Source organism: Nycticebus coucang, chromosome 12 (genome assembly GCF_027406575.1).
Source record: "Nycticebus coucang isolate mNycCou1 chromosome 12, mNycCou1.pri, whole genome shotgun sequence".
NCBI classification, from domain to species: Eukaryota; Metazoa; Chordata; class Mammalia; order Primates; family Lorisidae; genus Nycticebus; species Nycticebus coucang.
Genome location: NC_069791.1, coordinates 99,485,042 through 99,552,976, shown reverse-complemented (window position 1 = coordinate 99,552,976; position 67,935 = coordinate 99,485,042). Strand labels below are relative to the sequence as shown.

The window sequence follows — 67,935 nt, the reverse complement described above, 5'->3', positions numbered from 1 at the left end:
GTTAAACTATTCTTGAGTCCTAATGATAAATCACACTTTGTTATGGTGTATGTACAATCTTTGAAATATACAACTAAATTTGGTTAGCTAGTATTTTGTTAGGGATTTTTGCATCAATATTCATCAGGGATATTGGTCTGTAGTTTTCTCTTGTAGTATCTTTCGTTGGCTTTGGTATCAGGTACTGCTTGCCTCATAAAATGAGCTAGAAAATCTCAATTTTCTTTAAGAGATTGAGAAGGACTGGTGTTAAACTTTCTTTTTTTTTGAGACAGAGCCTCAAGCTGTCACCCTGGGTAGAGTGCTGTGGCATCACAGCTCACAGCAACCTCCAACTCTTGGGCTCAAGCGATTCTCCTGGCTCTGCCTCCCAAGTAGCTGGGACTACAGGCGTCCACCACAACACCCGGCTATTTTTTGATTGGAGCCATCATTGTTGTTTGGCGGGCGTGGGCTGGATTCAAACCTGCAAGCTCAGGTGTATGTGGCTGACGCCTTAGCGGCTTGAGCCACAGGTGCTGAGCCTAAACTTTCTTTAAATGTTTGGTGGAATTCAACAGTGAAGACACAGTCTTGGTATTTTGTTGTTGTTTTTGTGGACAGAGTTTTGATTACTGCTTCAATCTCCTTAACTAATTACAGCTTTTCTCTTTGTTCATGATTTAGCATTGGTATGTTGTACATTTCTAGGACTTCATTTCTTCTAGGTTATCCAATTTGTTGGTGTATAATTGTTCGTGGTAGTCTCTTATTATTCCTTTCCCCCCCTGTGGCATCAGTTGTAAAGTCTTGTCTTTCATTTCCAATTGTAGTGATTTGAGTCTTTTATCTTTCTTCTTTTCTTTTCTTTTTTTTTTTTTTTGAGACAGAGTCTCACTCTGTTGCCCTGGGTAGAATACCGTGGTGTCATAGCTTATAGCAACTTCAAGGTCTTGGACTTAAGTGATTCTCTTGCCTCACAAGTAGCTGGGACTACAGATGTCTGCCACAATGCTCGGCTATTTTTTGGTTGTAGTTGTCATCGTTGCTTGGCAGGCCTGGGCTGGATTTGAACCCGCCAGCTCCGGCGTATGTGGTTGGTGCCCTCACTGCTGAGCTACAGGTGCCGAGCCCTTTTCTCTTTTTTCTTAATTAACCTAGATAAGGGCTTGCAAATGTATTTATTTATTTATTTATTTAGACAGAGTCTCACTATGTTGCCCTGGGTAGAGTGCTGTGGAGTGCTGCAGCTCACAGAGCAACCTCTAACTCTTGGGCTTAAGCGATTCTCTTGCCTCAGCCTCCCAAGTAGCTGGGACTACAGGCGCACACCATAACACCTGGCTATTTTGGTTGTTGTTGTTGCAGTTGTCATTGTTGTTTAGCTGGCCCAGACTGGACCCACTGAGCTGGACCCATTTGGTGCCACCCAAATGTTATCTTTTAAAATGCCCAACCTGGTTCTTTCTTTCTTCTCAACAGAATTCTGTTCTATCATCCAAGCTGAAGAGCAGTGGCCTGATCATAACTCACTGTAACCTCAATTCCTGGGCCCTGCCACCACATCCAGCTAACTTTTTTTTTTTTTACTTTTTGTAGAGATGGGGGTCTCACTGTGTTGTCCAGGCTGGTCTCAAACACCTGGGCTCAAGTGATCCTCCCCCTCAAACTCCCAACTCTATTTTTTTTTTTGAGACAGAGTTTCACTTTGCTGCCCTTAGAAGAGTGCCATGGCATCATAGCTCACAACAACCTCAAACTCTTGGGTTCAAATGATTCTCTTGCCTCAACCTCCCAAGTAGTTGGGACTACAGGCACCTGCCACAATGTCCAGCTATTTTTAGAGATGAGGTCTGGCTCTTGCTCTTGCTCAGGCTGGTCTCAAACACGTGATTTCAGGCAATCCACCTGCCTTGGCCTCCCAGAGTGCTAGGATTACAGACATAAGCCAATGTGCCTGGCCCCAAATCTATTTTGTTTGTCTATGCTCTTACTTTTATTATTTCCTTCCTTTTGCTAACTTTGGGTTTATTTATTTACTTATTTATTTATTTTTGAGACTAAGTCTCTGTTGCCCTGGGTAGCATGCCATGGAATCATCATAGTTCACAGCAATCTCAAAATCTTAGGCTCAAGAGATCCTCCTGTCTCACCTTTCCAGCATGACACCCAGGTAGTTTTTCTATTTTTAGTACAGACAGGGTCTCACTCTAGCTCAGGCTGGTCTTGAACTCATGAACTCAAGCAATCCACTGGCTTTGACCTCCCAGAGTGCTAGGATTGCAGGTGTGAACCACTGTGCCTGGCCCTAAGTTTAGTTTATTATTCTTTTTCTAGTGTAAAGTTAAGTTATTATTCTTTTTCTAGTGAAAGTATAAAGTTAAGTTTTTTTTTTGTTTTGTTTGTTTTTTTTTGAGACAGAGTCTCACTATGTTACCCTCAGTAGACTGCTGTGGCATCACAGCTCACAGGGACCTCAAACTCTTGGGCTTAAGCAATTCTCTTGCCTCAGCCTCCCAAGTAGCTGGACTACAGGCACCCACCACAATGCCCAGCTATTTTTTGTTGTAGTTGTCATTGTTGTTTAGGAGGCCCTGGCCGCGTTCAAACCCACCAGCCCTGGTGTAAGTGGCCAGCGCCCTAACCACTAAGCTACAGGCACTGAGCCAAAGTTATATTTTTGATTTGATATTTTTCTTGTTTTTCAATGTAGGCATTTACCCCTATAAACTTATCTCTTAGTATTCCTTTTGTTGTATCCCATAAGTTTTGGTATGTTGTGTTTTCATTTTTGTCTGTCTGAAGATATTTTCTTTTTCTTTCTTTCTTTTTCTTTTCTCTTTTTTTGGGACAGAGTCTCACTTTGTTGCCCTGGGTAGAGTACCGTGCATCATAGTTCACATCAACCTCAGATTCTTGGGCTCAAGTCATTCTCTTGCCTCAGCTTCCTGAGTAGCTGGGACTACAGGAGCCTGCCACAACACCCAGCTATTTTTTTTTTTTTTTTTTTTTTGGTCAGACAACAGCTTTATTGTGGGAAAGGGATCCCAACGTCCTGACACCACATACACACAAATGGGACTGCTGCAAGACCTGCACAGACATCCAGAGCGTGTGTGGAGTACAAGAGAAGCAGGAACCATCACCACAAAACCATCAGCGCAGGTGTCACCCAATCCGCCCCCCCATCGCAGTGGCTTGGCTCAGGCGTGCAAAAAGCGGTTGAAGGCATTGTAGGCTGACTCCAGGTCGAAGAGCATCTGGCGCACCTGGGAGTCATCCAGCTCATCAGAAGCTGACATTCCACTCAGGGTCTGCAGCCACTGGCTGACCGTCTGGCGGCCCTCAAAGTCAGGAGGCAGGTGGCTCATAGGATGCATGGTCTCCATCAGCTTCCGCAGGTCGGGCTGGATCTCATCCATGGCACGTATCTCCAGGCGCAGTTTGTCCATGACTGTGATGAAGAGCGAGACAACATCAGCAGTGCAGTGGTTGAGGTTGCCCTTGTCATCGTTGATGACAGGGGCTGCGAGGCGCTGCGAGTTGCGGAGATGGCGCCAGAGCTAGGCGCTACCGATTGACGACTCGGCGCCCGCCCCCGTATCTGCGCCTGCGCGGGTCCCCCCAGCTTTTTTTTTTTTTTTTTTTTTTTTTACGAGATGGTGTCTCACTCTTGCTCAGGCTGGTCTCAAACTCCTAAGATCAAGCAATCCACCTACCTTGGCCTCCCATATTGCTAGGATTACAGGTGTGAGCCACCGTGCCCAGCCTCAAGATATTTTCTAATTTCTCTTGTGATTTCTTCTTTGACCTATTGGTGGTTCAAGAGTGTGTTGTTTAATTTCCATGCATTGTTTATTTTCCAGTTTTCCTATTGCTGTTGATTTTTAGTTTCATTCCATCGTAGTCAAAAAAGATACTTGGTATAATATCCATCTTAAATTTAGGGCGGTGCCTGTGGCTCAGTGAGTAGGATGCCGGCCCCATATGCCGAGGTGGCGGGTTCAAAGCCAGTCCCCGCCAAACTGCAACAAAAAAATAGCCAGGTGTTGTGGCGGGCACCTGTAGTCCCAGCTGCTTGGGAGGCTGAGGCAAGACAGTCGGGTAAGCCCAAGAGTTAGAGTTAGCCCAAGAGTTAGAGGTTGCTGTGAGCAGTGTGACGTCATGGCACTCTCCTGAGGATGGTACAGTGAGACTCTGTCTCTAAAAAAAAAAAAAAAAAAAGAATTGTCTTGTGTCCTAACATGTGGTCTATCCTGGAAAACGTTCCGCGTGTGCTTGAGAAGAGTATATATTCTATTTCCATTGGATACAGATATCTATTAGGTCCAGTGGTCTATAGTGCAGTTCAAGCCTTTTTTCTTACTGGTTTATGTCTGTTGTTCTCCCTTCAGCCTCACTCTTTAGTGCCACTGTGGGAATGGTCCCCTGGGAAAATGTCATTGATTCACCTAGGGAGGGTATGTCACCACAAACTTCCTTATCAAGGCCATGGCTGGATCAGCCACATCTTTTTCCAGTGCCAGACCTGCCCCCAACTCTGGAGGCAGAGTTGCAAATAACCCAAACTGGGGCCATGATATCACCATGTCCTCCAGGTAACAGTGATGGGTCAAGGCAGAACATGACCCACACCTGCCCAGTCAGATCTTTTTCTTGGATTTTTATATTAGAGGAGAGAAAGGGAACTACTCTGGTCATAGGCATGAGGCAGCCATGGCTGTGGCCACAGGTGAAGCCTCTCAGCTGGCCTAACAGCCTGGAATCTTCTGGGTTGAGAATAAAAACAAAAGGACTTTTGATGAAGATCAAAACAAAAGGACTTTATTAACAGTTACCAATGGCCGAAGAACACAGTTTGCAGGAGGGAAGATGCACCCCCTCTCCCTGTACCTCTGCCCAGTCTCCAGCTGTCACCCGGGATAGAGTGCTGTAGCATCATAGCTCACAGCAACCTCCAACTCTTGGGCTCAAGCAAACCTCTTGCTTCCGTTTTTCTATTTTTAGTAGAGATGGGGTCTCGCTTTTTGCCCAGGCTGGTCTCAAACTTGTGGGCTCAAGCAGTCCACCCACCTTGGCCTCCCAGAATGCTAGGATTGCAGGTGTGAGCCACCATGCCTGGCCAGGTCAAGCTCTTAAAGGCACCATTCTCAGATGACACATGGGACACCAAAGCAGTGAATAAAATGTCTGGGGTTGGACTGAGATGAAGATGGGCCACATCCAGGTTGAGGGTATAGGAGATTCTGACAGGAGACTGGGAGATGTGGAGGACCCTACCACCTATTGAGTAGGCCTGGATGAGCGAGAGATCATGCAGGGCCCCTGTGAGCTGAGTGATGTGAACAGCGCCATCACTTCCTAGGGCTCGGTTTCCTCACTATGATATGAAGGTCTGTGACGTATGGTCTTGCAGGGCTGCCTTGGGACACTTAGCCCAGGCCTGGTGCCTAAAAAGCCTGTAAAATTGTCAGGGAAGAGGCAACGAGCCACTCTTCCCACACCAACCTCTACCTTGGGGCTGGCCGAGGGGTCCGACCTTCTCCTGCTTGGGTAAGAGGCTGCAGGCAGGTCCAGGGCACAGCTCTGGGTGATTGGTTTTTCTTGGATGACCCCAGCTAGGCTTGGCAGGTCCCAGGAGGGTGTCAGGTGGAGAGGCTGCCCAGTGGGCAGATCCACAAGGCTGAGCTTGGCCAGGACAGCAGATGTGGGGCATGTTCTTATGCTGGAGGACCCACTCCCCTTGGCCACACAGGACTGTGGAGGGAGGAGCTGGCTACAGTGGGGCCCAAACAGCTGTGCTGAGAATGCCACCTTGTATCTCTGAGCATGCTCCCTCTAGCCAGCTTCCGTCTCTTCTCCATGTGTCCAACTCCACTGGGAAGTCCCCAGACCTTCACACCTAGAAAGGGCAGCCGGACTCACCTGCTGTCCCCTGGAAATAGCCATGTCCTCTCTAGCTGTACCTTGGAATCTTCCCACCCACTCCCAGCCTCCATCTTCCTCTCTGTGACCAGCCAAGCCTCTCAGCAGACAGAGCCTCCCCACCCCCATGCTTTACACCCAGGGGCAGGGGGACAGCACATCCACTGGACCGCTCCCTGGTGCAGTTGTACCAAACTGGCAATACTACCCAAACCAGGCCAGCTGCTTTTGGGGAGTGATGCTGTCCTGCAGGGCAGGAAGATATCCTAGGCTGGTGCCAGCGGTGGCTGCCCCCCTTCCCTGGTGTGGGGAGCCAGAAGCCCCTCCAGCCTTGCTCCCCAGGCTCCCCCATGAGGAGAGATGGTTTGCTGCAGGTGGATGCATTTTCCATGAAGCAGGGCTGTGGGCTGTCACAGGGACTCCTCCCACAGATTGCTGCTCACAGCATTTAGGGATCTTTGCAAGCCCTGATCTGACTCCACAGTTCGGAGGACCCACTGAGTCTGCCTTGGCCAGGATTATGCTGGGGTCAGGGGACCCTGATGGGGGGCAGACAGGGTTGATGCCCTCCTACTCCCCCATCCCAGCCACTTACAGTGCAGCTGCTGCAGCTCCCTCCCCGCTCACAGCCTCACCTGGGGTCAGCTACAGCTCCGGAGCATTTCATGCCCCCAAGACCACCCTCAATGGGTGTAGGGGGGTCAAGATTGAAATGCCCTCCCCTAGTGTCCTTGTCCTCAGTAGGTCACTGCTGAGGCCCTAGCCAGACTGTGCCTCTATTGCCTTCTTTTTTCTTTTTAAATTTTTAAATTTAAATTTTTGTTTTTTGAGACAGAGTCTCACTCATTTGCCCTGGGTAGAGTGCCATGAGGTCATAGCTCACAGCAACCTCAAACTCTTGGGCTCAAGTGATCCTCTTGTTTCAGTCTCCAGAGTACCTGGAGGTGCCCACCACAACGTCCTAGTTTTCCTATTTCATTTATTTACTTATTTATTTATTTATTTTTGAGACAGAGTCGCACTATGTTGCCCTCAATAGAGTGCTGTGGTATCACAGCTCACAGCAACCTCAAACTCTTGGACTTAAGCAATTCTCTTGCCTTAGCCTCCCAAGTAGCTGGGACTACAGGCACCCACCACAATGCCCAGCTATTTTTTTTTGTTGCAGTTGTCATTGTTGTTTAGCAGGCCCGGGCCGATTTCAAACCCACCAGCCCTAACCACTGAACTACAGGCATGGAGCCCTATTTTCAGAACTTTAAATATGTCATCCCACTGCCTTCTGGTTTCCATGGATTCTGAAAAGAAATTGGCTGTTAATCTATTTGAAGATCAGAATACCGAGGACCACGGGGACCGCTCCAGAGCCTCCGGGTTGGGGTGGGGAGGGCGGCGGTGGCGCTTCAGCTCCTCCTGGGCCGCCTGCTGGCCCCAAGCCCCACCCCATCCCCACAGGCTGGGGACGGTCCGGCGCGGCTGGCAGGGCCTGGGAACTGAATTGTGGAATCCAAAGACCCCTTTTTTTCTTTCTCCATATTGCTTGATGGAAGACATTATGGCCCCCAAAGACATAATGACAAATACTCATGCTAAATCCATCCTCAACTCAATGAACTGGCTCAGGAAGAGCAATACCCTCTGTGATGTGACTTTGAGGGTAGAGCAGAAAGACTTCCCTGCTCATCGGATTGTGCTGGCTGCCTGTAGCGATTACTTCTGTGCCCTGTTCACTAGTGAGCTTTCAGAGAAGGGAAAACCTTATGTTGATATTCAAGGTTTAACTGCCTCTACCATGGAAATTCTGTTAGACTTTGTGTACACAGAAACAGTACATGTGACGGTAGAAAATGTACAAGAACTGCTCCCTGCAGCCTGTCTGCTTCAGCTGAAAGGTGTGAAGCAAGTCTGCTGTGAGTTCTTAGAAAGTCAGTTGGACCTTTCTAATTGCCTGGGTATCAGGGATTTTACTGAAACCCACAATTGTGTTGACCTGATACAAGCAGCTGAGGTTTTTAGACAGAAGCACTTTCCTGAAGTGGTGCAGCATGAAGAGTTCATTCTTCTAAGTCAAGGAGAGGTGGAAAAGCTAATCAAGTGTGATGAAATTCAGGTAGATTCTGAAGAACCAGTCTTTGAGGCTGTCATCAACTGGGTGAAGCATGCCAAGAAGGAGCGAGAAGAATACTTACCTGACCTGCTATAGTATGTGCAGATGCCCCTGCTGACGCCCAGGTATATCACAGATATGATAGATGCTGAGCCTTTTTTTTTTTTTTGTAGAGACGAGTCTTACTTTATGGCCCTCGGTAGAGTGCCATGGCCTCACACAGCTCACAGCAACCTCCAACTCCTGGGCTTAAGCGATTCTCTTGCCTCAGCCTCCCGAGTAGCTGGGACTACAGGTGCACCACCACAACGCCCGGCTATTTTTTGGTTGTAGTTCAGCCTGGGCCGGGTTTGAACCTGCCACCCTCGGTATATGGGGCCGGCGCCTTACCAACTGAGCCACAGGTGCCGCCCGATGCTGAGCCTTTTATCCGCTGTAGTTTACAGTGCAGGGATCTAGTTTATGAAGCAAAGAAGTTTCATCTGAGGCCTGAACTTCGGAGTCAGATGCGGGGCCCTAGGACAAAGGCTCGTCTAGGAGCCAATGAAGTGCTTCTGGTGGTTGGGGGCTTCGGTTGGGGGGTTCGGGGTCATATTTTTCTACCATCAACGTGGTAGAAAAATATGACCCCAAGATTCAGGAGTGGAACTTCTGGCCAAGCATCATTCGTAAGAGACGTTATGTGGCCTCAGTGTCCCTGCATGATCGGATCTATGTAATTGGTGGCTATGATATGGCCGCTCCCGCCTCAGTTCAGTGAAATGTCTGGACTACACAGCAGACGAGGATGGGGTCTGGTATTCTGTGGCCCCTATGAATGTCTGACGAGGCCTTGCAGGAGCTACAACCCTGGGAGATATGATCTATGTCTCTGGAGGCTTTGATGGAAGCAGGCGCCATACCAGTATGGAGCGATATGACCCAAATATTGACCAGTGGAGCATGCTGGGGGATATGCAGACAGCCAGAGAAGGCGCTGGACTAGTAGTGGCCAGCGGCATGATCTACTGTCTAGGTGGATATGATGGCTTGAATATCTTAAATTCAGTTGAGAAATATGATCCTCATACAGGACACTGGACCAATGCTATGCCAATGGCCACCAAGCGTTCTGGTGCAGGAGTAGCCCTGCTGAATGACCATATTTATGTGGTGGGGGGATTTGACGGTACAGCCCACCTTTCTTCTGTTGAAGTGTAAAACATTCGCACTGATTCTTGGACAACTGTTACTGATATGACCACTCCACAATGCTATGTAGGGGCCACAGTACTTCGGGGAAGACTCTATGCAATTGCAGGATATGATGGTAATTCCCTGCTGAGTAGTACTGAGTGCTATGACCCTATCATTGACAACTGGGAAGTAGTGACATCCATGGGAACCCAGCGTTGTGATGCTGGTGTGTGTGTTCTCTGAGAGAAGTGACCATTGATGGAACTCCATCCAGAGCTAGTGACCAGTCCGAGGGACAGTTTGTGGGACAGTCAAGGATCCTTTCCAGAATGTTTGTTTCTTATGCTGTGCACAGGGTGATTACAGGCACCAGTGCAGTGATGATTGTACTTATTTGACATACACTCCCCTTTGTGGTCCTTCCTGAGAAGGGTGGGTAACAAACAGATACCCAGGGGAAGAGAACGCACACTGAATGGATGTCAGAAAGTAGATCACCTCTCCCTCTGGTTTGGAGAGCACTTTCTTGTCGTTTGTAACTACCATGTGCTTGGGAGACTATATAAATGTTATGCCTCATATATTGCAGAGAACTAAGGTAAGTATGGCCTGCTAGATGTGGGCAGTATCCAGGCTAGATAATTAGAAGGATACCGACTTGAATAAACTTGGTAAAATCCAAGTCTTTCTTTTTCCCTAGGAATAAATACTCTAATCTACAGGTAGGTAGGGGCAAAGCACTTGTGTTCTGGAAAAAAACAAAAGGAAGAGCCCTATCTAAACTTTGGGGGTTAGGGGGAGAGATTTACGTGACACTGCCTTGGGGGAGGTGGAGGACAGGGTTGTTATATAAGAATGAGGTTGGAGTAAGTAAAAGTAACTGAATTTAACGGAATGTGAGTGTACCTAGAACACCACTGAAGTATAACCTGCAAGACTGAGTGTTGTGCATCTGGAGTCTCTTGGCACTGGAGACTGAGGAAATAACTGAACAAATGTTGGGATGGGAGGAGATGGCATAAATGTGAGAGTTCAGTATACCTGATGTTGAATTAGAAGTACCTGTGATCTTACAATCTTCTCATTCCCTGCCAGGGCTCTTCTTGTCATGGCAATATTTGCTTTAAATGGGTGAAAGACTTAATTTTGTTGAATCAAATACTACTACACTATTACTGTTACACTTCCACACTATTTATTTGGGGATGGGTTGGGGATGGCAGCAGCCTAGTAGAGTAGCTACCTGATTATCGCCCCATTCGTTTAAGGGCACACTTCTGCTAAGGAGTGTTCTTTTGTTTGTTTTTGTTTTTTTTTTTTTTTGGTTTAATTTTGAGACAAGAGTCTCATTTTGTCACTCTCGGTAGAGTGCTGCAGTGTCACAGCTCACAGCAACCTCCAGCTCTTGGGCTTAGGTGATTCTCTTGCCTCAGCCTCCTGAGTAGCTGGGACTACAGGCACCCGCCACAACGCCTGGCTATTTTTTTTTGTTGCAGTTTGGCCGGGGCCAGGTTCGAACCTGTCACCCTCGGTATGTGGGACTGGTGCCCTACTCACTGAGCCACAGGTGCTGCCCTGCTGGTTTTTACTGCTGTGTTTGGTACTTTAGTCTTTCTCCTGCTATAACTTTCCCTTAGCTGTCCTTAGAGTAGATTTTATTTATCTCAGGACAGAATAATCAATGACAACCAAAATAATTTAGTTAGTCCCAGTATGTCTGCTATCAATATTTCTGAGCTACCATTCAAGGATCATCTGTGTCATGGAGTGAAATTCTTGTTTTATGGGTATTGGGAGTATGGGAATATGATAACCTAAACAAGAATGCACGTTCCCTTTGCTCTGAAATTCCATTTTTTCCTCTTTCCCTGAATTATATTGACCTACAGAGTTAATTTCCTTTGTACTTTTTAAAGAAAATATTAAAAATCAACTGTCTTGGGCGGCACCTGTGGCTCAGTGAGCAGGGTGCCGGCCCCATATACCAAGGGTGGCGGGTTCAAACCCAGCTCCGGCCAAACTGCGACAAAAAAATAGCCGGGCATTGTGGTGGGCGCCTGTAGTCCCAGCTACTCGGGAGGCTGAGGCAGGAGAATCGCCTAAGCCCAGGAGTTGGAGGTTGCTATGAGCTGTGTGACGCCACGGCACTCTACGGAGGGCAATAAAGTGAAACTCTGTCTCTACCAAAAAAAAAAAAAAATCAGCTGTCTCAAAAAAAAAAATCTAGTTGAAGATCCTTGGTCCTTGATGAGTCATTTGTCTCCTGCTATTTACCAGATTCTCTCTTTGTCTTTGCTAGTTTCATTAGACTGTATTTCAGGACAGATGTCATTGTGTTTATCCTACTTAGAATTTTCTCTGGTTCAGCACCTTTGGCTCAAGCAGCTAAGGCGCCAGCCACATACACCTGAGCTGGTAGGTTCAAATCCAGCCTAGGCTTGCCAAACAACAATGATAGCTGCAACCAAAAAAAAAAAAAAAATAGCCGGGTGTTGTGGTAGGCGCCTGTAATCCCAGCTACTTGAAAGGTGGAGGCAGGAGAATTGCTTGAACCCAGGAGTTGGAGGTTGCTGTGAGCTGTGATGCCATAGCACTCTACCCAGGGTGAGAGCTTGAGGCTTTGTCTCCAAAAAAAAAAAAAAAATTGAATTTTCTCAGCTTCTTAAATCTTCAGATTCATGTCTTTCATCAAATTTGGCAAGTTTTGGCCTAGATTCTGCAACCGTAGTGTAGTAATCTTAAACATTCTCATCCACCTTAGCCCCCTCCCTGCCATGTTTTGATTAAGGAATCTTTCCACTGACTCAGGGCGGTGCTATCATCTCTGGTTATCATAGACAAACTGAGTCTCAGAGGGAACTCTAACAGTCTGCTTATCCATTGGGTTCCGTCCTTCTGTGATATTTTTTCCCAGCCTGAAGTGTGAGAACCTTCTGTAATATTATTGATTATGCATGATGTGCTAGATAAGCAGTGTTCGGGGCACTGGGTATGGCTGAGACAATACCACCATGTAACCTGTGCCGTCCCTCCTCCCCCTCTCCCAGATGGCAGAGGACAGGCTAATGTAGCTATCTTTCTATGTTCTTTCCCCAGCATCTCTTCCACCTCCTTATAACTTCCGGGAAGTGCAGCTTTCCACTTAAACAACACCAGGTGTAGCTACCTGTTTAAACAGCTTTCTAGCTGCTCTATGATCGACCATTCCTTGGTTTTTCCTGGTGCTAAGGATGGCAGTGTAGACACTTGCAAAGTGAGTGTCTTTACCCCACCAGGGAATCCTACCCTACCCAACCCCGGGCCTGAGACCAACCTCTTTGTGCCCACACAAATCTACAGTTGGCATTTATTCATGAGGAAACATTGGCAGTTCTTATTTACCAAAGCTATAAAACATGCTCTTTGTTTCACATGAATTGTACCTCCTCCCATCATCCTGCCAAACCTAGGAGCCTATTGCCCCACTACCACTTTGCAGATGCAAAAAATGAAGCCCAGTTGCTGCCAGGGGAGGATCTGTACCAGCCCCCTAACCCCTCCTGCACTTCCTTCCTCTCCTCTGCCTCCCAGATCCTGCCTCAGGCTGGTCTCACCCACACTGCTTCTCAGGGTGACACAGATGGATCATTGGTCTGAGACAAGAATGGACTGTAGTATCAGGTTGGAATCACTAGCTGGGGAGTGGGCTGTGGTCATCCCAACTGACCCAGTGTCTACACCAACATCAGTGTGTACTTTGGATGCAGAAGGTCATGTCCTGCAGTACACCCAGGCTGGATACCTCCAGGTCATTACTGCTCCTGACTCTGCTGTGGTCCACCAACTCCTGCAGCCAGTTTGAATTCTTCAGAGCCAATGAGGGTGCAGTGGGTACCATATCCTTGGCACATTCCCCTGGACCATGCCCACTACAGGGGACAGGTTAGGACTGCCTACTGGACAGGCCCCAGTCCCCTCTGTCCTGATTGCTAATAAACGTATGTGCATGTTCAAGTTGATGCTTACAGAGCAAGCATTTCTGTGGACCCACGTGGCCTTATGGACAACTCCCTCCTGTTCACGATCATGTCTAGTCCAGGCCCAGACTCCACCTTAACTCTTAAACCTCTTTTGCAAGTTTTTTTTTTTGTTTGTTTATTTTTTTGTAGAGACAGAGTTTCACTTTATTGCCCTCGGTAGAGTGCCGTAGCATCACACAGCTCACAGCAACCTCCAACTCCAGGGCTTAGGCGATTCTCTTGCCTCAGCTTCCCGAGTAGCTGGGACTACAGGCGCCTGCCACAACGCCCCGCTATTTTTTTGTTGCAGTTTGTCCGGGGCTGGGTTTGAACCCGCCACTCTCGGTATATGGGGCCGGCGCCCTGCTCACTGAGCCACAGGCGCCGCCTTCTTTTGCAGGTTTTGATCGCAAACAATAGAACCCTCTCCTGTTAGTTCAATCAGGAAGATTATTGAAAGAAGCACGCTAGGGCGGCACCTGTGGCTCAGTCGGTAAGGCGCCAGCCCCATATACCGAGGGTGACGGGTTCAAACCCAGCCCTGGCCAAACTGCAACCAAAAAATAGCCGGGTGTTGTGGCGGGCGCCTGTAGTCCCAGCTACTTGGGAGCTGAGGCAAGAGAATCGCTTAAGCCCAGGAGTTGGAGGTTGCTGTGAGCTGTGTGAGGCCACGGCACTCTACCGAGGGCCATAAAGTGAGACTCTGTCTCTACAAAAAAAAAAAAAGCAGCACACTAGTAGCCCCCACCCTCACAGGGTTCCCCATCTCACAAATGCCAGATGCTTTCAGTCTTACCAGCTTCCCTGCATAGGTTGACCTGGGACCAAGATTGGGTGCAGGTAGTTTATTTGGAAGGTGATCCCAGGAAGCAAAGGTGAGGAGGTAGGGAAACTGAGGCAAGAAAGAAAGAAATTCTGATGAATTTGCTCTAAGTAGAAAGTTGCCAGAGAAGGCAAGAGAGGGCTCAGCACCTGTAGCTCAGCAGCTAGGATGCCAGCCACATACACCAGAGCTGGCAGGTTCGAATCCTGCCCGGGCCTCCCAAACAACAATGCCAACTACAACCAAAAAATAGCTGGGCATTGTGGCTTAAGTACTTAAGTCCCAGCTACTTAAGAGGCTGAGGCAAGAGAATTGCTTGAGCCCAAGAGTTTGAGGTTGCTGTGAGCTGGGACACGATGGTACTCTACCAAGGGTGACATAGTGAAACTCTGTCTCAAAAAAAAAAAGAAAAAGAAGGCAATAGGCTCAGCGCCTGTGGCTCAAGTGGCTAAGGCGCCAGCCACATACATCTGAGCTGGCGGGTTTGAATCCAGCCCGGGGACTGCCAAACAACGATGACAGCTGCAACCAAAAAATAGCCGGGTGCTGTGGCGGGCGCCTGTAGTCCCAGCTACTTGGGATACTGAGGCAAGAGAATCGCTTAAGCCCAGGAGTTGGAGGTTGCTGTGAGCTAAGATGCCATAGCACTCTACCCAGGGTGACAGCTTGAGGCTCTGTCTCAAAAAAAAGGCAATAGGGACTGGGCATGGTGGCTCATGCCTGTAATCTTAGCACTCTGGGAGGTAGAGGTGGGTGGATCCCCTGAGGTCATGACTCTGAGACCAGCCTGAGCAAAGCGAGACCCTGTCTCTACTAAAACTAGAAAAACTGGCCATTGTGGTCAGTGAAGATGTTTTCTATGAATTCAATCTTTTGTAATTTACTGCCATTTATTTTGCGGCCTGCCATATGACTTATTATAAGAGTCAACAACATTGTCATTATTTTTTTCCAAATAAATAAATAAAGTGCTGAAAATAAAAAACAGTGAACCAAAGCTTGTCCTTCAAAAAATGAAAGAAAAATCAAGGCAACCTCAGTTAAACAAAAGCTGAGAGTGTTCATCAATAGTAGAATGATTTTATTTTTGAGACAGAGCCTCAAGCTGTGGCCCTGAGTAGAGTGCTGTGGCATCACAACTCACAGCAACCTCCAACTCCTGGGCTCAAGAGATTCTCCTGCCTCCACCTCCCAAGTAGCAAGGACTACAGGCGCCCGCCACAATGCCCAGTTATTTTTTGGTTGCAGCCGTCATTGTTGTTTGATGGGTCCAGGCTGGATTTGAACCCGTTAGCTCAGGTGTATGTGGCTGGCGTCTTAGCTGCTTAAGCCACAGGCGCCAAGCCAGTCGGGTGATCTTAAAAGAAATGGAAAGAGGAGTCCTTCAGGTTGAAATGGAATTATGCTAGAAACTTGGGCACAGATAGAAATAAAGAGCCCTGACAAATGGTTCTTGCTGTCTACAGGAGATTTACTTTAGATCCAAAGACACGCATATACTCAGGTTGGTATAGTAATATCAGAAAAATAGACTTTATTTATTTATTCATTTTTTGAGACAGAGTCTCACTTTGTGACCCTGAATAGAGTGCCTTGGCATCATAGTTCACAGCAATTTCAAACTCTTGAGCTCAAGCTATTCTCTTGTCTCAGTCTCCCCAGTAGCTGGGACTACAGGTACCAGCCACAATGCTCAGCTATTTTTTGGTTGTAGTTGTCAGTGTTGTTTGGCAGGCCTGGGCTGGATTCGGACCTGCTAGCTCCGGTGTATGTAGCTGGCGCCCTAGATGCTAAGCTACAGGCACTGAGCCAATCATTCTTTTTTTTTTTTTTTTCTTCTTTTGAGACAGAGGCTCACTCAATCGCCCTTGGTAGAGTGCCGTGGCATCATACCTCACAGCAACTTCAAACTCTTGTGTGTTTGGCTCAAGTGATCTTCTTGCCTCAATCTCCCGAGTAGCTGGGACTGTAAGCACTCACCACAATACCTGACTTTTTTTTTTAGTTTTAGTAGAGATGGAGTTTCGCACTTTGCTCTGGTCTCAAACTCCTGAGCTCAAGCAATCCTCCAGCCTCAGCCTCCCAGAGTGCTAGGATTATAGGCATGAGCCACCTTGCCTGGTCAACACCAATCATTCTTGAACTCTTCTAAAAATAGGAGGGGGGAACTTCCTAACTCATTCCATGTGGCTAGCAATATCCTGACACCAAAGCCAGACAAACCACATGATCATTTCAATTGATTTAGAAAAGGCATTTGACAGAATTTAATACCCTTCCATGATAAAATTAAAACACCTAACAAACTAGAAACAGAATAAAACCACTGCAATATAATAAAGGCCACATAGGAGAAGCCAATAGCTAAAATCATATTCAATGGTGAAAAGCTGATTTTCTTTTCTTTTTTTTTTTTTTGTAGAGACAGAGTCTCACTGTACCGCCCTCGGTAGAGGGCCGTGGCGTCACACAGCTCATAGCAACCTCTAACTCTTGGGCTTACGCGATTCTCTTGCCTCAGCCTCCCGAGCAGCTGGGACTACAGGCGCCTGCCACAACACCCGGCTATTTTTCTGTTGCAGTTTGGCCGGGGCTGGGTTCGAACCTGCCACCCTCGGCATATGGGGCCGGTGCCCTACTCACTGAGCCACAGGCGCTGCCGAAAAGCTGATTTTCTTCTACGAGCAGAAAGAAGGCAAGGATGCCTGCTTTCACCACTTGTACTAAACATAGTACTCAAAGTCCTAGTCAGAGAACACAGGAAACAAAAAGAAATAAAAGGCTTTCAAATCAGAAAAGAAGAAGTAAAATTACCATTGCTCACAAATGACATTATCTTCTATGTAGAAATTCCCAAATATTAAAAAAACTATGAGTAATAATAAATTCATCAGTTGCAGGATACAAAGTCAACACTCAAATGTCAGTTCCTATAAATTAACAATGAATAATTCAAAAAGGAAATGAAGAAACCATTCCATTTATAATAGCATCAAAAAGAATAAAACAGGCCAAATGTGGTGGCTCACTCTTGTAATCTTAACACTCTGGAGGCCGAGGCAGGTGGATTGCTTGAGACCAACCTGAGCAAAAGCAAGACCTCATCTCTACTAAAAATAGAAAAACTGAGTCAAGAGGATTGCTTGAGTCCAAGAGTTGGAGGTTGCTGTGAACTATGACACCATAGCACTCTACCCAGGGAAACAGCTTGAGACTATGTTTCAAAAAAAAAAAAAAAAGAATAAAACAGGAATAACTTTTTTTTTTTTTTAGAGACAGACTCTCACTTTATTGCCCTCCGTAGAGCGCTGTCGCATCACAGCTCACAGCAACCTCCAACTCCTGGGCTTAGGTGATTCTCTTGCCTCAGGCTCCAGAGTAGCTGGGACTACAAGCACCCGCCACAACCCCCCACTATTTTTTTTGTTGCAGTTTGGCTGGGGCTGGGTTCGAACCCACCACCCTCGGTATATGTGGCCAGCGCCCTACCCACTGAGCCACAGGCACCGCACAAAACAGGAATAAATTTAATTAAGGAGGTACTAGACTTGTAGACAAAAAGCTACAATATATTGTTGAAAAAAAGTAAAGAAGATCTAAATAAATGGAAACGTGTGTTCATGATTGGAGAGTTAAGATAGCAATATTTCCTAAAGCAATCTACATATTCCATATAATCCCTATTGAGACCACAATGGCCTTGTTTTTGTTTTTTTTAGAAATTGAAAGTCTGATTTGGGCAGCACCTCTGGCTCAGTGAGTAGGGCGCCAGCCCCATATACCGAGGGTGACAGGTTTAAACCCAGCCCGGCCAAACTGCAACAAAAAAATAGCCAGGCGTTGTGGCGGGTGCCTATAGTCCCAGCTACTCGGGAGGCTGAGGCAAGAGAATAGCCTAAGCCCAAGAGCTGGAGGTTGCTGTGAGCTGTGACACCACAGCACTCTACTGAGGGTGACAAAGTGAGACTTTGTCTCTAAAAAAAAAAGAAAAAGTGGTGTTGGGACAACTGGATATTTGCACACAAAAGGATGAAAACTAATTAGGGCTCGGTGCCCACTGGTCCGGGGTTAGGGCGCCGACCACATACACTGAGGCAGACAAGTTTGAACCTAGCCCAGGCCTGCTAAACAAAAATGACAACTGCAACAACAACAACAACAACAACAAAAATAGCCAGGCTTTGTGGTGGGCACCTGCAGTCCCAGCTGCTTGGGTAGCTCATGGCTCAGCGCCCGTAGCTCAGTGGTTAGGGTGCCGGCCACATACACTGGTGTGTGGGGTTCAAACCCGGCCCAGGCCTGCTAAACAACAATGACAACTACAACAACAAAAACAGCAAAATGGCCGGGTGTTGTGGCAGGCACCTGTAATCCTAGCTACTTGGGAGGCTGAGGCAAGAGTTTGAGGTTGCTGTGAGCTGTGATGACATAGCACTCTACTGAGGGCAACATAGTGAGACTCTGTCTCAAAAAAAAAAAAAGGAAAGAAAGAAAAAAGAAATAAACTCATGCATCTATGGAGAATTGACTTTCACAAGGATACAAGGCAATTCAATGCAGGAGAGAACAGTCTCTTCATCAAATAGTTTTTGTCTGACTGGATAACCACCTGCAAAGGAATGAAATAGGAACCCTCATCTCATCTACAAAAATCAATTCAAAATGAATCAAAGACATAATGTCACAGCTAAACTGTAAAAATCTTCAAGAAAACATGGATGTTAAGTCTTCATGATTTAGGATTTGGCAATGGCTTCTTAGCTATGACCCCAAAAGTATAAGCAATAAAAAAAAAGAAAGTAGGGGTGGTGCCTGTGGCTCAGTGGGTAAGGGCACCAGCCCCATATACTGAGGTGGCTGGTTCAAACCTGGCCCCGGCTAAACTGCAACAACAACAACAAAAAAAGAAAGTAATTCAGCCTTCATCAAAAGTAAGCACTTTTTTTTTTTTAATTGCAGTTTTTGGCCGGGGCTGGTTTGAACCCACCACCTCCAGCATATGGGGCCAGTGCCCTACTCTTTTGAGCCACAGGCACAGCCCAAAAGTATATAAGCACTTTTGTACAAGAAAAGACATTATCATCAAGATGAAAAGAAAACCTGTAGATTAGATATCATATATTTGATAATGGGCTAGTATCCAGAATGTAAAAGAACCATGACAACAACAAAGGACAACCCCATTTAAAACATGGGCAAGGGTTTTATTTTTTTTGAGACAGTGTCTCACTATGTTGCCCTCACTAGGTGCTATGGCATCACAGCTCACAGCAACTTCAAACTCTTGGGCTTAAGCGATTCTCTTGCCTCAGCCTTCCAAGTAGCTGGGACTACAGGCACCCACTGCAATACCCGGCTATTTTTTTTTTCTTGGCTGTATCTGTCATTGTTTGGTAGTCCCGGGCTGGGTGTGAACCCGCCAGCTCCAGTGTATGTGGCTGGCACCCTAGCCATTTGAGCTACAGGCACTGAGCCATGGGCAAAGGATTTAAATAGGTATTTCTCTAAGGATTATATACAAATGGTGAATAAGCATACACAGAGAAATCCTGAACATCATCTGTCATTAGAAAATGCAAATGAAAACTACAATGAGATACCACTTCGCACTGACTAGGATAGCCACAATCGAAAAACCACAAAATAGGCTCGGTGCCTGTGGCTCAAGTGGCTAAGGCGCCAACCACATACACCTGAGCTGGCGGGTTCGAATCCAGCCCGGGGCCCACCAAACAACAATGATGGCTGCAACCACAAAAAAAAAAAAAAAAAAAAAGCTGGGTGTGGTCGCAGGCACCTGTAGTCCCAGCTACTTAAGAGGCGGGGGCAAGAGAATTGCTTGAGCCCAGGAGTTAAAGGTTGCTATGATTCTATGATGCCACAGTACTCTACCCAAGGTGACAGCTTGAGGCTCTGTCTCAAAAAAAAAAAAAAAAAAGAAAGAGAAAAATCACAAAATAGGGTGGTGCCTGTGGCTCAGTAAGTAGGGCCCCGGCCCCATATACCGAGCGTGGCAGGTTCGAATCTGGCACTGGCCAAACTGCAACAAAAAAATAGCTGGGCGTTGTGGTGGGCGCCTATAGTCCCAGCTACTCGGGAGGCTGAGGCAAGAGAATCACCTAAGTCCAAGAGCTGGAGGTTATTATGAGCTGTGACACCATGGCCCTCTACCGAGGGCGACAAAGTGAGACTCTGTCTCTAAAAAAAAAAAAAAAGAAAGAAAGACAAGAAAAATCACAAAATAGGGTGGTGCCTATAGCTCAGCGGGTAGGGCACCAGCCACATACACCCAGGCTGGCAGATTCGAATCCGGCCTGGGCCAGCTAAACAAAGACAACTGCAACAAAAAAATAGCCAGCCAGGATGCCTGTAGTTGCAGCTACTTGGGAGGCTGAGACAAGAGAATGGCTTAAGAACAAGAGTTTGAGGTTGCTGTGAGCTGTGATGCTACGGCACTCTACCAAGGGCTACAGTGAGATTCTGTCTCAAAAAAAAAAAAGAAAAGAAAATGAAAAATCACAAAATAACAAGCATTGAGGAGAATAGGGAGTAATTATAATCCTCATTATTGATGGAAATGTAAAATGGTGTAGTAGCTATGGATACTGTTTAGCAGTTCCTTAAAAAGTTTAACATAGGCTGGGCGCCATGGCTAATGCCTGTAATCCCAGCATTCTGAGAGGCCGAGGCAGGTGGATTGCCTGACTTCAGGAGTTCCAGGTCAGGAGTTCCAGGTCAGCCTGAGCTAGAGCGAGACCCTGTCTCTAAAAATAGCCGGGCGTTGTGGTGGGCGCCTGTAGTCGCAGCTACTCTGGAGGCTGAGGCAAGAGAATCACTTGAGCCCAGGAGTTTGAGGTTGCTGTGAGCTATGATGCCATAGCACTCTACCGAGGGTGACAAAGTAAGACTCTGTCTCAAAGAAAACAAACAAACAAAATTAGGTGAATTAGACACCTCCCCCCCAAATTAATATACACCACAAAATGAATGAACCTTGGAAACACTTTTGTCATACGAAACACATATGGTATGGTTCTGTGTTTATAGAATATTAGAATAGGCAAATCGTAGAGACAGGAAGCACGTTGATGGTTGCTTCATGCTATGGGCTTAGGGGCATAGGGGACTGGGAGTAAATGACTAAGGTGTATGAGATTCCATTTTGAGATGATGACATCTGCAATTAGATGGTGATGATAGCTGAGCAACTTTGTAAATATAGTCACGTGCCATATAACAACATTTCAGTCAACATGATGACGTACATATTGGTGATCCCATAAGATTATAATGGAGCTGAAAAATTCATATCACCTAGTGACACCTTGATGATCCTGATCCTGTGGCTGATGTATGCGTCTGTGTCCTAGTTTTTAACGAAAAAAAAAAAACTTAAAAAAATTAAAACTACAAAAAAGTATAGAAAAGGGATGTTAAGAAAGTATTTTCATATGGCTGTACGCCATGTTTGGGTTTGAAGCTAAGTGTTTATTATTTTTACTTTTTAATTTTTTTTGAGACAGAATTTCACTATGTCGCCCTTGATAGAGTACTGTGGCGTCACATCTCATAGCAACCTCAAACCTCTGGGTTTAAGCGATTCTTTTGCCTCAACCTCCCAATAGGTGGGACTACAGGCGCCTACCACAATGCTTGGCTATGAAGCTCAGTGTTTATTACAAGAGAGTCAAAAAGTTTAAAAAAAATTAAAAAATTTGTAAAGTTAAAAAGTTACAGTAAGCTAGGGTTATTATTGAAGAAAGAATATAATTTTAAATAAATCCAGTGTGTTATAAGTTAAGTGCACAGTGTTTATAGAGTCTACAGAAGTGTACAACTGGGCCTTCACCTTCACTTACCACTCACTGACTCACCCAGAGCAACTGCTGGGTTTTTTTGTTTTTTTTTTTTTTAAGACAGAGTCTCTTTTTGTTGCACTTGCAACAAAGCAACCTCAAACTCCTGGGCTCAAGCGAATCTCTTGCCTCAGCCTCCCAAGTAGCTTGGACTACAGGCACGTGCTACAGGACTACAATGCCCAGCTATTTTGGAGATGGAGTCTCACTCTGGCTCAAGCTGGTCTCAAACCTGAGCTCAGGCAATCCTCCCGCCTCAGCCTCCCAGAGTGCTAGGATTACAGGCGTGAGCCTGTAGACCACACCCAGCCCAACTGCCAGTCTTACAAGGTCCATTCATGGTAAGGGCCCCATACAGGTATACCATTTTTAATCTTTTTATTTTTAAATATGTTTAGATACACAAATACCATTGTGTTACAACTGGCTACAGTATTCAGCAGTGTCATGTGCTGTACAGTCTGTAGCCCCAAAGCAATAGGCTACCATGTACCTAGGTGTGTAAGTATACCTCATGACCCCACGATGATAATGTCCCCTAACAACACATTTCTCAGAAAGTATCCCCAACCTTAAATGATGCATGACTATATACTAAAAATCCTGAACTATATACTTCAAAATTGGACACTTAAAACCTTATGATTGAGGCTGCGCCTGTAGCTCAGTGGGTGGGGTGCTGGCCACATACACTGAGGCTGGCAGGTTCGAACCCAGCCTTGGCCAGCTAAAACAGCAATGACAGCTACAACAACAACAACAAAAAATAGCCAGGGGTTGTGGCAGCTGCCTGTAGTCCCAGTTACTTGAGGGGCTGAGGCAAGTGAATCAATTAAGCCCAAGAGTTTGAGGTTTCTGTGAGCTGTGACGCCATAGCACTCTAACAGGGTGAAAGCTTGAGACTCTGTCTCAAAAAAAAACCCAACAAAACCTCATGGTTGAGAATTTAAGAAAATCACTGTCTATACCCTTGTCATGAGGCTGATCTCAAACTCCCTCCTTTTACAGCCTGGGCCAAGCTGGCCTCTCTCTCCAACTCTCCTTCTGGCCCCCACAGCCTGGGAGGAGAGAGAACTGAGTGTTTGGTTCCTGCCCTTGTAGGTGGGAGTGAGAGCAGAAAGGTAAGTAAGAAGAGGAGGCTGAACAGTCTGGCAGGAGGGGCTGCCACTGTGTCCCAGGCCAATAAGGCTGCTGTTGTTCCTGTGTGGCAGAACAGGGGTGGAGGGTAATGCCTGGGCCACCCCAACCTTCCATTTTCCCACCCTAACTGTCTCTAGACTCATTGTAATTCTGAGAATGCCCAGCTGGTGACCCAGCAGTCGGTCTGTGCTGGAACATGGAGGTGGATGACAGGACACAAATGAGCCGGATGTACTTATTGTAGGTGACAGAGGTGCCCAACTTAAGCAGAGCTATGTCATTAAATAAAAAGCCCTGGTAGAAAAAGAAAAAGAAAAAGAAAAAAAAGCCCTGGTAGCTGGGGTTCATAATGATATCCTGCACCCTGTATCAATTGACATAGGCCTGCAGATTACAGAGAGTTGGCTTGGCAGTCAGTTCACCACTGGGAAGGATCATTAATGTACCTGGCAAAAAAGAATTGTCAGGGTCCCAGGAAGGAGAGTTGGTCACCTGAACACCTGGGGACCCAGTCTACATAGTGAGACTGTGGGGTTGCTACTACTTGCTCATCCCGGAGGCCATTAGCAAGTCAGCAGCCCCACCCACCATACCGCTCAGACCCCCCTACCCTACCCACACTTTCCTCCAGACTCACATTCGGAAGCAGTATATAGCCAAGAGCGCCCAGCTGCAGCTCACCAGGCTCCCTTCACATTGGTGTCTTTTCTTGAAGTGCAGGCTGGCCGGCCATGGCCAACACCAAAATTCCGTCTCTATTCTGCCCACTACCAGTGAGTGAACATTGTGGTGGTGGCGAGGTTCTGTGATGGACAGATGAACCACAGCTCAGGTATGAGCCAGACCGGCCACTTCCACCTTGCCTCACATCATCCCAGGGCCCCGTGGGGCAGAGGAAGGTGACAGAGACTCTCCCTGTGTGGTCCACAGGTCCCACCCCTCCCCCCAGGGCCCATCAGTTACTTGATAGCCCAATGTGCCCAGGAACCCCAGAACCTGGGGTGAGGAGAGGAGTAAATGAAGCATACTCTGTGCCTGAGCTCAGGGACATCTCCTGTGACAACAGGTCCACCTCCTGCAACAACAAGTCCGCTTTCTATGACTCTGAGTGGAGGCAAAAATGTGAGCTGGCTCCCAGTACGCTCTGCCCATGTCCTGCAGCAGCACCCCCGAGCTCTCCCCGCTTCCCCAGAACCCCTGGCACCAGTAGCAGCTCCAGCAGCAGGGTCCCTGCCCTTGTGCCCACAGCCTCCTCTGTTTCCTCCTGCTCCAGGGCCAGCTGGGTGCCCCCTGGGGAGGAGGGGCCTGGGAAGCCCTGGCCTGGTACCTGCCTAGGCTTGGTCCCTGGGCTGATGGGCTGTCCCAGGACCCTCAGGCCTCACTGTGCCCTGGCTTTCTGCTCCTGTGGGCCGGGTCCCCCAGCCACACTCTTTGGCAAGGCCCAGGCCCATGGCCTTAATAGCGGACCTAAATAATCTCTTTTCTGCAACTTGGGGGTCCTGGTTTCCCCCCTGTAGTTCCCTTTCATACACCCAATACTTCCTCCAGGATCCAGGCCTGGTCCACAGTCAGAAGCCCCCACTAAAGCTCATGACCAAGGCTTCATAGAGGGCCAACTTGGGGCCCTAACAGAGATGGTCCTTTGAGAGACACACAGCATGAAAGCCACAGTATTCACCATCTAGAGGGCTCTTAGCCTGTCTGTCTGTCTGCTGCCATGCCAAAAGGCCCACCAGACAACATGGAGCCTGCAGGCACTTCTGCTTTCTTATGGGGGATATTATGGGGGTGCCAACATAATCATGCTGCCCTCCAGCCCTAGCTGTGAATGGACAACTGAGTTGACACCACAAACCACCCTCAGGACAAGTGGGTCACAGCACTCAGAAAAACCACTGGATTCGTGGTTATGGTTTCCCCAGTGAAGGGATGCAGATAAAAATCAGCAAAGGCAAAGGTGCAGAGATCAGAGCCCAGGCAGGAACTTCCAGTGGGCTCTCCCAGTGCACCCATGGACAGCACCCAGTTCTCCCAGTGCTGAGTGTAGCAGCACACATGAGGTGCTGCCAACCGGGGAAGGTCCCCAGCCCGTGGCCAGGGTTTGTATTGGAGACTGCTCATGTGGGCCTGGAGCAGTTTGGCTGACACAAGTTGTTGTGAGCTGCGATGTCATGGAGACTCATAGCTCACAGTCTCCAGCCCCTGCAGATGTCAGGGAACAGACACTGCATGCCCACGGTCCTGCCATCAATTATGTTGTGAGCACAAACTGGTGGGGCCCAAGCCCAGGTGAGCCGAGACGTTCTTATCAGGCAGGTGATTCAAGGGCTCAGAGGTTCCTTCCAGGACCTGGCCAAGGGCCAGCCTTTATTGGATGTGCAGTGTTTGACACCTGAAGCCTGCTGAGTTAACCTTTGGCTGTGAAAGCTACTGGCTAGCCCTTACAGCAAAACAATCATGGTTTTATGAGTATTTGCATCTAGGAATGCAAATAAGAGCATGGTCGGATAGGGGTGAGGGATCCTGGGTCCTTGGCTGCAGTTCCCTCCTGAGACCACAGTGCACTGGCTGTGTGGGCAGCTTAGCCCATGAGGCCTGCTAGGCACAGCCTTGAAATTACCCACAGTGGGACCTGAAAAATCACACATGGACTTTTATTATTATTATTATTTCTTTTCATACATTGGTTTTTAGTGAGGATCCAGACTCCTCACAAAGAGGTTTGTATAGGAACAGCACTTGTGTCAATATGAATATGGCCAACTTGTGGAAGAACTGGCCCAGGGCAGGGAAAGATTTGAACAAGCAATTGATTTGCATTATAAACCATCACATAGGGGCGGCGCCTGTGGTTCAGTGAGTAGGGCGCCGGCCCCATATGCCGAGGGTGGCGGGTTCAAACCCAGCCCCGGCCAAAATGCAACAAAAAAATAGCCGGGCGTTGTGGCGGGCGCCTGTAGTCCCAGCTACTCGGGAGGCTGAGGCAAGAGAATCGCGTAAGCCCAAGAGTTAGAGGTTGCTGTGAGCCGTGTGACGCCACGGCACTCTACCGGAGGGCGGTACAGTGAGACTCTGTCTCTACAAAAAATAAAAAATAAAAAAAATAAACCATCACATACACCTGTATATTTTCTTCTAATTTGGTGACTCATGTCCCCTGGTGGTCGATGGCTATTCATACTTGCGAAAAGCTTGTGCAGATTGGATGGTTACCTGGATCCAAGTCTCCTCTTTTCCACCAATGTCAGATCCTGAGGAGGTTTAACTCAACCTCTCAGTACATTTTATGCTCAATATCAATATTATCATATGACTTATTTACACGAGATATTTGAATTTTTACCAACAATGTCAGTGTTACACCATATTGTAATATGGTCCTCATACAGTTCAGTTTCATTACACAACGAATAACTGAGATTAGGGGAATATTTGCTACATCTTCTCAACAGATCTGAAGACCTAAAGGAACATGAACGTCTAATCATGGCTTTTGCCCATTTTTTAATAAGTTTGTGTTTTTTTACTATTGAGTTGTTTTGAGTTCATTTTATATTCTCAATATTAGTCCCTTGTGAGACAAATATTTTGCAATTATTTTCTCCCATTCAACAAGTTGTCTCTTCACTCTGTTGATTGTTTCCTTTGTTTAATATAGTCTCATTTTATTTTTGTTGCCTGTGCTTTTGAGTTCTTATCCATAAAATCTTTGTCTAGACCTGAAGTGTTTACCTGATGTTTTCCTTTTCCTTTTTCTTTCTTTCTCTTTTTTTTTTTTTTTTTTTTTTGAGACACAGTCTCACTATGTCACCCTTGGTAGAGTGCCATGGCATCGCAGCTCATAGCAACCTCCAACTCCTGGGCTTAAGCGATTCTCTTGCCTCAGCCTCCTGAGTAGTTGGGACTACAGGCACCCATCACGATGCCCGGCTATTTTTTTGTTGCAGTTGTCAATGTTCGGGTCAAATGTTTAGCAGGCCCGGGTCAGGTTCAAACCCGCCAGCCACAGTGTATGTGGCCAGTGCAGTAACCACTGTGCTATGGGCTCCGAGCCCATACTGTTTCTTAAATCTTATTTTATTTTAAGGGAGCAGAATAAAGAATTACCATACTGTTTTGGTTACTATTAGATAACCTTATAAAATATTTTGAAATCAACCAGCATGATGCCTCCAGCTTTTTTTTTTACTCGGTTATTTTTTTTATTCCAACAAATTTTAGGACTTATTCTTCTGTTTCTGTGAAAAATAACATTGGTGTTTGATAGACATTATAGCGAATCTGCAAACTTCCTTAGGTAATATAGTTAATAATAATAATAACAATATTAATTTTTTTTGAGATATAATCTCTGTTACCTGAGCTAGAGTGCAGTAGTGTCAACATAGCTCACATTAACATACCTCAAACTCCTAGGTTCAGGCAATCCTCCTACCTCAGCCTCCTGAATAGCTGGGGCTACAGACACCCACCACAATGCCCAGTTAAACACTATTAATTCTTCTGAAACATGAGTACATGATGTCTTTCCATTTCTTTGTGTCTTCTTCAATTTCTTTCATCAATGTCATCAATGTTTTCTATTGATGTTTTCAATTTCCTTCATTAACTTTATTCTTAGCTATTATTTTTTTGGAGATGTTGTAAATGGGATTGCCTTGGTGATTTCTTTTTCAGCTAGTTCATTAGAGGTGTATTACTGGTTTTTCTATGATTTTGTATCCGTAACTTTATTGCACTTATTTATAAGATCTAAGAGTTTTTCTGTAGAGTCTAGGTTTTTCTAGATATAAGATCATATATCTGCAAAGAGGGACAATTTGACTTCCTCTTTTCCAATTTGGATGCCTTTTATTTCTTTTTGTGCCTGATTGCTTTGGCTAGGACTTCCAGTACTATGCTGAATAGCAGTGGTGAAAATGGGCATTCTTGTCTTGTTCCAGTTCTTACAGAAAATACTTTCTTTTTTTTTTTTTTTGAGACAGAGTCTCACTTGGTCACCCTTGGTAGAGTACGGTGGAGTCATAGCTCACAGCAACCTTAAATTCTTTGGGTCAAATGTTCCTCTTGCGTCAGCCTCCCAAGAGCTGGATCTACAGGCGCCCGCCACAATGCCTAGCTATTTTTTAGAGACAACAGGGTCTTACTCTAGCTCAGGCTGGTCTTCAACCTGTGTGCTCAGGCAATCCACCCACCTCACCCTCCCAAGTGTTGAGATTATAGTCATGACCCACCACACCCGGCCCTAAAATGCTTTCATCTTTTCCTGACTCAGTATGATGTTACCTGTGGGTTTATTACAAATGGCATTTATTATGTTGAAGTATGTTCTTTCTATACCAAGTTTGTTGACATTTGTTATCATGAAAGGATGTTGAATTTTAACAAGTGGTTTTTCTACAGGAACCTCAAGGAGTGGCAGCCTGGTGTGACACAGTGATGTGGAAGGAGGGGAGAACTCCTGAGCATTGCAGACCCTGCCTCTGGCTTCCAAAGGGCTGAGATTCCTCAAAGGGCATTCTGAGAGGCACTCAGTGAAGCCCACAGCCAGGGTCAGTCCTGGGAAGGTCACCCACAGAGCCTCTCACACTGGGGACACTCTGCCAGCCTACAAGCCTCCCTTTTCTTCTCCCTTTCTGTCCTCTGCCCTATCTCCCTTCTGTCCTCCATGAAACCTTAAATTCAACATGTTGTGCACAGTGCCGGTAGCAGCCAAAGACACACGCACAAAGAAAACGATGTCATTTTGGATATTGCTACTTTGGAGGAAGAATGCATCAGGACAGTGAGATAGATGGTCAGCCAGGGCCAAAGGTTGACCTTAGATGGGGAGGGGCAGAGACAGCCATGCTGAGGAGGCGGAGTGAACATGGAGATCCGAATGCCTGCAGGAAGCCAGCCATGTAGCTGTCCATAGAGGAGACTGAAGGGAGAAGCTACCCTGAGGCTGGAGCAAGCTTGGAGCTCACTAGGAAAGGACACCAGGGACTAGCGGCAGGTAGGTGGTCACAGGTAGGAGACGGCCAGGTGGGAAGGGGCTCTCTAGGGCCGTGGGAGCCCCCAGGGGCTTGGCAGGGCCATGGCTGAGATGATCCCCTGGGCTGCAGATGAGAAGGGCCTTCCTGGGCCTCCCCACAGCACTGGGAGGTGGTTGTGGACACAGTGTCCTAAGGCAGTGTTCAGGAGCCCAGCCCAGTCAGAAGTGTTACGAGGGAGGGTACTTTTAGGGAAAACCTTGCCCCCTTGCTGTGGTCAGGGGGCCTGGTTCCAGCCCAGCCCTGGCCTCCGATTGGGCCCCTCCCTGCTCAAGTCCCTAGCCCATGCCCACAGCCCATCTCGCTGCAGGGAGTCTTGGGTGGGGGTGCAGGGTGCAATGTGTGAAGTCAAGCAGATGTGGTACAGGGCCTGAATCAACATGTGGAGAAGGATCTCTGGTTCCCCAGAACCTGGCATCTCACCAGCATCTCTTTCAAGGTGCCCTGGATCAAATACACATCTGGGAATCTCCACTGCTGCTCCTCTGAGTAAGGACCCTGGTTCCGCTTGCAAGGAGCCCCCTGAAGGTGACGCTGGTGAGCTCATCACTCTGAAAACCCCACCATGTCCCTGGAGGTGTTCAGGACAACAGAGGGGCACTATGCAGGCACAGCCTCTAGGGATCCCCCGCAGAGTCACAGGTCGCAGGGACATGGATAAACTACCTGGTGGTGTCTGTCTCCCTTTCTGCCATTTCCTTTCCCACAGTATGCCCAGACAATAAAGTTTGTCAGGAGCAGTTTTGGCATTCAGAAAGAGTTAATCCAGAGAGAGAGAGAAGAGCAGAGCAGGCGCCTGCCCAGGGGGTGCCCTGGGAAGGTCAGGAATAGCCACTCTAGGTCAGGGAGGAGCCAGCCCAGGACCATCATTGTCCCCAGTGGTGGTAGTCCCAAACCAGCACAGGAAGGACTTGCTACTGTGCCTTACAGGGCTCCTGCCTGTCAGAAGTCATATGAGGATTGTGACCCCAAGAGTCTTAGAGTCTTTCAGCAAGTTTTGTCACACTGCTCCCAACAGCCTTTCAGCTGTGTGTGCTCAGTTTATTAGAGGAAAGTTGCATCAAGGTCTGGGTGCAAGGGGGCATCTGCTTATATGTGGACCATTACAAAAGTTGTGAGAGCCAGGCGTGGTAGTTCACGCCTGTAATCCCAGCACTTGGGAGGCTGAGATGGGTGGATTGCCTGAGCTCATGAGTTCAAGACCAACCTGAGCAAGAGTGAGACCCCACAAAGGGCATTCCTTTTTATTTTTTTTGAGACAGAGTCTCACTTTGTCGCCTTTTTTTTTTGAGACAGTCTCACTATGTCGCCCTCGGTAGAGTGCTGTCGCATCACAGCTCACTGCAACCTCCAGCTCTTGGGCTTAGGTGATTCTCTTGCCTCAGCCTCCTGAGTAGCTGGGACTACAGGCGCCCACCACAACACCTGGCTATTTTTGCTGCTGTTGTTGCAGTTTGGCTGGGCTGGGTATATGGGGCCAGTGCCACCCTTGGTATATGGGGCCAGTGCCCTACTCATTGAGCCACAGGTGCCACCCCACAAAGGGCATTCTGAGAGCCTTCTCTAAGAAATAGCCGGTGCTGTGGGGGATGCCTGTAGTCCCAGCTACCTGGGAGGAAGAGGCAAGAGAATCACTTGAACCCAAGAGTTGGACGTTGCTGTGAGCTAAGATGCTACAGCACACTACCAAGGGTGACTAAGTGAGACTCTGTCCCAAAAAAACAAAAACAAAAGTTGTGAGATACACAAAATCAAGAAACGTAAAATCAGCTCGCCACCTGTAGTTCAGCGGCTGGGTGCCAGCCACATACACCAGAGCTGGCAGGTTCGAACCCAGCCCGGACCTGCCAAACAACAATGACAACTACAACAACAAAATAGCCGGGTGTTGTGGCTGGCGCCTGTAATCCCAGCTACTTGGGAGGCTGAGGCAAGAGACTCGCTTAAGCCCAAGAGTTGGAGGTTGCTGTGAGCTGTGACGCTACAGCTCTCTACAGAGGGCGACATAGTGAGACTGTCTCAAAAAAAAAAAAGGCTCAGCGCGGTGCATTCCGGGACCCAGGTCCATCCCGCCGCCGTCACCCTCTCCTGAGCCAAGCGAGAAGAGGCCGCGTCGGGGAGAAAACGCCCGAGTCACCACTGCAGAGGAGTCAACTCCTTAGCTGCAGCCGGCAGAGAAGCCCGCCCACCTGCCCGCTCGTCCTCCTCCCCCGTTCACAACGCAGCCTGCTTCTGCAAAGTGGTACAAAGAAGGGACTATGTCTCCGTTGAATTTTGTGCTGAACAGTACTAACAGTAAAGATGTTAATGTAACTTTTGAAAAATCCAAACTTCTGTTCAGTTGTCTTTAAACATTTAAATGAAATTGATCTTTTTCACTATATTGATCCCAATGATTCCAAGCATAAAAGAACGGTCAGGTCAATTTTATGTTGTTTACCTATGAAAAGGAGAATTTGGCCAATCATGGCCAGGGTTAACAAAAGAAAGGGCAAAGCTTAATTGGCTTAGTGTGGACTTCGATAATTGGAAGGACTGGGAAGATGATTCAGATGAAGACATGTCTAATTTTGATTGTTTCTCTGAGATGATGAACAACATGGGTGGTGATGAGGATGTAGATTTACCAGAAGTAGATGGAGCAGATGATGATTTGCAGGACAGTGATGATGAAAAAATGCCAGATTTGGAGCAAGAAATATTGTCAGCAGCGCCCCGTAGCTCAGTGGGTAGGGCGTGGGCCACATACGTGGGTTAGAACCCGGCCACGGCCTGCTAAAACAACAATGGCAACCTCAACAACAACAAAAAATAGCAAGGCATTTTGGCAGGCACCTGTAGTCTCAGCTACTTGGGAGGCTGAGGCAAAATCTTGCTTAAGCCCAAGAATTTGAGGTTGCTGTGAGCTGTGACACCAGAGCACTCTACCCAGGGCAACAGCTTGAGACTCTGTCTAGAAAAGAAAGAGAGAGAGAGAGAGAGAGAAAGGAAAAGAAAAAAAAGAAATACTGTCATCACCCGGATTTTGAGAAAGACAAATAACTTCTCTGCAAGATTTGATAATTGAAGCAATTCCTGAATTGATAGCTCTAAAGGCACATGCTGTATTTGCCTCCTTTAACCCATTTTTCAACCTGTTTGTTTTTTAAAGGTTTCTTTAAGGGTTGATATATATCAGTGTATGGGGCAATTTTAATCAGCTAAGGCAATAACGTTATGCATTAATATTTCCCAGGCTTCCATGAAGCTGTTGAGGTCCTAGGCAATTGATACAGCAGTTGTGATAAATAAAAACGTTTCACCTAAGTCTTCTTTTCTTCATAACATAGATACTGACATGATAGGAAGTTTTCAGCTTAGGGAAAGGTAACTAAATTTAGATTTTTAGAACATGGACTCAAAAGTGTCCAAAACAAATTGGCTGACACCTTAAACTGGTAACCTGCTTTTCCTCTGTTTTATCCTTCAGGATTGTTCCACTAAAGTTTATTTTTCAAAAAATTTACTTCACATTATTGTATGTTAAGCGATCACTTGTTAGTGTTCCAGATGTATCTTAGCAAAAGTAATAAATGCCCTAACTTACATGGTTTTTGAAGCCTATACATTTGATATTGTTTGGCCCTTAAGCTTTTACATCTCTTAGCATGGAGGATGAAGAAAGCTGTACATTGTTGCTTGAGAATCTGTACATTTAGACCAGATTTGTATTTGTACTGTTAATATGGCAAATGAGTGAAAAAATGTTAACACACTATTGGATTTTTCATTTCTTTTCTTTTTTTATTCAGTTTATACAAAGGGCTGAAAACCTCAATTTATGTTCCTGACAGTGGGGATTTTTTTTAAATGTCTGCATTCTTTCTAATAAACTGTTGGAAGACTTAAAAAAAAGAAAGAGGCAGGGCCGCCATGTTGCAGCAGGACAGTAATGATGACACTGATGATGTTTCACTGTTTGATGCAGAAGAGGAGACAACTAACAGACCAAAAAAATCCAAAATCAGACATCCAGTGGCATCATTTTTCCACTTGTTCTTTCGCGTCAGTGCCATCATTGTCTCTTTTCTGTGAACTGCTCAGCAGCAGCTTTATTGCCTGTATGGTAACAATTATCTTGCTGCTGTCATGTGACTTTTGGGCAGTGAAGGAGTCTTCTCAAGAGAATAAAACTGCTTCGGAGGCTGAATCAAGAATCTTTTGGTTAGGACTTATTGCCTGTCCAGTGCTGTGGGTGATATTTGCCTTTAGTGCCCTCTTCTTCAGAGTAAAGTGGTTGGCGGTAGTTCTCATGGGTGTGGTGCTACAAGGTGCCAACCTGTCTGGATACATCAGGTGCAAAGTGGGCAACAGGAAGAACTTCACATGGCCACCTTGTATCTAGGAAAGCAGTTTAAGACAAAACACCGGAGATGGTCAGACTCCCTGAATAAAGAGTGAAAGCTTATAAATTTTGTTACATTGGGGAACAACCGAAGAGATTCTTGTCTTTGAACCTCTTAGAACTCAGTCCATATTGCAACCAGGAGTGTGGGGTTTGCTTTTCACTTGACTATTTTATTTAAAAAAAGGAAAAGTAATTTTCATATTGCTTTCATTTTCTTTGTAGGAGTTGGGGCTAGAAAGTATGCTGTCACTAGAAACATTGTCAGTTTGTTTTATGTTGTACAATGTGTATGGTTATGTGGTATCAGTATACCCCAAATCAGTGAGAGTGTTGGTGTTCGTTCATATACATGACAGAGACCTATGCATTTTGATCCATAGAACATAAGAGGATATTCTTAGTTTATCTTGAAGCTCTGTCGTGTGTTTACATATTATTTGTATAAATCATTTTCAGAAGTAAGTTTTGCTTCCAGGTAAGAATGAGCACTTTGGCTTATGTTTGTTAGAAATAATTGTTAAAATATGTACTTCATAATGACATTTCTTAGATACACACAAACAAGTACAAAGCCAGTGGTGTTACCTAGTTTCTAAAATGTTGTTTATGTTTATTGATAATAAGTCATTTACTTAAGGCCCAGTTAATATAAATGGAATCTTCATAGTTTATGTCTAAGGGATACCCAGAGACTGCAGCTGTTCAGTTTACTTTACAGAAAGGATAGCCAGATTTCACTTTGGAACTTCCTGGAAGCTTTTCAGTAGTCCATGGGCTAATAAAATCTTTTACCACTAAAAGAACATTATTCTTATGTCATAGTAAGAATAATAATATTTGGTATAATAAATGCCTGAAAGATAGTTTATTTTATGAATCTTTTTTCTTTCTACAATAGGGGTATTATAAATCATACTTTTATATTAATGGTATTTCTTAAAGCAATATATATTTAACTGTAAAGTAAACCAATCTACAAATAACTGTAGGCATCTGTAAATTCCGTTGTATGACGTACTGTAAACTTTGTTGGAGTCTTTTAATCAGCAGATTACATTGTGAATGTATTTGTACATTGTTAAAATATTTTTTAAGACAGTTAATTGAGTAAGTGTCTCTGTTGAAGTGATAGATTTGAAGGTGCAAAACTTTATATTTGAATAAAACTCTATCGTTTACAAAGCAAAAAAAAAAAAAACAGAAAGAAAGAAACATAAAATCTACATGTGTTGGGGTGAAAGAGAAGCAAGCCTAACTCCATTTTGATATAATTCCTTTTCCAGAGAATCAGTGGGAAGGCAAAGTGGGCCTGATTCCATTCTGCTGTTTTGCTACATTTTATTGCTTTAAAAAAAAATGATTCCACTTGTCTCTCTACCAACTGCATGGTATTTAAGTGTATTTGGTTAGAACTGTTAAAATTATTAATATTGTGTAGAAAGTCACTAACTACCCTTGTGACAAATAACCTTCATGATTATGTTAAAGTGATCTTCATACCATCTGTATATAATATTGACATGTTAACAAGCGTAACTCCATTTTACTATTTACTCCTTTGACCTTCAAAACTAGCTCCTCTTGTTCTCCCCCCATCCCCAGTGTAACTGTAAATACCTTTAGCTAAAATTGTTAGTAATGTAAGTTACTGACAGTAGCCCTTATGATTAAGCTTTTAATGATCATGCTGTTTATGACCCTCACCTGCAAGTCCCCCTCCTAACAGTACCTTAGGACACTGTAGATTGTATTTGTTTTGTAAAAAGAATTACTAAGTGCTCTCATGATCATAGCATTGTAAATTGACTAAGCCACCTCACTCTCTCCTGATGTCCCCTAACTGCTGTTTGCTTTTGTTTCTGTAATTATGCTTGTTTGCCTCCTGGAAACATTTTGCCTTATAAAGACAGAGCCTCAGTCAACTCAGGGCTGGACTCAGAAACCCTATGTTGGGACACTGGGACAGTCACCAGCCAGCTCTTCAATAAAAGGACTCCTCTTTAATTTGACTTGTCTGGTGGTGTGGTCTTTGGAGGAGTTCCTGGGCATAACACATGGACAGAAACAAAAGAAGCCCTCTCAGCAGCATCAACAAGCCATTACACGGGTAAATCAGAAAGGATGCTGTTGATTGTGCTTCTTGAAAGTGAAATAATGGGTCATAACACAGCCCATCTCAAAACTTTTGTAGTGACCTACGTACATTACAGGCGTATAATCACTAATCCTGTCCCAAATTATAAGTACAGGAAGAGGCAAGGACTAGAATCATTGAACTTACCTTTTTTTTTTTTTGTAGAGACAGAGTCTCACTGTACCGCCCTCGGTAGAGTGCTGTGGCGTCACACGGCTCACAGCAACCTCCAACTCTTGGGCTTACGCGATTCTCTTGCCTCAGCCTCCCCAGCAGCTGGGACTACAGGCGCCCGCCACAACACCCGGCTATTTTTCTGTTGCAGTTCGGCCGGGGCTGGGTCCGAACCCGCCATCCTCGGCATATGGGGCCGGCGCCCTACTCACTGAGCCACAGGTGCCGCCTGAACTTACCTTTTCAATTAATAAAAAGGCAGCTATTCAGGACAGAGACGTGATAACCAGAGCTTTTCCCTCCTTACACTTATGAGGGCTGTGCTCAGTCACTGAGTTAGGGTCTCTGAAATTCCTCTGGCAAGCAGCATCAGTACACATGGGCTCTTAACTTGGCTATTATTATTATCTTTTTTTTTTTTTTTTTTTGAGACAGAGCCTCCAGCTGTCGCTCTGGGTAGAGGGCTGTGGCATCACAGCTCACAGCAATCTCCAACTCCTGGGCTCAAGTGATTCTCCTGCCTCCACCTCCCAAGTGGCTGGCACTATAGGCGCCTGCCACAACGCCCGGCTATTTTTTGGTTGCAGCTGTCATTGTTGTTTTGGCAGGCCCGGGCTGGATTCGAACCCACCAGCTCAGGTGTACGTGGCTGGCGCCTTAGCCGCTTGAGTCACAGGCGCTGAGCCCTTACTTGGCTATTTTATCTCAGAAGCTAAAAGCCAGGGTGCGGAGAGGCCTGAGGGTCCGTGACAGCCTGCCTGCCTAGAGTGTGTGTGTGTGGGGGGGGAGAAGTGGGGGGAGGTGCCAGACCAGGGCTCCCCAGGCTCTCTCTCCCCAGGGGGCGCCCAGCCCGCCCAGAGCAAGAGGAAGCAGAGCGGGCGCCAAGCTGCGGGAGAGGGGGCGCCAAGCTGCGGGAGAGGAGGCCATGGGTGCGCTGGCAGGGACGCTGTTGCTGGCGCTGCTGCTGGCGCAGGGGGCTCTGGGGCAGCCGGGTGAGTTCAGGGGAAGGGGGGGCAGCACGGTGGGCGCGGGGATACGGGGAGGAAATTCACCTTCTTGTCTCCACGCAGAGACGGAGGAAGTGGACGTGCTGTCAGGTAAGATTGGTGAAGCGCGCCTCCCTGCTCAGGGCACCTCGGTCAGAGCAGAGAAGACCTCACCTATTCCACTCCCCGCCCCAGGATGGAGAACTCAATTTCGTGTTCAACAGAAACTGAAGCACCCCCGGGGATGGGGCAGGCTCTGCGAACCACGTGGAAAATCCCCACTCACCTTCCTCCACAGAATATTACCCCCCAGGATGCGCATGGGGGCCCTGGGAGGGCTCGGGATCCCCAGGGAACCCCTGTACGCACCCGCGGGGCTAGACTGGAGGCGGGGGAGGGAGTGGAGGAGGGAGGGAGGAAGGGATGGGGGGCGGGCCTGCACCTTAGCTAAGCCACGGGTTCGTCTGACCTTTCCAGGGCCCTGCGGCCGTCGGACTATCCCGCCACGCGTGGTGGGTGGAGAAGACTCGAAGCTCGGGCGCTGGCCATGGCAGGGGAGCCTGCGTTTGTGGGACTCCCATACTTGCGGAGCGAGCCTGCTCAGCCGCCGCTGGGTGCTCACAGCGGCGCACTGCTTCCAAGAGTGAGACTGGGGTCAGATGCTATAACCAGGGCAGGGTTGGGAGAAGGGCTAGGCTGCTGATCTTGGTTCTCAGTCTGAACCCTTACTGGGTGTGGCCTGGTGTTTTCCTGGGCCCTAGGCTGCTCTCTGTTACAACCGGTTGCACTCGCTCCAGTTCCCTTTAGTGCTCTTGGATGAAAGTCTGTTCAAGATCTTCCAGAATCTTCTTCCAGAACATTTCCACTAGACTTTGGGTTTATTTTTCTGGGTGGTGGTGGTTGTCATTCAGTTAAAAAAGTGTTGGCCTCTATGCCACCCACACTCATTCCTCCTCTAGTGGGTGTGTACCACAGGTGTGCAGGACTGGGATGAGGGGCACCTGTTGGGCACTGAGCCTCCTGTGGCCCAGCTCTTCCAGGGAAAGTGTGTTAGCTCCACCGTGCTGGGCACCTGCATTGCCCCAGTGCATCTGCTCCTTCTTCCTTGGGGCTGCATGGGGGTCCTGCTGGAGGACTTCTCTCAGATCAAGTATCCTTAGGAGGCTCTGTGAGCTGACAAGACCCCCATCTTCCTGCTTCACCTCTCCTCCAACCCTCAGGTTCTGGGACTTCGGTTGTGGCCTCTTTGGGCTGTCCCGTGTCTACAGGTGCTATTGTGCCCAGGAAAGGACTTGTTAATGGCATCCAGGATGAGCAAGTAGCAACCCCACAGTCTTACCTCCTGCATTGGGCCCCTCAGGTGGCCAACCCTCGGCCTCTGACTGCTCTTTCCTTCCTGCCAGGACTGCTGATCCCTTTTCGTGGACCGTCCAGTTTGGCGAGCTGACTTCCAGCCCATCTTTCTGGAACCTGCAGGCCTACTACAATCGTTACCAGGTGGAGAATATCTATATGAACCCCCATTTCCTGGGGGCATCATCCAATGACATCGCTGTTCTGAAGCTGTCCACCCCCGTCACATACACTAGTCACATCCAGCCCATCTGTATTCTGGCCTCCACAACAGAATTCCAGAACCGGACGAACTGCTGGGTGACTGGCTGGGGAGAAATTGAAGAAGATGTGGGTGAGGCTGGGGTTAGGCAGGTCTGGGGATGGCCCTACCCTCATTCACCTGTCCCCATCTTCCTGCTTCACCTCTCCCCCTTTATAACTTGGGCACAGCAGCCCCCACATTGGCCTGGGGCACAGCGGGAGCACCTCTTGCTGGCCTGCTCAGCCTCCTCTCCTCACCTGCTTTCCTGCTGTCACTCCCTCCTGCAAAGACAGGAACCAAACACTCAGTTCTCTGTCTCTCTCCCAGGCTGTGGGAGCCAGAAGGAGAGTATGGGAGGGAGGCCAGCTTGGCTAAGGCTGCAGGGGAGCCGGGATCCTGTTGGAAACCCCAGCCACTTCCCCATGGTGGTCATGCACCCCCCAGGTGCTAGCTCCCCACTCTGGCTCCTTCCTGCCTGTGGCACCTCCCTGAGATCTGGCTCTCTCTCTGGAGTTTGAGCCCATTTCTCTGTCCTTAAAATTTCCACCCCATGCTCTGCTCATTCCTCAACACAGATGCCCTGAATGTGCTGAGCACAGCACCCAGAGAGGTGCCCTGGGGCCTCCAGCTCCCCAGTGTGGGCATGTTCCTTTGTCGGAATGTCCCTTCCCGTGGCTCACTGGCCTGGCCGGTGGCTGCATCAACCTGTGACAGTAGTACATGTGTGCTTGGCACGGTTCTAGACTTGGGGACCCAGGAGTGAGCAAGGCAAGGGTTGTGTTCCTCCTAGAGCTTACCTAGGAATGAAGCTGGGAACGTTTTCAGACCCATTTTATAGATGAGAAAACTGAGGGAGTCATGGGAATTTCCCAAAGCCCCAAAAGTACTAAATAGAAGAGAAGGCAGGGCCCATTGTCTCAGACAGGGCAAGGGATGTCTCCAAGGTCACACACCTGGATTTGGCAGGGAGAACAGAGACCTCAACACCAGGTCTGCCTCCCTCTGAAGCAGTGGTTCTCAACCTTCCTAATGCCGCAACCCTTTAACACAGTTCCTCATGTTGTGGTAGCCCCCAACCATAAAATTATTTTCGTTGCTACTTCATAACTGTAATTTTACTACTGTTATGAATTGTAATAAATATCTGACATGCAGGATGTATTTAGGAGACCCCTGTGAAAGGGTCGTTTGACCCCCAAAGGGGTCACGACCCATAGGTTGAGAACCACTGCTCTAAAGGAAGGGCTCTTTCCCTTGCTCAGAAGGAACGTCTGCTGCACAGGATGAGCAGGTGTGGGCAAAGGGGCCCTCCCTCCCTGCCCAGGGATTTCCCCTGAAGTCCCAGGCCTGGCCTCATTCTCCCTGGAGCCCCCTGACCGGTGTGAACTTCTGCTCTGCCCTGTGCTAGCTGGGAGACCCTGGGCAGGACACTTCATCTAACTGGGCCAGGGTCCTCATTTGGAAAACAGGGTCCATACTAGTTCCGTTGTCATAGGGTGGCTCTGGGGTTGTTAAATCCTAAGGGCTTGGAAGAGTCCTGAGCACACAGGGAGTGCAGCCTGCGTGTCAGCTCCTCATTATTGTTGTCCCCTCTGCAGGAGAAGGTGCTGATGGGGACCCAGACTTAGGAATTGTGTAGACCAGCGGTTCTCACCCTGTGGGTCACGACCCACAGGAACTGTATTAAAGGGCTGCGGTATTAGGAAGGTCGAGAACCACTGGTGTAGACGGCGGGTTCCCAGCAGACTGTGACACTTCCCTGGTGCCTTGCTGGGGGGTTAGGGGAGATCTTTCCCTGACTCTGTCCTTATCTGGGAGTGGATCTTGATGGCTGCTGCACTCAGGGGTACTGAAGGGGCCCTAAGAGCACATGGCTCAGGCCCCAAAAGTGCCCCAGTGCTAGTGAGGTGAGAGAGCCCAATGTACAGCTCCACCTGGTCTGGCACCAGCTGCTGCAGCCAAGCTGGGTTCACACAAACCATCTCAGTCTCAGCCCCTCCCTCTTCCTGTTTTAGCTGAGTAAAACATCTCTCCTGGCTCAGGCAGGACTATCACCCAGTCCTCCAGACAGGGAAACTGGGGCCCAGCTCTAACAACCTATCCATCTACTGGGTCCTTCTGTGATACTACTGAGCTCCTGTGATGTGCTGGGCTTGAACTGGGAGTCTAAAAGTAACATGTCAGGGCACCTGTGGCTCAGTCGGTAGGGCGCCGGCCCCATATACCGAGGGTGGCAGGTTCAAAACCGGCCCCGGCCGAACTGCAACAAAAACATAGCCGGGTGTTGTGGCGGGCACCTGTAGTCCCAGCTACTCGGGAGGCTGAGGCAAGAGAATCGCTTAAGCCCAGGAGTTGGAGGTTGCTGTGAGCTGTGTGATGCCATGGCACTCTACCGAGGGCCATAAAGTGAAACTCTGTCTCTACAAAAAAAAAAAAAAGAGAGAGTAACATGCCAGGCACAGTGGGTACACCAGGGACAGCCCCCTACCCACAACCTAGGCCAATCTTCCCTAGAGGGGTGGCTCATGGTGTTGTCTTTCTCTGTCCTCCCGTCCCCCATAGCTCTGCCATCTCCCTACACCCTCCAGGAAGTGGAGGTTGCCATCATAAACTCCACCATGTGTAACCACCTGTACCGACAACCTGGTTTCCGCTTGGACATCTTTGGAGACATGATTTGCGCTGGTGATCCCCAAGGCGGCAAGGATTCCTGCTTCGTAAGTGTCCTTCCCACCTTTGCCAGTCCCAGGCCCGGGAGCAACTAGTGTCCCTTATCTCTTTTGATCTGTACATCAACCCTGGGAGGTAGAGGCCATTGGTCCACTTTGCAGATGCAGATACTGAGGCTCAGTCACTGCCAGGGGAGGAGTAGGATTTGCGCCCAGCCCCACAGCCCCTCCTGCTCTCCTGGCCTCTCTGCTGCTTGCTGCCCCTGCCCCAGGCTGGGCTCACTCACGTTGCTCCCCAGGGTGACTCAGGCGGGCCCTTGTCATGTGAAAGGAATGGACTGTGGTATCAGGTTGGAGTTGTGAGCTGGGGAGTGGGCTGTGGCCGGCCCAACCGGCCCGGCGTCTATACCAACGTCAGCCAGCACTACCACTGGATCCGGAAGGTGATGATTGACAGTGGCATGCTCAGGCCAGCGCCCTCCTGGCCACTGCTTCTCCTCACTCTGCTCTGGGCACCCCCACCTTTGTAGCAGGTGTGAGTGTCCCCAGCCCATGAATATGGAGTCAGCTGCTCAGCCAGGCTCTGTTCCTCTTTTGCCTGGTGTGCTAATAAACTCATTTGAGCTAATGCCTGGAAGACCATTCCTCCAGCCTGGGGTCTCCGTGACAACCTCCTTCTGGTCACCCACGTCCAGTTCAGCCTCTGAGCTGCCCTAACTCCTAATTCTTTGTCCAACCATCTACGTTATCCAAGATATCATTACAAATATTATCCTGACTGCTAATAAACATAAGTGCATGTTCAAGTTGATGCTTGCAGAGTTTTCTCATGTCTGGTGCAGGCCTAGACTCTACCTTAACTTTTAAGTCCCTTTTTCAGGTTTTGATCAGAAACAACAGAACCCTTTCCTGTTAGTTCAATCAGGAAGATTATTGAAAGAAGCACACTAGTAGCTCCTGGGTGTTAGAGTCTAGGAAGTCTGGGGGTAAGAGTGCCGTGAAGGAAACACTCCCAATGCCCCCACCCTCACAGGGTTCCCCATCTCACAAGTGCCAGATCTTTTTGGTTTTATCAGCTTCCCCGCATAGGTCAACCTGGGACCAAGATTGGGTGCAAGTAGTTTATTTGGAAGGTGATCCCAGGAAGCAAAGGTGAGGAGGTAGGGAAACTGAGGCAAGGAAGAAAGAAATTCTGATGAATTTGCTCAAAGTAGAAAGTGCCGTACAAGGCAATAGAAGGACAATAGAGGCCTCAGCAATGGTCGACTAAGGACAAAGACACTAGGGGAGGGCATTTCCATCTCCTCCCTCTCCCTCTCCCCCATGCCCAGACTCCCGACACCCATTGAGGGTGGTCTTGGGGGCATAAAATGCTCCGGAGCTGTAGCTGACCCCAGGTGAGGCTGTGAGCGGGGAGGGAGCTGCAGCAGCTGCACTGTAAGTGGCTGGGATGGGGGAGTAGGAGGGCATCAACCCTGTCTGCCCCCCATCAGGGTCCCCCGACCCCAGCATAATCCTGGCCAAGGCAGACTCAGTGGGTCCTCCGAACTGTGGAGTCAGATCAGGGCTTGCAAAGATCCCTAAATGCTGTGAGCAGCAGTCGGTGGGAGGAGCTCTGGCCTGACTCCTCCCTGTGACAGCCCACAGCCCTGCTTCATGGAAAATGCATCCACCCGCAGCAAAGCTTCCCTTGTTCCTGGGGAATCTGAGGAGCAAGCTGGAGGGGCTTCTGGCTCCCCACACAGGAAGGGGACGTCCTGTAGGATGTACTCTCCACTCTGAACTGCCTGCGTTCATCTCCCTGGGGGTGGGCAGGTGGGGCACTGGCTCTGGCCTTATCTCCTTGCTTCCTCCCTCTCCCACAGAAGGGTTAAAACCCACTGGGGAACCAGTCAAACCTGCCCTCCACATCCCCTATGGTATCCTTAGGGTCTTGTCCTAGCTTCACTGTCCCTGTCTCCTCCCGCTTCTCAATTGGCTTCAGCTGTGCTAGCCGCTAGCCTGTCCTTCTTGCCTCTGGCCTTTGTCCATGCTGTTCCTTCCACACAATTTGTCTCTGTTGGTAGGCTTGTGTGATATTTTGCAGGTGGGTGGCCTGCACCTTCAGCGGGGTTGAAGGCCTGCAGTGTTGGGCTACAGCCCCAGAAGCCTGATGCATCTGGGGCTGTAGCTCTCTCTGGCTAGGGAGCTGCCCTGGTCCATGCTCAGTGCACCAGGCCGCAGGTGTAGCATCTGGACCCAGTGTGGGCACTGACAACAGCTCCTCATGAACAGTAGATGAGACCCCAAGCCCAGAAGTTCCTTGGGGCTGAGACTGGAGGAAGGAAGGGGCTCTGGCCACGGCTGCTGCCCAGGACAGGGAAAAGGCACAATGATGGACCTGGACGCCTACCGCGACATGGGCGGGATGAGTGCAGTGTAGACAGATGCAAAGCACACCCTGGGGTTGGGCAGCCTGGGTGCTCCCTGGCAGCCCAAGGCAGCCACTGGGTGGTCTCGAGGAGTCCCAGGCACAGTGGCTCCAATGCATGGCTCCTGAGGAGTCCCGGCCCTGGAGGGGGCGTAGCCATCCCTCCCTTAGCTCAGAAGCCTGATGCATCTGGGGCTGTAGCTCTCTCTGGCTAGGGAGCAAGCCAGTCAGAGGAGGCGCCCTGGAGCATGCCACCCAGGATTGGACACGGTTGCAGGGCAAAGCTTTGAACCCCCAGGATCTGGGGTGATCCAGCCCATACCAGGCAGTCTGTGCCCTCTACCTTCCCTTCTGGATCTAGGGACAGCAGCCCTGTCAGAGTTTTTGTCCCTAGTTGAACTCACTGGCCTCAAACCCTTGCTCTGCCACATTCTACCTCATGATCTTGAGTTCTTCATGGAGGCTCTCTGGGACTCAGTCTCCCCATCTAAAGAGTGGGAGGGATTATTGGGGGGACTCATGGAGATCGTAGTAGGAGAGCCCCATGCAGCACTGGGTCCTTATGGCCCTCAGGAGAGGCAGCTGCTGTTTGGGCAGCTCACATCAGGGGCTCTCCCTGAGTAAGTTCAGTCTTCTGAGGCTGAGTCATTCCAAAAGGAGCAGCTGTGGGCCTGAGAAGCAGGTGACTTCCCACACTCACCAGGTGGACCAACTGAGCTTCTCTGTCTTTCTCTGCCTTGGAGCTGCCCTGGACTCCCACCCACATGTTCCCCTTTGCTATTGGGCCCTTCGGCCCTGTGCCCTAAATACAAATAAAATAAAAGTAGAGGAAAGTGTCACTGTGTGTCTCACACAGAAAGATGAAGGTTGGCTGTGAAGTCTGTGCCTCGTCCTGGGGTTCAAAACCCAAAGTTTGCAGCTAGACCACCTCAAGTGGAATCCCCTCTGCTAATGCTGCTGTGCAGGACAAGTCACTTCACCCTCTGTGCTTCACTCTCCTTGTCTTGCAAATGGAGACAACAGAAGTCTGGCTCTATGTTAAGGACAGGAAGTTCAGGGGGTCCCTGGAAGAGGGCCTGTCTCGTCCCTGATCACGGAAGGGTTGGCCACTGCACTAGACGCTGTGTTTCCTGACACACCAACAGGATGAATTTCTTCCATCAAGCTGTGGTCACAAGATGTTTGAGCCTCATCCCTGGAGGACTCTGAGACTCAGGCCTGTGGTAAGCGCTCATGTGGGATTCAAGGTTTGGGAAGGGAATTATGAAGAATAGGCCAGATCTGGGGCCTTTATTAGCTTCCTGTGCTGCTGTAGGAAATGACCACACTTTGAGGGGCACTGTCCTCAGCTGTTTCTGGCTTTGGCCTCTCCCGTGTTGATCCCTAGCATGGAACACCCTCATCCCTTTATCTCCATGTGACCAACGCTCCCTCATCCTTTAAGCACCTGCTCCAGGAAGACTTCCCTGAAGCAGACTCTCTGAAGCAGCTTCTTCCCTGAAGCAGGTGCCTACGCACAGCGACCCATATGTGTGCCCATCAGTGAAGATGTTACAATGAACTGTAACCATCTGCTTCTGCATCTGCCCCCATGGGGCAGCCAGCTCCTCAACTGGACACCTGGCTTCTTCCTTCTGCCCCCAGGAAGCCAGTCATGAATACTCTTGGCAAATGATTGCTGTGTGAATGGATGAACAAGTGGCTTGCCTGAGGCCCCAGGGACAGTCAGAGAAGCCTGGAACTAAGCCTGGCCAGCAGAGGCCAGCTGGGTGGGCCTGGAGGATACAGTGGATGGTGGCCTTAGAGGCCGACTCCTCAAGACTGTGGGATCAGGACAAGGTCTTTGTGGGCAGGCCTCCCATCCTTGGCAGAGTCACCTCTGCCCTACCCCTCAGCTTGGTTCACTGGCGCCTAGCCCCAATGGGTCTGTCCCCTAGGAGCTGAGAAGGCTTTGGTGCTATTGGTGGTTCCCAGGACTTAAGGACCACGCCTGGACACACTGTCACTACAGAAACTTTATTTTAGATTTAGTATCATAACTCAGTTACCCCAGGACTGTTAGCCTACCTCCACCCAAGTGACCTCAGCTCTTATCCCCTTTTCGCCCACCATTGCTATTTGTACAGGAAGTGGTATTAGTGGGTTTTGCACTGGTGGCCTCTTCTAATGGAAAATCCCAAGTAAAGCCAATGCCCCTGAGGCCACCACCTGCATATCGGCCAAAGATGCCTGTGAGCACCTGTCCCTCTTGTCTGGGGAAGGCAGAAAACTGCTTGCCAACACTCTCCCCAAAGGAGACGCAGCGCTCCCTGTCGGTGCACACGAGCAGGTACTGGAGGAATGATTTGAATGAGCCATGGATCTCATTGATGTGTTCGCCAGGCCACAGGCTCAATTCCTGGGTGTTCCCACCTGAAGCACCATGTTGACTATCCCAGTAAGTCCCAAATTTCACCTGGACACTGCAAGAGAGGTGAAGCTTTCAGCCCTTGAGATCTGGGGTCACCCAACCCTTCCCATGTCCTCCAAGAGATAGCGGCCTTCTCAGAGGGTCACTGAGTTGGACTCGCTGGTCTCAAAACCTTGCTCTGCCACTTTCCAGCTTGTGATCTTGAGTTGATCACCCAGACTCTCTGGGACTCAGTCTTCCCTTCTTCAGATTGGGAGTGATTGTTGCAGAGAGTCACTAAGATTGTGGCAGGACAGCCTGATACAGAATCAGGTCACTGGGGCTGTCAGGAGGGGCTGCCACTGTCCTGGTGGCTCAGATCAGTGAATCTCCCTGTCCAAGCTCAGACTTCTAAGCCTGAGTCACTCCAAAAGGAGCAGCTCCCAGGCCTGATGAGCAGGTGACTTTCCATACTCACCAGGTCACCCAGCTGGGCTTCTCTGTCCTTCCCTGTCTTAGTGCTGCCATGGATGCCCTGCCCCCAGCAGTCCTGCCCACGCATGTCTCCTTTACTATTGGGCTCTTCTGCCCAGTGTCCTTCCCAGGACCCCAAGCACCCACAGGTGCAGAGCAAAGACCCACCCCAGGCCTTTAGCAGGGACATCCCAGTATTAGGAAAATAGCCCTGGACTTTCTGCCTCCAACACTTGCAGCAAAGTGTATTTAGTCAGTGGTCCACTCTGACCCTCACCTCCTGCCCTCTTTGACCTTCCCCTGAACTTTCCATCAGGAATGAGGCCTGGGAGTCCATTTCTGATTGAGTTGAGCTTGGGTGGAAAGGAAGAGGTAGGGAGAACAATCATTGCACCCTCCTAGATCAACCCAGGAAGCAAGGACAGGCCCTCCAGGTGGAGTGCCAGTGAAGTGGGGCTGTCAAGGGGAGGGGAGGTGGTTGAAGAAAAGGGACTCAGGTAAGGATAGTGGCCGGGGCCACCAAGGGCCACTCAAGGACCCATCTGGCCTCATGGAGTCGTCAGGAGCCAGGCAGAATGTTCCTGAGACTCCAAGCTGCGTTGCAACCTGGTCTTGGGCTTCATGGTCTGGATCCCACTCACCTTTTAAGCATATGATCATCTACGGACACCCGAAGCCCTGTGATTTCATGTTCATAGTCCTCGGGGGTACTGAAATCCCTGCCTTTTTCTACCCCGAACATCTCTGCAGGGATGAAAGAACCAAAGGACAGGCAAAGGACCAAGGATAGGCAGGCAGCCTCTGCAGTTCAGGGGACACCACCCGTTCCAGTAGAATGGTGGCCTGTGCCCAGAGACAGCCTGTGACATGAGTGTAGGCAAGCCCCTGGCGCTCCAGGGTGAAGGGAGGTGACCACCTGGGGAATAGGCCGGGGTCAGGGAGCAGCCAGACTTACTTCGTGCCCAGCAGAGGCGGCTCCCCAGGAGTGCAAGAGTCACCAGCAGCAGCATGGCCTCTTGCCTGGCCCACAGCTCTGCTGAGAAGAGGAGAGGCCTCCTGAGTCCCACTGGGGAGCTGTACTGCAGAGTCTTGCTGTGTGGGGTGCCCTCCACCTGGCCTTTATACTCTCCAGGCCCTGCAGGCCCCTGTCCAGAAGGAAGGAGTGAGGGCCACCAGAGCCAGGAAGGGGCTGGGCAGCAGGGCCCTTCCCGGGGAAGCTCCTGGCCAGGCAGTGTTTGCTGTCTTGGCCCCGCAGCCTACACAAACAGCACTGGGGTCAGTAACAGGCATGTCACGGTCACCTCTGGGTTCTCTTTCTTCAGCACCTGCACTGACCTGGGTTGTGGGGGTGGGGATAGGAGTGCTCAGAGCCCTCTCCAGCTCAGCCAGACAGGTCTCTACCCCAGGGGTACAGATTGGTGACCACAGAAGCCCTGCTGTGGGCAATCCTGGACTCAGCATTTCCTCAGGTCTTAGCTGCACCTGGTGGCTGCCAGGCTTTCTGGAACCCAGATGAGCACCCCCATGACTGTCAGAGGGCATAATGGACAGTGCAGAGCTTCGTGACCTGAGCCAGGGACAGGGGTCACCCCAGATACTGGCCCTCCTTGCTCTGTCCTCAGAAGGTGGTGTGATCTCTCCTCTGTGCCAGGCCTGGGCATAGCAGGGCATGAGCCCTTGTCAAGGAGCTCACAGGTCATGGGAGGGGAAGACCCCAAAGGAGCCTGACAGGAGGCAGAGGGTCACGGAGGGTGATTCTCCAGGCCAGGCCTTCTGAGAGCGCCTGTGGCTGGACTGAGGTTCCGCCTTTCCTGGACAATGACAGGTGCTTCTCTAGGGCTTGGGCCCAGGGCAGCCCTGCTGCTGTGGCAGTTCCCCCATTTTCCCTATCCTGCCCCATGTGCCCCCTCAGCCCCACTGGAGGGAGGAAAGTGGAGGTGGCCAAGGACCCCCATTTGCATAAAACTCCCGTTTGGAGATGTTTCACCCCAAAGATTTTGAAAGTCCTAAACCCACCACGTTAGGAGAGATCTTGGGTCTGGTGTATGCAGTCAGGGCATAAGATAAGGACTGGGGCAAAGGGGGCTCCAGGGGACCAAGAGCAGTGCAGTGGGAGTTCCATGCCCATCCTGTGCACACCTGGTGCATTATAGTCTCTGGAGCTCAGGCTGTGCCCAGGCCTCCAGCTGCTAGTGACGGCCACAGGGTGGGGGTTATCCACACAGTGCTGGAGCCAGGCTGGGCCTGGCCTGGCCTCCCCCCACACTGGGCTGTGATTCAGGTCACTTGCTTCGCCTCTCTGTGCTGTGATGGTCTCACCTGCTCTAGGTTGATGACAATGGAACCTATTCACAGGGTGGCTGTGAGGCCCCAACTAGACTGTCCATGTAAAGATTGGTCACCCTTAGTTTGGACTTTATGCCACGTAGGCAGGGGTACTAAGTTATGTCTGGAAAGAGCCAAAGATCAGATACACTCGACGTGGCAGAATCCTTGAGGTGGGGTCCTTTGGGGAGGCACCAGGCACTACAGGCACCTTGCCCAAGGGCAGTAGGCTGGGTGGCATGCCTAGAACGCCCCCAACCGTGTGCTTCTAAGGAAAAGAGGATGCAGAGAATGGCTTTGTTTGTTCACAGTCTGACTGCAAGTGCTGTCTCACCAAGAACTGGACACTGGTTTCATTGGGATCACAGTGGGGGAGGGACTGCAGGACAGGGGGGATTTTCATTACCTGCACCAGGTGCCTACACCAGGGGTTGACAACTATGTCTGAAGGTCAAACTGGTCCCGCCTATATTAGCACAGTCTATGAGCTAAAAATGCTTTGTACATGTTAAAATTGTTAGAAACAATTGAAAAGAAGGACAATATTTTGTGACACATGAAAATTCTTTGAAATTCTGATGCCCTCGTTCACAAGTTCAGTGCCAAGTGCACATGGTCATATGTAATTTGCATGTATTTTGTGGCTGTTTTCACAATACAACGGCATCCTTGTGTGGCTGTGGCTGAGGTCTTATGGCCCAGAAAACTACAATTGTACTGTCTAACCCTTCACACAGAAAATCTACAGCCTCCAGACACCATGGGGATACATCTCTTTCCTAAGTGGGACACAGCCCTGTCCACTGTGCTGGCAGAACGGAGTAAGGACAGGGGCTCTGTTTCTTGACGGGTGGGGTGGGGGGCTTTGCTCTCACCCCTGCACTGGTTTCCCCAGAGAGGGTGGTCAGGCCCCACATCCCCTGTGCTTCCTACCCTTCTGTCCCCTGAGGTGGGTGGGGGAAGGGGCAGCAGGGCCCTTCTGGAGGCCTCAGGAGGAGCCTCCTTCAGGATGCAGAGGTGGGAGAGGCCTAAGCCCTTGACCATTATCTCTCAGAAGCTGCACAAAGGGGGCTGTGTCCTCGTCCCAGCCCAGCTCAAGGTCACCTTTCCATGTGGTGCTGCCAGTTCAGGTGCTTTGTTTCTCACCCAGGCTGGCAGGGTTCGGTGCCCAGGAGGAGTGTCCACGTAGGCCAGGACTCCAGAAAGCAGTACCCTGGGTGGTGGGGGTGTCAGAGGAGAAGACAGTGAGCAGCCTGGCCAGAAGGAATCTGAGGCTGACCTGTGTGCACACTGGTACCTTAGATGCACGTGCAAACTTTCCCAAACACGCACAATGTACAGAGAGGGCAGGCCAAGTAGATATGCTTGCCCAGCATGTCCAGTCAGGGGCACGCAGACACGCAGACGCTCCTGCACTTCTGTGTGGGGTAGGGGGGCAGCCCACCTGGTGGGAGGTCTGGATCCTGCACAGGCCCTGCCCTGCCCCCTCCTCTCTGGCCCAGTGCTGGCCCTGAGCCACACTAAGGGACACTCAACAGAGGTCCTTTGTCCCTCGGGATCAGGGCTCTCCAAGAGGGGGATTTACTGAGCATTTATTTCCTGGCCTAGGTACGCCCCAGTCCTGACTCTGCCAGGAAACTGGACAATGAGGCCTTTTCCTACTGACAGTGGGGGACCTTGTCTGTCATGGTTTCGGCTTTGTGCCTTCCACATGTGGAGCTTGGGAGTCTCCTCAGTGCCTCTGCAGCCTGAAACACAGTGGGCAGATCATCTCCATCCCAAGCTCGCATACTGGAAGCCCCCAGGCTCAGAAGGAGACAGGAGCCTGTGGCTCTGGCTTAGGTCTGGAGTAGGCCTGTCCTGACTGAGTCTCCTGGGGCAGAACATAGGTAGAACTGGCCCTTCCAGGCTCGGCACCTGTAGCTCAGTGGCTAGGATGCCAGCCACGTACACTGGAGCTGGTGGGTTTGAATCCAGCCCAGGCCTGCCAAACAACAATGACAACTACAACCAAAAAATAGCTGGACGTTTTGGCGGGTGCCTGTAGTCCCAGCTACTTGGGAGACTGAGGCAAGAGAATCATTTTAAGCCCAAGAGTTTGAGGTTGCTGTGAGCTGTGATGCCACAGCACTCTACCAAGGGCAACAGCTTGAGACTCTAAAAAAAAAAAAAAAATGAACTGGCCCTTCCAAGGGGCCTCAGCAGATCCGTGGAGCCTAGGGACCCAATAAGCACAGCATGTTGGGGCAAAGGAGGGACTAGCTAGAGCCAGGGTGGCATTTCTGCCCACAACCCAGGCTGCCAGGAAGGAGGCCTCAAAAGGGAAAGGCATGAGAGGGTCAATTTGGGGGTCATTCCTTAAACACTCAATCCCCCTTTCCTGATCAATTAGATTCTGTTGGGCCCTACACTCTAGAGATTACAGAGTCTCACTATGTTGCCCTCAGTAGAGTGCTATGGCGTCACAGCTCACAGCAACCTTCTTTTCTTTTTGTTAATTGTATTTTTTCTTATTATTTTTTATTAAATCATAACTTTGTACATTGATGCATTTATGGGGTTGCTTTTTTTTTTCTTTTTGAGATAGGGTTGCATTCTGTCACCCAGGCTAGAGCATAATGGCACCATCATAGCTCACGGCAACCTCAAATACTCAGGCTCACGTGATCCTACTCCCTCAGCCTCCTGAGTAGCTCCAGCCACAACGCCTGGCTAATTTTTTTCTTTTTTTTCTTTTTTCGTATTCTTTAATAGAGACAAGGTCTCGATCTTGCTCAGACTGGTTTTGAACTCTTGAGCAAAAGCAATCCTCCCTCCTCGGACTCCTAGAGTGCTGGGATTATAGGTGTGAGCCCCTGAGCCCATCCTATTGTAGCCTTTGCATAACTTTAACTTAAACACATGTTACCAATTTTACAAAATGGAGTGATTATTCTCTTAAAAACAGAAATGTAATTTCTTACCTGTAAATCCACAGGGAACACAATCAGAAATGGTCAGTGGTGAGCAGAGTGTGCAGTCAGTCCTGCCTACACCACTGTGGGCTGGTGAAGAGTGACCTCTTCTTCTGGTTTGAAAACCCTGAAAAGTATGACACTCCTTTGACTCAGACATGGTACATATAGAAGATTTATCCTGGCTAGGCACGGTGGCTCACGCCTGTAATCCTAGCACTCTGGGAGGCCGAGGCAGGTGGAGTGCCTGAGCGCTCAGGAGTTTGAGATTGGCCTGATCTGGAGCAAGATCTTGTCTCTAAATAAATAGCCGGGCACTGTGGCAGGCACCTCTAGTCCCAGCTACTTGGGAGACTGAGGGAAGAGAATCGCTTAAGCCCAGGTTGACAAAGTGAGACTCTGTCAGAAAAAAAAAAAAAAAATTATTTTATCCAGAGGAACACTGAGAAAGGTGTGCTAAGATCTACAAGTAAAGATTGCCTGCAGGTATGATGTTTCTTTTTTTTTGAGACAGTCTCAGTATGCTGTCCTCAGTAGAGTACTATGGTGTCACAGCTCACAGCAACCTCAAACTCTTGGGTTCAAGTGATTCTCTTGCCTTAGCCTCCCCAGTAGCTGGGACTACAGGCGCCCACCACAATGCCCAGCTAGTTTTTGGTTATAGTCATTGTTGTTTGGCAGGCCCAGGGCTGGGTTCGAACCCGCCAGCTCCGCTGTACGTGGCTGGAGCCCTAGCCGCTGAGCTACAGGAGCCAAACATGCAGGTATGATTGTAATGACATTCCTCAACAACTCAGACGTCCAACACCAGGGGATGGGCTGTAACTTTGGTTCTGGTGGTTTTTGAACCTTTTTTCTCTGTTCTCCTTTTGGTGAGTCCCGTTTCTGAGAAGAGCGCGGCACTGCTCTACTCAGCAAAGCCAGTTCTCTGCAAGGAAGAGCGGCAGAGCGCACGGAGCATTTCCCCAGTCCCCGCGCGGACCCTCCCGCCAGTTCTCCCACAGAAAGGCTCCTCGTTATGGGTGGTCTGGACCCGGGGCTGTGCACCTACCCTAAGATTCAGGGACACAGAGAAGGGACACACCCTCGTGAGCAAGGACTCTGGAAAGAGGCCGCTGGACCTAGAGCCTGAGAACCGAGTCAGCGTGGACGACGCTTCACCGAGGCGGGCTCGAGTCGTCTCGACCCAGCGTGGGAATGAGCGCGGAGTCACCTGCCTGCTTGTTGAGTGACGGTCAACTAAACAGCCCAGCACAGAGCCCTGTCGGGTCCCCAAGCGAGGGCAGCCGCCTGGGGAGCGCGGCCTCGGCGCGCCCCGCCCCCTTGTGTCCGGTCGGGCACATTGCAAGGCCAGGGGCTGAGGGGAAGCTGGACTTCACAGCAACCGCAAGCCCACTTGCAAAAGCAGCAGATGTCACACTCGGGTGTCCTAGGGGAGGACCCGCTTGTCCCCTCAGACTCGCTTGGCCCTAGAGGTCATGGGGTAGCATCGCGTGAGTCCCTTGTAATATTCCCCAAAGACAGCGTTGCATGTAGAGTACGTTTGAGTCCTGGTGTGCTTTAGCATAGCAAAACCACTAAAAAGTCCTGAAATACAGAAAGCAGTTTCAGTTTCCCCAAAGTCTGTGACCATAGAATTCTTTTCAAGACGAAGCCAGTGAACATGGGAACACCCATTGAGAACCACATCTAAAGTGAAGCCATAGGGTGAGGAGGAGGGGTGGGCTGTCCAGGATGCAACTGGAGGTGAAGGAAGAAATCGTCATCTTGACTCGGTTCTCATGCTGGGGCCTCAGGAATTGGAAGCTCTGTCCTGCCAGCTAGGCATGTGCACGGATGATATGATGGTGATGATCACGCATTCATGATGATGAGGTCAAATTATTGTAATTGATCTTGCAAAATGACCATCTCCTGGGATTTTATTTTTAACCTTACTAGTCAAAGGAAGTGATGAGACTCAACAACCTTCTCCTTAGGACTTCCTAACCTCTCACCTGCACACCAACGGCTGACTGTGGATTCAGACCAGCTGCAGGCCTCATGACTTTGGCTCTATACAACCTGACCTGAGTTCCCCAACCCACTACGAGAGCCCTTGCCCTCGTTCAGCTGGTGGCACAGATTTGAGGCTGCCCCTTTTGTTCTGCTGGCTAATGTCATCTATAATAAAATTCCTTTCTTCTTTGCTGATTCTCACATTCTCAGTAATTGGCTCTCTGTATGGTGAGTAACTGGACCTAGGTTACACCCCTAGGTAGCATGATTACAGTTAGCACATATCTAGGGCTTGCTCTCTGCCAGGTGTTGCCATGATTGTTTTATGTATCTACTCATTTCATCCTCACAACGGTCTACAAGGTATGTACAACATTTTAGCTTTTTTTTTTTTTTTTGAGACAGAGTCTCACTTTGTCGCCCTCTGTAGAGTGCTGTGCAGTCACAGCTCACAGCAACCTCAAACTCTTGGGCTTACACGATTCTCTTGCCTCAGCCTCCCAAATAGCTGGGACTACAGGTGGCTGCCACAACGCCCAGCTATTTTTTGGTTGTAGTTGTCATTGTTGTTTGGCAGGCCCAGGCTGGATTCAAACCCACCAGCTCCTGTGTATGTGGCTGGTGCCCTAACCACTGAGCTACAGGCCCTGAGCCAAGGTAAGTACAACATTTTAAATATAAAAATGCTAAGTTATTGAGACATTGAATAATTGAGTTCACATAGCTACTAAAGGGTACAGGCAGGATTTGAACCTAGACGGTGTTGCTCTGTGGATATTGCAAAAAATGGCCCTAATTCTTTATAGCTCTTACCACGAAAAGGCAGAATCAATTTTTTTTTTTAGGAGGTATAGTGAATTTTTATTGGGAAGGGAAGCTGTCAACTTAAACACCAACAAATGAAGAGTGAAGAAGGAAACTTCCCTGTTGTCACAGATATACATGACATCCTTAATATATACTATAGGAGGAGTTTCTTTTCTTTTTTTTTTAAAGGTATACACACTTTTTCTTTTTAATTAAATCATAGCTGTGTACATTAATGTAATTATGGGGTACAATGTGCTGGTTTATATACAATTTGAAATACATCCATCAAACTGGTTAACATAGCCTTCAACATGGGCGGTGCCTGTGGCTCAAGGAGTAGGGCGCAGGTCCCATATGCTGGAGGTGGCGGGTTCAAACCTAGCCCCGGCCAAAAAAAAAAAAAAAAAAAAAACATAGCCTTCAATGCATTTTCTTAGTTATTGTGTTAAGATATTTATATTCTACACTTAGTAAATTTAACTTGTACCCTTGTAAAATGCACCGTAGGTGTGGTCCCACCAATTACTCTCCCTCTTTTTTTGTTTTTGTTTTTGTTTTTGAGACAGAGATTTATTATGTTGCCCTCGGTAGAGTGCTGTGGCATCACAGCTCACAGCAACCTCAAACTCTTTGGCTTAAACGATTCTCCTGCCTCAGCTTCCCAAGTAGCTGGGACTACAGGGACCCACCATAATGCTCAGCTATTTTGTTGTTGTTGTTGCAGTTGTCATTGTTGTTTTAGCAGGCCTGGGCCAGGTTGGAAACTGCCAGCCTTGGTGTATGTGGCCGGTGCCCTGCCCACTGAGCTATGGGCACCGAGCCTATAGGAGGCATTTCAATTTGTGACTCCTAGCCCAGAAATGTCAAGGGCTTTTCCATTTAATCTAATACTTCTGAATTCTAACTACAAAGGAATACATTAAGAACATGGAAAAATTGCTTACTAAAAGAATTTCCCAAAGAGTAAAGGAGGGAATGTAGAAAATAAGAAGTTATGGGGCGGCGCCTATGGCTCAGTGGGTAGGGCGTCAGCCCCATATACCGAGGGTGGCAGGTTCGAACCCAGCCCCAGCCAAACTGCAACCAAAAAAAATAGCCAGGCATTGTGACAGGTGCCTGTAGTCCCAGCTACTTGGGAAGCTGAGGCAAGAGAATCGCCTAAGCCCAGGAGTAGGAGGTTGCTGTGAGCTGTGACACCACAGCACTCTACTGAGGGCGATAAAATGAGACTCTGTCTCTAAAAAAAAAAGTTATATAGAACATACTTTATTTATTTATTTTTATTAAATCATAGCTGTGTACATTAATGCAATCTTGGGGGTACAATGTGCTGGTTTTATATACAATTTGAAATGTTTTCATCAAACTGGTTAACAGAGCCTTCACGGAGAACACACTTTAAATTGCAATAAAGTACATTTTCATATCTTCACAGTAATACAAAACATAGTGACTTGCAGAACTGGTTCAAATTACTTAAATAGCAGATGCATTTTTAGTCCTCTACATCAGTGTCTGGATGTTACTTATGTTTATATGAAATGAAGCTATTATTACTTTTCTACAGCTGTCACTGCACACCAGGAAGGCCAAGACAGACGTAAATCAGGGAATGGAGTTTTCCCAAAGCTGTGGTGTGAAAAGACTATGAACAGTTGATTCCATACACATGAATGGCTTTCTTTGCTATAGGAAATCCAAGTGGAATAAGGAATGGAGATGTGTAAAAAAGGTTCTTGAAGGGAAGAAGGATGACATCCTGTAGGCATTTAGTCTTCAGCCCCTTCTGCAGCATCACTTTCTTCTCCTGCCCTGTCCAATGTCCATAGTGTTAGGTTGTCTCTAAGCAACTGCATGATGAGGGTGCTGTCTTTGTATGAGTCTTCATTCAGTGTAGCGAGTTCTGCAATGGCCTCATCAAAAGCTGTTTTAGCCGGCATCCAAGCTGTTTTAGCCGGCATCCAGGCAAGCTCTGAGTTATTAAGGATCTCGTAGTAAAATACAGAAAAGTTAAGAACCAGCCCCAGGCGGATTGGGTGTGTGGCTTGCATCTCTTTCTTGCTTATATCAAATGCCTCTGGTAAGCTCCTTGGGAATTATTGATCGTTTGTTTTCGATCATTGCCACATTCAACTTCAGTGAGGTATCAGAAGTCATCTCCCTTTGTTTTCAGATAGAAGACTTTACTCTCCGGTTTAGTCGCATTGGCTAGTAAGTATTTACCCGACAATTCCAAGACCGTGGTGCAGATGGAGCTCACCCCAGACTCCATTTTCTCCTGATAGTCCTCAATCAGCTGCAACTTTTTGTTGCAGGTGTTGGTTTTCTGCTTGAGGCTGGAGATGACCCTCCAGGTGGAACTGTGGCCCCTGACCACGTTCTTGTAGGCCCCTGAGAGCAGGCTGCACTCCTCATTGGACAGCTGGGAGCCCTGCCTGGTCACTGCCTTCATGCAGGTGGCCATGTCATCATAGTGTTTGGCCTGCTCTTCTGGCTTGGCCTTCTGCCCTGGATCTTAGCCAAAAGGCCAAGAAGCGATCAGCTTGGCCTTCTGGATCAGCTTCATCTTCTCCCTGGCTTGGCATCTTCTGTTCTTGTGGCTCTTGGGACCCCTCCCACTAATGCCATCTGAATGAGCCAAGCTTGCTTGCTAGAGGGTAATGGGCACATGGAGGTGAGCTGAGGTGCCCTCACCCACAGCTAGCCCCCACCAACCCAGCACATGACCAAGATATGCCAACAGGGCCCAGGGTGAAATAACTCACAACTGAGTCTGGCCCAAAATGCTGACACAGAGAATTGTGAGTCAAGTAAATGGTGGTTGTGTGAAGCGACTGAAGTTTGGGATGGTTTGTTATGCAGCAAAAGCTAACTGATACAGGCTCTAGAACCCAGGTTCTTCTATATATTACTGCCCTATATGGTAGATCGTCAGTAAGTACTGCACCATTTTATATTCCCATGAGCAATGTTTGAATTCTCATTTCTTCACATTCTCACCCACACTCATTCTTTTCTGTTTTGTTTTGTTTTAAAGTTAAAGCTATCATTGTGGTATGCAGTGGTATTTCATCATGGTTTTGACTTGTCTTTCTTTAAACACCAATGATGTTAAACATGTTTTCACTTGCTTGTTGACCATTTGTATATCTTCTTTGTAGAAATGTCTGTTTGAGTCCTCTGCCCATTTTCTTCCTTTCTTCCTTCCTTCCTTTCGTTTCTCACTTTGTTGCCCCCAATAGAGTGCTCTAGCATCATAGCTCACGGCAACCTCTAACTCTAAGGTTCAAGCAATTCTGTTGCCTCAGCCTCCCAAGTAGCTGGGACTATAGGTGCCTGCCAGAATGCCTGGCTAGTTTTAGAGATGGGGTCTTGCTCTAGCTTAGGCTGGTCTTGAACTCAGGTGATGCCACCCACCTCAGACTCCTAAAATGCTGGGATTACAGGCATGAGCCACCATGCCTGGTCTCTCTGCCCATTTTCTAACTGGTTTGTCTGATTTGTGTTGTTGTTGAGCTGTAAGAGTTATTCATACATACATTCTGGGTGTTAAACATTTATCAAATACATGATTTAGAAATATTTTCTCCATCCCATAGGTTGTCTTGGTATTGTCCTTTGATGCCAACATTGTACATTTTTACGCAGTCTAAGTTATTATAATTATTATTATTGCTTGTGCTTTGGTGTCAAATCTGAGGATCCATCGCCAAATCCTAGATCATGAAGATTTATCCTTAGTTTTCATCTTGTAGTTTTATAGCTTTAGCACTTCTATTCGGATTGTGGATCTATTTTTACTTAAAAAAACTTTTTTTGAGACAGAGTCTCACTATGTCACCCTTGGTAGAGTACCACGGCATCACAGCTCATAGCACCTCCAACTCTTGGGCTTAAGCAATTCTCTTGCCTCAGCCTCTCAAGTAGCTGGGACTACAGGCGCCCACCACAATGCCCAGCTACTTTTTGTTGTTGTAGTTGTCGTTGTTGTTTAGCTGGCCCGAGCCAGGTTTGATCCCACCAGCCCCAGTGTATGTGGCTGGCACCCTAACCACTGAACTACAGGTGTCAAGCCTACTTAAATTTTCTATATGGAATGAGGTGTATGGAGTAAAGTAGGGATCCAGCTTTATTCTTTGGCAAGTGGTTATCCAGTTGTCTCATCACCATTTTTTGAAGAATCAAGTCCTTCCTCATTGGATAGTCTTGGTACCCTTGTCATAAATCAATTGACTATAGATATTTGGCATCGTTTCTGGACTATATTGTATTCTATTGATCTATATGTCTTTCTACATGGCCACTTCCACAGTGTTTTAATTACTGTAGCTTTGTATAAAGTTTGGGAAATGAGCTGGGCACAGTAACTCATCCAGCCCACTTTGGAAAGCTGAGATGAGAGGATTGCTTGAGGTCAGGAGTTTGAGATCAGCCTGGACAACATAGCAAGACTTTGTCTCTACAACACACACACACACATGAACTGGACATGGTGGCATGTGTCTGTAGACATAGCTACTTGGGAGGCTAAGGTAGGAGAATTGCATCAATCCAGGAGTTTGAGGTTTCTGTGAGCTTTAATCACGCCATTCCACTTCAATCTGGGTGACAAGGTGAGACCCTCTCTCAAATAAATAAATGAGAATGCAAACCGGAAAATGAGAGTCTCCTAACTTTATTTTTCTATTACATTCTTGTTTTGTTTTGGCTATTTGGGGCTCCTTTTAGTTTCATATGCAGCGGAGGTTTGGCTTTTTCATGTGTGCAAAATAACTAGAATTTTGATAGATATTGCATTGAATCTGTAGATTGTATTGGGAGTATTAGCATGTTAGCAATATTAAGTCTTCCAATCCCTGAATGTGAGTTGTCTTTCCATTTATTGTTTTATTTCCATTTGTTGAATTTCTTTTATTATTGTCTTGTACTTTTCAGTGCAACAAGTCTTTCGCTTCCTTAGTGCGGAGGCCAAAGCATAGCTGATCTTCCATGTATCCCTGTTCTAGGAATGTCTCTGAAATTTTTACTTTATCCACTGTTACCGTAAACCAGAGGTTCTCAACTTGTGGGTCGCGACCCACAGGAACTGTATGAAAGGGCTGTGGCATTAGGAAGGTTGAGAACCACTGCTGTAAACCCTGTCCTTAGGTGCAAACAACCTAGACCATAAATCCTGCCCTTAGGCTGATTCAGATTGCATTCTTGCCTGTTCCTGAGTGGTGGACTTCTTCCTTGTGTAATATAAGTGCTGGTTTGGGGGGTGGGCACAGGAATCCACCGTCTTTTGGTGCATCTGACAAGACATAGCTTCTGTTCAAAGTCCCTACTAATGGCTCAGCGCCCATAGCTCAGGGAGTAGGGCACCGGCCACATACACCCAGGCTGGTGGGGTTCGAACCTGGCCCAGGCCAGCTAAACAACAATGACAGCTGCAGCCAAAAATAGCCAGGTGTTGTGGTGGGCACCCATAGTCCCAGCTACTTGGGAGGCTGAGGCAAGAGAATTGCTTAAGCCCAAGAGTTGGATGTTGCTGTGAGCTGTGCCGCTGTGGCACTCTACTGAGGGCCCCATAGTGAGACTCTGCCTCAAAAAAAAAAAAAAAAAAAACCAACAAAGTCCCTACTAAATGTTTCTTTCTGAGAAACTGGAATTTTCAGCCTCTTTTTTCAGCCTCTCAGCCTCCTTGGCCTTTGGATATAGGTTTGCATAGACCTGCTCACAGGGGAACTCCTGGTTAAATGTATTGTTTCGATTCTTTTCAAGGCTCTTTTAAATAGAATAGCTTTCTTAAGTTTCTTTCTTTTGTTCTTCATAGTTGAAATATGGAAACATGACTGATTTTTGTATGTTGATATTGTACCCTGCAACTCTGTTGAATTTGTTTCTTCACCCTCATGATTTTTTAATTGTTTGTATGGGATTTCCTCTGTGTAGAATCATGTTATCTGCAAATAGAGGGAGTTTGACATCTTCCTTTCCAGTGCGGATGTCTTTTATTTCTTTTGCTTACCTACTTCCTCTGGTGAGGATCTCTAGTGCTATGTGGAATAGTAGTGGTGACAATGGGCATCTTTGTCTTATCCCGGATCTCAGGTAGAAGCACTCAGTCTTCTACCATTGACTATGATGCCAGCTGTGGGTTTGTCCTAAGTTTTCCTCGTCCTGTTAAGTTCTGTTCTATCCCAGTTTATTTAGTGTTTCCATTGTGAAATGGTATTGAATTTTGCCAAATGGATTATCTGTACCCATTGAGGTAATCATGTGTACTTCCCCCCTTTTTCTATTAATGTAGTGTTTATTTATTAATTTTCTTATTTTGAGCCACTGTAACATTCCTGGAACAAATCCCACTTTATTATGGTATATGATCCTTTTAATGTGCTGTTGGATATTTTTTCAATTGATCTTTCCCTATTTTTTTATTGTTAAATACACAAAAAGTACAATTTACCATCTTAACCATTTTTTTTTTGAGACGGACCCTCAAAGCTGTCGCCCTGGGTAGAGGGCCGTGGCGTCACAGCAACCTCTAATTCCTGGGCTCAAGCAATTCTCCTGCCTCTGTCTCCCAAGTAGCTGGGATTACAGGTCTGCCACAATGACCGGCTACTTTTTGGTTGCAGCCATTGTTGTTTGGTGGGCCCAGGCTGGATTCGAACCCACCAGCTCAGGTGTATGTGGCTGGCATCTTAGCCGCTTGAGTCACAGACACCGAGCCCATCTTAACCAATTTTTAGTGTACAGTTCAGTGGCATTAAATGTATTCCTCATCTTGTGCAAACATTGCCTCCATAACTCTTTTCATCTTGGAAAATGGAAACTCTATAGCCATTAAACCATAACTCCTCATTCTCCCCCACCCACACCCTGCTGTCCCTGGCAACCTCCATTTTCCTTTCTGTCTCTGTGTAGTTGACTACGCTAAGTATGGCGTACGAGTGCAGTCATAGAGTATATGTCTCCTTGGTACTGGCTTATTTCATTAGCACAATATACTCGAGGTTCATCCATGTTGTAGCATATATCAGAATTTCCTTCATTTTTAAAGCAGAATTTTATCCCATTGTGTGGTTAGACGACGTTTTGCTTATGCGTCCATCCCTGGACATTTGGGCTGCTGCTGTGGCTCAACCATTGGGAATAATGCTGCTGTGAACACAAGTATACAAATATTTCTTCAAAACTCCACTTTTAGGGTGGCGCCTATAGCTTAGGGTGCCGGCCACATACACAGAGGCTGGCAGGTTCAAACCTGGCCCGGGGCATCTAAAGCAACAATGACAACTGCAACAAAAAGAATAGCCGGGCATTGTGGTGGGTACCTGTAGTCTGAGGCAAGAGAATCTCTTAAGCCCAAGAGTTTGTGGTTGCTGCGAGCTGTGATGCCACGGTACTCTACTGAGGTTAATACAGTGAGACTCTGTCTCAAAAAACAAACAAACAGGGCGGTGCCTGTGGCTCAGTGAGTAGGGCCCCGGCCAAACAAACAACAACAACAAAAAAAAAATATAGCTGGGTGTTGTGGCGGGTGCCTGTAGTCCCAGCGACTTGGGAGGCTGAGGCAAAGAGAATCGCCTCAGCCCAAGAGCTGGAGGTTGCTGTGAGCTGTGACGTCACGGCACTCTACCAAGGGCAACAAAGTTAGACTTTGTCTCTAAAAAAGCAAAACAAAACAAAAAAACTCTGCTTTCAATTATTTTGGGTAAACACCTGGAAGGAGAATTGCTGGATTATGTAGTAATTCTATTTTGAACTTTTTCAAGAGCCCTCGTGCTGTTTTTCACAGCATCCCTACCATTGCTGTTGGTTTTTCTTTCCTAGTATTTTGGTGAAGACGTTTGTGTCTACATGCATAAGAGATATTGGGCTGTAGCTCTCTTTTCCTATAATGTCCTTGTCCGGCTTTGGTTTCAGGGTACTGCAGGCATGTCACAGCCTTTTGAGTAACTTTTTTCGCTGAGTTAGATTCATATTTGCCACCTGGTGGATTCCCCATGTTTTGGCCCCACATCTGATTGCAAATACAAATTACTTTTCCTCCTGTTCCCTGGCCACAGACTTCTGTATTCTAGACCCAGGTCACTGGGGCCAAAGAGTAAGCTCCATGGTGGTTCTGTTGTGCCCAGATCTCGAAATCCCCCACAAAGACCACCAGGGAGCCAAGTCCAATGCAAAAGCAAAAGGGCCTTTTATTTCAAGTTCAAACTTGGGCTCCTGGGGACTCTGTTGTAATGGATCCAAGCCAGGAGCCCTGAGCTCTGGTGCAGGTGGACTTGCACAGCTTGAAACAAAGGGGGCGCTTCTGGATTGGTTAAGTGGGGGGGGGTCCCTGATTGGTGGTGGTTGTCTCATAATTTCTGGGAATTGCCTGGGCTTGTACTGAGTGAAATGGCAGGGAAAGCGAAACTTAACTCTTAAGATGGTGCTGGTCTGGTTCTTTCAGTTCTTGGGATCTGTCCATCCTTTGAACATTGCATTGTTACCTTGAGAAGTTCACCTGGACCGTTAGGAATTCTCTTTGGGGCCTAATGGAGTAGGAGACAACATGGGAGCCCAGATGGCCTCCCTGTAGGCTTCTGAGATCTGGGTGGCATTTGTAGGGCAACCCACTCAGCCCTGACACCACATGGCCAGTGAAGCTGAAACCCACACTGGCCACCTCCAGCTCATTTGATGCAATAAGGGTCTTTTCCTCAAAAGACAGCTGGTAAGCCTCCCCAGAGCTAAAGTGCTGCCCCCTGTTCGTGGTGCAGTGGAGGTTGCAGGGCAGAGCTGGGGGCTGTCTGACTCCTGGGTAGCCCTTTCAGCCACCAGCAGGGCTCCATCAGTAGGGCCCACCTAGGACCCAGTTGTCACCCTATTTTGGGTGGATGTTGAGAGAGTGAGCACAGGTCATTCTCTCCTCCTGTAAGAGGAGAAACAACCTTAATCCTCCATCCCCAACCTCTTAGTTGTAAAAGTTATTTAATGATATACTGGTTATCAGACCATCATGTCAGCCAGTCCTCCCGTTTCTGACACCGTGGAGGCCATCACGACCCTAGCTTGAAAAAAAGACCACTAGGCGGTGCCTATGACTCAAAGGAGTAAGGCACCAGCCCATAGGAGGTGGTGGGTTCAAACCCAGCTCCGCCAGAAAAAAAAAAAGAAAAGAAAAGAAAGAAAGACACCAGATGTGTTACCGGATGAGGAGGGTCTGGCTGCCTGTCACTATCAGTCAATATGCAGAGATGGAGAAAGGGCCACCAAACTTTATTTGTCAGAAGGCCAGGATTCTGGAGAACAGAGTAGCCTCTCCAAGACTGTTCTGATCTTCCATTTCTAACTTTACAGTTTTATACATTTTGAGAGAGGACACCTGGAAAAAGTAAGGTCTAAGAGAATAGAGGTCTTCTCAAGGAGACCCTAAGTATACACCTGTGAGGTCCTCCCTGTGGTGACTTAGCTCTTAGGAATTTGTAGAAACTTAACTTCCTGGGACCTAGAGGCTGACACTTGCTTCCGCTTCTATGAAAGCCCAAAATTCTGTAAAAGCCAGAGCCTGCTTCTCCAGCTTGATTCAAACTGACCAATGAGAAAGGTACCTGTGGGCCAGAACTTTTTTTTTTTAGACAGAGTCTCACTTTGTCCCCTCCATAGAGTGCTATGGCGTCACAGTGTCACAGCAACCTCAAACTCTTGAGCTCAAGCAATTCTCTTTTGTTTTTTTGGAGACAGAGTCTCAAGATGTCACCCTGAGTAGAGAACTATGGTGTCATAGCTCACAGCAACCTTGGGCTCAAGCAATTCTCTTGCCTTAGTTTTTCTATTTTTAGTAGAGACAGTGTCACTTTTGCTCAGGCTGGTCTTGAACTTGTAAGCTCAAGATATTCACCTGTCTCAGCCTCCCAGAGTTCTAGGATTACAGTTGTGAGCCACAACACATAGGGTCCAGAACTTTTTAGCTGGAGATAAAAGGGAGAAGACTGAGCCAGTTGGGGAGCATTTTGGGCACTCTGGGTCTGCCGCCACTCCACCAGCTGAAACAAAGCCCTTACTATTTTATTTTATTTTAGACACAGAGTCTCACTATATTGCCCTTGGTAGAGTGCCATGGTGTCATAGCTCATGGCAACCTCAAACTCTTGGGCTTAAGTGATTCTCTTGCCTCAGCCTCCCAAGCAACTGGGACTACAGGCGCCCAACACAATGCCCTGATATCTTTTGTTGCAGTTGTCATTGCTGTTTAGCTGGCCTGGGCCAGGTTTGAATCCGCCACCCTCTGTGTATGTGGCTGGTGCTGTAACCATTGTGCTACAGGCCCCAAGCCCCTTCTTCTTTTAAATACCGTGTTTGGGTGCTCTTTCCCGCCATTGGGCCTCATCTTCCTGCAACAATAGGAATTCTTAAACAATAATTTGCCCAACTCCATAATCCATAGTGAACAATAATCAGTATAACTCATGATCCAAAGTAGCATTCCAGTTTAAAAGTTAATCACCAGCTCAGCACTGGTAGCATAGTGGTTACTGCACGGGCCACATGCACTGAGAGTGGAGGGTTTGAACTTGGCCGGAACCAGCTAAACAACAATGACAACTGCAACAAAAAGTAGCCAGGCATTGTGGCAGGCACCTGTAGTCCCAGCTACTGGGAAGGCTGAGGCAAGAGAATCGCTTAAGCCCAGGAGTTTGAGGTTGCTGTGAGCTGTGATGCCTACCAAGGATGACGTAGTGAGACTCTGTCTCAAAAAAAAAAAGTTAATCTCCTAAATCAGTCCTCCTAAGCTACTCAAGATAGATATCTTTAGGGTGGGAGCTAAATTTATAAATCAGTAAGAATGGGAGATAGTGAAGGTCAAGCAGGACCTACACCAACCAGACCCGCTCTGGCTACGTCATGCCCACCTTAGCCTGGCTGTCTCCATCTTATTCTCACTACGTGGGTTTTCACAGGCAGCCCTCTGTCCCTCTGTCCTGTTGGTCCCTCTACCTTTTTTTGTTTGTTTGTTTTGTTTTGTTTTTTGAGACAGAGTCTGATTATGTCAACCTCGGTAGAGTGCTGTGGTGTCACAGCTCACAGCAGCCTCCAACTCCCGAGCTTAGTGATTCTCTTGCCTTAGCCTCCCGAGTAGCCGGGACTACAGCGCCAGCCAGAACGCCCGGCTATTTTTTTTGTTGTCGTTGTCATTGTTGTTTGACAAGCCCTGGCTGGGTTCTATCCCGCCAGCACTGGTGTATGTGGCTGGCACCCTAGCTACTGAGCTGTAGGCACACAGCCACACCCAGCTATTTTTTGGTTACAGTTTCCTAACATCTATGTGTGACATAGAAGCTCCCTTTAGCCTTGGTGTCAGGTATTTTTGCTAGAGGTCCATTTGATACAGCATGACCCACACTCCCACCATAATGCACCTTATTAGTGCGAAATGGCATAATTCTCTCACTACATGAGGACACCCTTGGGGCCCAGTGCAGTGGCTCACAGCTATAATCCCAGCACTCTGGGTGGCTGAGGTGGGCAGAATGCCTGAGCTCACAAGTTGGAGACCAGCCTGAGCTAGAGGGAGACCCCATCTCTAAAAATAGCCAGGCATTGTGGTAGGCACCTGTAGTTCTAGGGAGGCTGAGGCAAGAGAATCGCTTGAGCCTAAGAGTTGGAAGTTGCTGTGAGCAATGATTCCACAGCACTCTACCAAGGGTGACAAAGTGAAACTCTGTCTCAAAAAATAAAGAAGTAAAAAATAAAGATGCTCTCATCAGACAGGATAGTTAAATGGCTCAGAGCTTATTTCCCAGGAGCTGGTCAAAGGCCACTCCTTTTCTTGGATAGTGCAGGATTAGAACATCCAGTTTCTTGAGTTGGCCCTTTACTACACAACAACCAAAGATGAAGAAATGTTCCAGGAAAACCCACATTTGCACCAGAGTGATCCATTTGAATAAACTGAACTGATTCCCAAGCCTCAAATCAAGAGCAGAAACATGCAACAGCATGTTTGTACATGCAACAGCAGAAAACTGGAGGAGTTCTAATTAGTGTCCCTCAGAAAGATTTAAGAGGTGTCAACAAACACTAAAGAAGAATTATATGGGAAAAGAACAGAGAACAAGAAAGAGTGGACATTTTAGATATGATTGCTGAAATAGGATGACGTAGCAGAAGTGCTGAATAAAAAGTGGACATAGCTAAAGAAATGAGTTTATAAAAATTGAAGCTAAATAAAAATGCTCAGAACTTAGAGCAAGGAATTACAAAGGACAGATTGCTATGAAAGAAAGATGGAAAGCCGTGGAGGGCTATGCAAGACTGCCTCAATACTGATCACTGTTTACTCTGGGTGGCTAGTGCAAGGTGCTCTCTGTACTCCTGTGTATAATTAAATTTTTCTATAATAAATAGTGTTTTAAGCAAAACAAATGGTGAAGACAAGACCAAGACTGAACCAGGCTCTAGATTCTATAGACCGTGAGAAAGGCAGGTTGTACTGCTTGCTGCCTTATAGTTGCAGGTCACCCCATCCCCACTCCCAGGGGAGGGGGGACTCGACCCAGACTCCATTTTCAGAGCCTAAGCAGGCTTGTAAATAAGTCTGATCAATAGTCCATCTAACCACTCCCCAGGAGGTGCCCCCAAATAAGACCACATTTCTACACAATAGCAGTTTTAAAATTCTGCCTGCAGGCCTTTTGGTTTCAAAGTGTGCACAGGCGCGCAGGGAGGGCAGGCACCAGACAAGGTGGCAGTGAGTGTGTGTGTGTGTGGGGGGGGGCTCAGGTGGAGGGCCTCACCTCTGCTTTCAACTTAACACCCTGAATCTTCATGTACTTCTGGATTCTGCAAGCATGCTTTCTTCTGTGTCCTGTAGCTTTGTCCACCAGAGTGACTCACGCTGGGTCTCAATATGCCCCTCTTAGGATGGGTGTGGTGGCTCACGCCTGTAATCACAGAGCTTGGGAGGCCGAGGAGGGGTGGATTGCCTGAGCTCACAGGTTCTAAATCAGCCTGAGCCAGAGAGAGACCTTGTCTCCAAAAATAGCCAGGCATTGTGGCAGGCACCTGTAGTCCCAGCTACTCGGGAGGCTGAGGCAAGAGAATCACCCAAGCCCAGGAGTTTGAGGTTACTGTGAGCTGTGAGGCCACAACACTATACCAAGGGTGACAAAGTGAGACTAACTGTTTAAAAAAAAAAAAAAAAAAATCAGGGCGGCGCCTGTGGCTCAGTCAGTAAGGCACCGGCCCCATATACCGAGGGTGGCGGGTTCAAACCCAGCCCCGGCCAAACTGCAACCAAAAAATAGCCGGGCGTTGTGGCGGGCGCCTGTAGTCCCAGCTGCTCGGGAGGCTGAGGCAAGAGAATCGCTTAAGCCCAGGAGTTGGAGGTTGCTGTGAGCTGTGTGAGGCCACAGCACTCTACCAAGGGCCATAAAGTGAGACTCTGTCTCTACAAAAAAAAAAAAAAAATCTTATGTCCCTCTTGGCTTATCATATAGAGGGTGCCAAAAAATGTATAGACATTTTAAGTGCAATTATCTATGGATTACTTTTCCAAGTTGAATTGAAGGTACTGTTACTGGTCAAGTGTACCTAGACAAGCTACACTCATCCAT

General features: G+C 48.1%; 2 protein-coding genes and 4 pseudogenes across 5 annotated transcripts; 4 read left to right on the top strand and 2 right to left on the bottom strand.

Annotated features, from left to right (window-relative positions):
* Nucleotides 1-7,432: 7,432 nt before the first annotated feature.
* LOC128562186 (kelch-like protein 12) lies at nucleotides 7,433-9,439 on the top strand (annotated as a pseudogene).
* Nucleotides 9,440-23,978: 14,539 nt separating this feature from the next.
* Nucleotides 23,979-32,522, top strand: LOC128562055 (uncharacterized; annotated as a pseudogene).
* Nucleotides 32,046-33,930, top strand: LOC128561588 (Golgi apparatus membrane protein TVP23 homolog B-like; annotated as a pseudogene). The gene has a single exon (XR_008373297.1). The product of XR_008373297.1 is annotated as a Golgi apparatus membrane protein TVP23 homolog B-like (transcript).
* A 2,729-nt stretch (nucleotides 33,931-36,659) lies between these two features.
* On the top strand, nucleotides 36,660-41,538 carry LOC128562457 (testisin-like). 3 transcript variants are annotated; one of them, XM_053557419.1, is made up of 6 exons: nucleotides 36,660-36,726; nucleotides 36,805-36,831; nucleotides 37,198-37,363; nucleotides 38,124-38,407; nucleotides 40,880-40,998; nucleotides 41,286-41,538. In XM_053557419.1, exons 1-6 carry the CDS (start codon nucleotides 36,660-36,662, stop codon nucleotides 41,514-41,516), a joined length of 894 nt encoding a protein of 297 aa, XP_053413394.1. In that variant the 3' UTR covers nucleotides 41,517-41,538. The 3 variants fall into 3 exon arrangements, with proteins under 3 accessions (XP_053413394.1, XP_053413393.1, XP_053413395.1); XM_053557418.1 differs by having other exon boundaries at nucleotides 40,880-41,034; XM_053557420.1 differs by lacking the exon at nucleotides 41,286-41,538 and having other exon boundaries at nucleotides 40,906-40,943.
* Nucleotides 41,539-45,402: 3,864 nt separating this feature from the next.
* LOC128562721 (zymogen granule protein 16 homolog B-like) lies at nucleotides 45,403-47,437 on the bottom strand. Its single transcript, XM_053557961.1, has 3 exons — nucleotides 47,215-47,437; nucleotides 46,901-47,003; nucleotides 45,403-45,858 (listed from the first exon to the last, which is right to left on the bottom strand). Exons 1-3 carry the CDS (start codon nucleotides 47,267-47,269, stop codon nucleotides 45,480-45,482), a joined length of 537 nt encoding a protein of 178 aa, XP_053413936.1. The 5' UTR covers nucleotides 47,270-47,437; the 3' UTR covers nucleotides 45,403-45,479.
* Nucleotides 47,438-55,753: 8,316 nt separating this feature from the next.
* LOC128562054 (14-3-3 protein theta-like) lies at nucleotides 55,754-60,595 on the bottom strand (annotated as a pseudogene).
* Nucleotides 60,596-67,935: the final 7,340 nt, after the last annotated feature.

Bases quoted from the DNA above. Each gene is read 5' to 3' on its own strand.
- LOC128562457 (XM_053557418.1), top strand. From the start codon at position 36,660: ATGGGTGCGCTGGCAGGGACGCTGTTGCTGGCGCTGCTGCTGGCGCAG. The intron at 36,832-37,197 runs GTAAGATTGGTG...TGACCTTTCCAG, and splicing joins GGAAGTGGACGTGCTGTCAG to GGCCCTGCGGCCGTCGGACT. The intron at 38,408-40,879 runs GTGAGGCTGGGG...CGTCCCCCATAG, and splicing joins AGAAATTGAAGAAGATGTGG to CTCTGCCATCTCCCTACACC.
- LOC128562721 (XM_053557961.1), bottom strand. From the start codon at position 47,269: ATGCTGCTGCTGGTGACTCTTGCACTCCTGGGGAGCCGCCTCTGCTGG. The intron at 47,004-47,214 runs GTAAGTCTGGCT...TCATCCCTGCAG, and splicing joins CCGCCTCTGCTGGGCACGAA to AGATGTTCGGGGTAGAAAAA. The intron at 45,859-46,900 runs GTGAGTGGGATC...CCTCTCTTGCAG, and splicing joins GATGATCATATGCTTAAAAG to TGTCCAGGTGAAATTTGGGA.